The following is a 72,089-nucleotide window of genomic DNA, read 5'->3' as shown; positions in this document are numbered from 1 at the left end:
TTTAAAAACTTGTATAAGGGGAAATATGATATTTTACAAGTTCGGTAGGGATATATGAAATTCTACCTACTGAAAGTCTCTCAAGTTACGATAAAAGAATCTAAAACTAACGACGAATACAACACTAACGGTTTTTAGAGGATTTAGGCTGATTTTCAGTACATTGGAGAATTGTATTTAACAAACCTGTTAATAGGTTCCTAAGGAAATGAAAGCAGGATCAACATAGACAATGTTTCGCTCACTTAAATTAATAGCTCTATGAAGTCCCTTTAGGTAATCATATTTGGGCTGGCCTAAGCAAACCAGCAAATGCAAATACAAAAACAAAGGATTTTAAAATGGCATAATAATATTGTCAAGTCTCTTGGTCTAGTATAACAGCCCTAACGTAAACCGACACCCTTATAATTTTTCCGACACTCTAATATATTTTAAAATGTCCCAATATGACTTATATTACACCCCATATGTAAAAACCGAGCTCGAAATAGATCATAACATATAAAATAAATTAAAAACAATAAATATTAAGCTGAGGCGGGCCGCGTAGACCCACCCCAAGCTTTTACGCGGGCGGTATAAGAGTTAGAACCGGACTCCGTTTGACTTCTTAAGTTCAGGCGGGCCGCGTAAGCCTTAGCTTACATTTACGCGGGCCGCGTAAGATCAAGATAGTGGCGCAGCCCGGTGCGGCCACGTGTCCGACGCGTGGTGACCCTACCTGATGACCCGGATCACCTACGCTTTGACCTAGGGTTGACGCGGGCCGCATAAGCCCCTGCTTACCTTTACGCGGGCCGCGAGAGACACAAAATCAGGCCCTATAAATAGAACGCATCGGCCTTCAGTCTGTTTCGTTAATTTCTTTCAAATCTCTCTCAAAATTCTAAATAGTGGGCTTTATACCCGAGTCTAATAGCCCCCCCCCCCTAAATAGCGAGGTTCTGCTACGATGTAAGTATTATAACCCCTGGAGACGTATTAGATACTCTGCCCGATTGATCTAGGGTTCCGTAACGGCTGTCATGGTCCTACTCGACGTAGTCGTTGGAATGCCGTCTCGGGGAGGGTATTACTAATGTTAAAATGGGTTATTATACGAACACACGTGCATTTGTGTAATTTATAGATTATTCCCCGGAAATCCATACTGAAAACCCTAAAACAACAATGTGAGTTGATCCACTTTTTGTAAATTTTTGTTAATTGTTTTTACAAAACCTTAAATACTTTTCAATGCGAATAACAGTTATTGAGTATTTGTAAGAATACAATTATCGTGGGTATGTTGGGGTTTTGTATACAAAATCTGTTACCACCTGGTCAAGGAGTAACATTTCCACAAGTCAGGTCTGACAGTACCAACGGGTGATAATTGATATAACTTGGAAACAAATGTAATTGTGAGATCGCCCTCAATACTGTACACTGTGAAAATGGTTTACTTAAACTTGATTAAACTGGGATTCACTCACCAGTATTTCCCACTAACAAAATGTTTTTAAAACGCGTTTCAGGTAACAAAATGTGAAAGCCAAATAGGAGCCAGCTGGACAGCACTGAAGGCTTGGAAAAGTGGCAATAAAGTTACCTAAGAATAAAACAGATGTTTTGCTAAATAAAATAGGATTTATTCCTATAAAAGTGTGTATACTGAAAACTTGGTTTTACCCATATGTTTAATATTATAAAATGTGGTGGTTTACTCTGCTACGGTCCTGATGAAAATTTCCGCTGCCAAATTGGATAATAACACGATACCACCAAAACTGGCTCGCGGCCGCCCGTTCCCGGGAAATAGGGATCGGGGGTTGCGACATCTAGTCATATCGAGATGGCCCAAAAACCAAGATGACCTGGGCCGTACTGTATTCATCTATAGAACCATCATAGTGGTAGCTGGTGGTGATAAACGGGCCTCCTACTGTCCATCTGAGTAGGCAGCACTTCTTCATAACTTGCCATACCATAATCCCAACTTTTCTAGATGCCCAGCTATTCCAGCAAGATACTTGAACCGACTAGAAACAGGTGAAAGATTGCAAACAGACTTCGAGGTTGTGAACAGTAAATAACATAGAGTCATCATAATACCAAACCTATCCATCCTTATTCTGTAATAAAACTACCCTATCGGCAACCAAGGAGGCTGATAAATCTTCAACCCTAGCAGCAACATTAAACCAAAAAAATTATATTATGAATCTTTTCCAAACGATTTTAGTTGCATAACCATAAAACTTAGGTAAAATAAAAGCAACCAAACATAAACGAATGAAAGAAAGAAAAAAGAATGAATAAAAGATTGTCCCTTGATTAAGTAAAATCTCGTCAAGCATCCTCCACTTTTCTTGATATAGATCCAACAGTTCTTCATCACCATCAGTTCTTCGTTACCATCAGCAACATATGATACATGCAATGAAAAAGAAATCAAATATTTAAACTCAATAAAATAAGTCACCATGGGTTCGTATTGAAGTCTCCATCATCATATATATACCACTAATTACGTCACCATTTGCACAACTTCAAGACTACTTTTAGTTCTTAGTCAAAACCCTAACGTTTAGATCGAGACATTAAATCATCATTAAATTTTCAATCACATACTATCAAATAACACAACAAAAAAAGTTTAGTGATAGGAATCCATTACTAAACTCAACGAAACAACAAAATTGATGAAAACCTAATAAAATTGAGGGTGAATTAGTTTCGTTTAATCATGAACAACCTGTTAAATTAAATACAAAGATGATGAAGTTGAAAATTGAAAAAAAAAATATCATCAAGCAAAAAAAGAAAAACCAAAATAGTTGCAATCTCGAACACTTGAATAAAGAAACCATATATAATACAAATAGTGAAGTTCCAGTCAAATAAATCGTACCCAACCATAAAAATTCTTCATTACCTGCTAGGGCCGAACTTTGAATGGTTTTTGTCTTTAATATCATGTAACCGTATGTTAGGATCGAACTTTGTATGGCTACAATGGAAACACATAGTACTTTAGGATTTAATACAAAATGAAAGAAGTGAACATTACCTAGTTGCGTTCTTCCCTAACTCTAGATGAATAAAAATTCAAACTTTTTAGCTTTTTTAAAAACCACATGTCAATAAACGTGAGATGAAGCCATTTTGGAATGGGTTCGATCCAAACAAATGAAAGTACCTGACAAATCTTCTTATGAGATGTTTGCGAAGTTTACAATAGACCTTCAAACTGCAACGGATATTCTTATGAGATGTTTGTTCCTAATACTTTGATGTTTGGATTGAAGAGGCTTCAACCAAAAGGAAGATGTATGTGATATCTAGGGTTTAGAAAACCATCCTGCACAGATCATACAAAGAAAAAAACATCAAACTAATATAAATGTAAATAATAAATTGGCATCAAGGATGGATGATTGTGTACCGCGAAACCCTAATCGCACCCTAAATTGATCAATAACCTCAGGTTTTGTACCCATCTCTATACGAAAAAAAAAATACATGGATAAGATTATAGATCGAAAAAACTTACCGGAAGGTTTTCAGTCGTTGCATTGGACCAAAAGGTTCCGAGTGTGTTAGACTGTGAATCCTCACTTTAAGCGCCATTTTGAGATTAAAATACATATCAATTCGATGGTTAAATCCAAATAGCTTGAATGGAACAAAAATGACCTGTTATGGATGATTTTAGGGTTTCTGATTAAGGAAAAGAGAAGAAGACTCAGACAGGTTAGGAAGACGAATGGGGGATTTAGGTATTTAGGTTTATCAGATGGTTTATATACGCGGGTCAACAAACGGGTTTGGAGCAAGACACGCGATATCCATAAAAATAATTTTAACCCGGAATTTTGTGAGGGAAAATGGCATTGAGGAGCTCTATTAACATGCCACATTAGCCCAAATTCTTTCATTTATTATATATAATAGATAATAGATATGTACTCTTTGGACTAATATGATTTCTTTTATGCAAACCAAGTTACATTTATCACATCAATTTTCATACCGAAAATGGACACCGAATTTACAAATATATATACTAATATGCATAATGGGTAAGGTTCATTTGAGAACCACCCTTATTGTGAGAACCGCGAGAACCAATGTAAACACAAAAAAATACCTAAAAAAAAATCCAAAAACCCACAAATTTTTTTTTAAAATATTTTTCTAATAAAAATCACTATATTTTGTTACCAAAAAAAAGTTTTTTTTTTCGAGTAACAGTTATGGATGCACATGTGCATATGTATCATTTATTGGACAAATTCCATAATATATTACCAATAGTAGAAAAATGCACTTTCATTTACACTACCATATGTAATACACTACTTTTTACATTACCAATATTAGAAATGCACATGTGCATCTATATGTATCAACATGAAATAAGGTGTTTTAGTACAAAAAGTTTGTGATTTTAAATGATGAAGTAGGCCCATATACATGTGTTTTGGTTAGTTATATCTAGTGGTTGATGGTTTGATTATATTTGTCATTTTATGATGCAATATGTTGTTTGGATGGTATAAAGGGTGTTGATTTACATATAATTAAGTGAAATATTGGTAATATTATTGTATTATGGGTGGTAAAAAGCAATGGTTATGTATTACAGATGGTAGGAGGTAATGATATTGTATTATGGATGGTATGATAGATGAAAGGGAATGTGTATTCAAAGTGGTGTACTAAAACACGTTATAACATGTTCATATATATAGATGCACATGTGCATTTCTAGTATTGTTAATGTTATAACAAGTTCATACATATAGATGCACATGTGCATTTCTATTATTGTTAATGTAAAAAGTAGTGTATTATGAATGGTAGTGTAAATGAAAGTGCAATTGTCTGATATTTGTAATGAATTACAGAATTTGTCAAAGAAATGATACAAATACACATGTGCATGGATAACTGTTACTCGAAATTTTTTTGTTGAATTTTATTTTTTGAATTTTTTTTCATTATTGACGAAATATAGCGTTTTTCCAAAAAAAATAGTAATTTTTTTTTGTGGTTTTTAGAATTTTTTAGGTATTTTTTGGTTGTGTTCACATTGGTTCTCGCGGTTCTCTTAATAAAGAGAAATTCCTAACGGATATATAAGATTTGTGGATGAAACAATTGTAATTTATTCTCTATTTTAAGACGCATATTATTCATTTTGATGCACAAGATAGAGGTGTTCTAGGCAATAGTTCTTAATTTATTACCACTATTCCTAATTAAGATGCCATTAAATAAACTTTTTCTAATTAATGAATAAATAAATTTGTAAAATTAAATAAAGTGATATCTAAATGTGTTATGTTATTTGCGTCGCAACCCAGCTTTAAACATCCAAATAATAACAAAAGGTAAAACAATATAGTAAATAACTAAATTTTATAAATAATAACCAAATTTTATAATTAGTAATCCAATTTGAACGATTATAAAATGGAATGAAACTTGTGTAGTTTTAAAGGCTTGTCGCTAGTATCAAATTTTCTTTTTTGCCTTTAAAAAAACTAGTATCATTTTTTTTAACTAAATAAACAATCTAGAAAATTACTTTTTGAGTCCCTATATTTTAACGGTTTTAATCACTTAAGTCCAAAATTAAAATGTTTAACGTTCTGAGTCCCTACAACCACTTTTCTTATGCATTTAAGTACAATTTTTAACACTGTTTAATTATTATGTTAGTTTTTAATGAAAAGACTAAAATGCCCATTTCTTTAGAAAATAATAAAAATAAAATCTAAATCTAAATTCTAATAAAAGAATACAAATAACGACATATGTCATTTTCTTTTTCAACTCATCATTTAAATAATGTCATATCGCATTTTCTCTTTCAAATTATTAATGATATTATTAGTAATTTAATATCTAATTCTAATTTATGATTAAAAATATATATAAATTATCCATAATTTTGAAAACCTATAATTTTATTACTTCTTAAAATGGATAAGCATGTAGTTTGATTTTTTTTTTAATTTTTTAACATAAATCAACTATAAATATAATTAAATGATATGTTCCACGGCACGATGCCGATGGTGGCTCCACGACACGGTGCGGTGTTGGTTCCATGGTAAGATGGTGGTACGGCATGATGATGCGACGGTGTTGGGTGGTGCAACAATTCGGTGGTGCGATGGTTGGATGCTACGTTGGGTGACGATTGGGGTGGTGCGATGGTTCCATGCCACGGTGGTGGTTCAATGGTCAGGTGGTGATGCGACAGTACTAAATGATCATAATGTGTATCTATCTTTTATTTGATTAACTTTATTTTCTCTTTTATTAAATAAATTATGTCAACATATTTAATAAAAATAAAAAAATAAATGTCACCTTAGATAGTTTACCTCCCATTCAGGTTAATTATATAGAATTAGCTAATAAAATAAACTTTAATGAGTTAATTAGAACAATTTTTTTATGAGTGACCTAATTGAAACACTCCTAAAATTTGGTTATCATTTTGTGAAATATTCCCGTTAATTTACTTGTAAGCTAATTACTGAAGTGGCTTCAAATTAGCTTTAATACGTCAATTACGTATAATTATTTAAAAAATGGTTTGCGTACATAATTAAAAAGGTTTATTTAAATAATAAGAGAAAAAAGAAAAATAGTGTTTTATATGTTACAAGAGTTAATTTTGTAGTTGGTTCTTGTGGTTTCTCCAAAGTTCAAGGTTGGGTACTAAGTTCTCAGTTAGTTTTTAACGGTCGTTAGCGTTAAAGCTCTAGGATGTTACAAAATCAAAAGTTAAAACCTTATATTGTTACTTTGAACTATTAGTACCTGGCGTTGTTACTTTCCATAAACCACAGGGACTAACAGTGTAATTAAATTATATTTATAAATTATACTTTATGCAATAAAACTTGTACTTTATACTTTTGTGCATTAAAGATTTGTACTATATTTGTAATTGATTAAAATACCCTTAAAGTTAACAGATTTGGTGAATGTAGTTAAAAAATGGACTAAAAGGGTTACAAAAACAGCGTTTAAGGACTCAGGGCTTAAACATTTTGATTTTGGACTCAAATGGTTAAAATCAAAATGCACATATCTTAATCAGGGGTGAAGTATAGTGGGTGCCTAGGGGTGCACCCCCCCCCCCCAAATGTTTTGGTTAGAAGTGTATAAGTTCTGATTTTTCATCCGAAATTTTTAAAATTATATAGGATCGCCCCCGATTATTTTTCCTAAATTGTATATCCTAAACATTTATACACTTTTATATAAATGATGGGTAGTTTGGTTAATATATTTTAATAACCCTAGATTACCCACCACACAATAAACTTAATACCAAATTATTAATTATCAAATATCTTAATTGATGAATTCAAAAATCTTAGAGGTCGTCGGGCTGAGTTGTAATTTTTCGTCCAGATTCCATTTATCTCGTATCATTATATATATATAGGTCTTTTGTTTGTTATGCAATATTTAGCTTTTCTATGTGATAGAATAAGACCTTTGAATAAATGAATTCTTTTAGTTTTATTTGGAACTATTATATTTGACCCGAACCTGAATCGAATAGTCGACCCGACCCGAAACATAACGATAGGAAATTCTTTTTGGGTCCCATCACTTTACACCCCCTCGAAAATTTTGGTCAAGCTCCGCCACTGATTTTAATGCATAAAATATGCTCTAAAATCTTAATGTAACACAGCAATTAGATAGATGCACATATCTTTCATCATCTTTACTCTTCAGTCTTCTTCGTTGACGGTTTTGGTTGAGGCACGTGTTCAACATGCTTCCCTTAAAATAGATTCCGCGCCTCCTCTCAGACGGTTCTGTCTCCCACGGTACAACAACCGAAGCAGTAGTTGTACTGCCGGAGATGGCACTCGTGCCCGAGGTTACACCGGGTAACATGGTGTTCCTAACATAGAAAAATTAAGTTGTGTAAAAACAATTTAGAGAAAGCTCTTCTCTAAATTTCCATGGAATAAAGATGAAGTTGAGAAATAATTTAGAGAATACTCTTCTCTAAATTTCTTTGGAACCGTAGAACTTCTATGTGTGTGTAGGACTTTTTCTCTGTCTTCAAAATGAATTTCCATGTTCATTTTATATCCACACAAAGAAGGCTTAGTCAACCCCATTAAACAAGATAATAAACCTTGTAATAAATATGGTTTAATTTCTCATTAATCTTGTATTAAACAAGATATTTAATATTGTAACAGACAATATTAAAGTTCAATCAAATGGATTAAAATGGTCAACTCGAAACGCTCATTTTCATTCATGACAGAATTAAATGAGTTGAGACCATTCACTCGTGGTTGACCAGTTTTTCCTGGTCGCGCGTGCGCGTAGGCTATACGCGCGCACCACACTAGAATCCTCGCGGACACATAGCCTTGCGCCATGCGGATGCCGCTACGCATACCAGGACGCCACCTGGTCATGCACCATTCACACTCGCGCTCCCTAAGGAGCTCGCGCCGCATCGACATGTGCCATGCCATAGCATTCGCCTACGCCACCCAAAGGTGCGCCATAAGCGGACCCGCCATTATTTGACCACGCGCTCATGGGCAAAAATACAAAGGCGGTGTTCGAAGTTCAAATTGCACCACATTGGGCTTATAGCCCACGTCACGCACGCATGAGTGCAGGTGCGATGCACCCTTTGGGTCCCCACTAGTGTTTGCCTTTAAAGGAGTGCTCCTCCTTATATGCCACTTTAAGTTTTGGCATCCCACCTATGTGGGACAAGTTGACAAAACTAATCCATATTATTCATCTTTGTTTGTTCCAAACATACAACTTCAAGCTTTGATATCTCATTCATCTTAGCTCTATTTGGACATAGTTTGAACACAAACCCATAAATAATTATTTATACAAAACATATATAAATATTATTGATGTCCAAAATATTTAGTGAAAAACTCATTTTCACTAAATTTCCAACAATCCCCCACATGAATGGAGATCGATGAAAACACCCAAAAATTCCCCGATGAAACCTCGACAGTCGAGTACTACAGGATAGGTAGGTTTTGCCTTTGAACCTTCCTTTGTGAAGCATACTTAGTCTACTTGGGTTTTGTAGACGTGATGTCCTTGAACAACCCTCCATTTGTGTAAACGACAATATACATTCACACAATACTTTCCCTAGCCGGGCCATCCCCTCACTATGGTGTCCTATTAAGGTCCTGGTACACTTGCCTGGTTCTGCGAGAGCTCTAGGATTGCGCACCCCACAATGCCATTCGAAGCGACCCTACTTCTCTCTCACATAGGTGATTCCTTTGAATCATTAAAAGCATTATGGCTTTCTATGATTTCACAAATCAATTAGCCATATATTATGCTTAGCCTCACAACAATGTCACTGAATATTATAGGAATGGACTAGGACGTATTTAAACACCCTTTTATAGTTTTAGGGGGATATATGAACATATACACTAGCTTATATATAAACATATATATTAGGTATTCCCCCACAGTGACTACCCTTCGGTTCATGATTAAGTTGGCCTATTGAACCTAGATCTTAGATCTCCAGTCAGCTAGGATTGGTTTCCCTCATGTCCCTTTTCCATGGGCTTTAGTCTCATTCCACAACTTGATCTCTTATCAACCCACTGGTTGTTGGATCCAAAATTATTTGTCGACTTTGCTAAGTCAACAACAATAATTTTCAGTTTAGATCAGTTGTTCTAACGTGTTCTTGACTCACTAGTCACTTTTGCCTTTTAGTCGATTCATAAGACTTATAACTCGTGATCTTAACCTGGATCCAGTTATGTACCTTGTCTTTAGAATGACATGAAACTCAATTCATGGCTAGACACGTTTTCACCATGCCTTTGGTGTGTCATGATTGACATCTTACTGGATTTTGAATCTAACCAATTGGCATTCGAGTCCAATCTTCTCGATTGACTCCATATAACCATTGTGTACTCCACTTGGTCATGCGTTTGCAATATATGCAAGTCACCCCCACATTTAAGTGTAATTGGATATGTAACACCCCGTGTTTCGAAAGTCAAAGTCAAAGTCAAGATTGAAGTCAAAGGGAGAAAAGATCGCTAATTGCAATCTGTCTCTCCTTGCCCAATCCCTGTTTTGACTTCTTTGACTGTATATAGTCTATTTTATGTTTTACGTTAGTTGTATTATGTGGAGTAATCAGTTAAAATCGCATTAATCGAAGTATATTTATCGATACAAATTGCTTTACGACATTGAATAGTAGGAAGTAACAATGCGATAAAGTTAATTAAACGCTAATCGAACTGATCTAATCAACATCGCGCTCGCAAATCGAAATACACATTTTGGTGGTTAATATATGTGTGTGTGTGCCTTATGTGTTACTTGTGCATGTTTATTTATGTTATGTATGGTAATCAATCAAATCGCAATCGAACTCAATCGCAATCGAATCGCAATCGCAAATCGAATATGAAATAAGGATGATTGTAGGTAGATATAGTAGTTGGGATTAAAAGTAATTTGAAAAGAAAACTCTATCACATTCATGCCACTCGCAATCGAAATCGAAATATCAAAAACCGTCGCACCGAACACTCGAATCAAGCAACTGATCGATCCGGCTACCAGCCGATCGAACAGCCAGCCGATCGGACTGGTGTCCGATCGGACAGGCTGTCCGATCATGCTGCCCGACCGATCGACCAGCCTTTACCACTTTTGGCATCCTATAAATACCCCTATCATTATCAACCTTTCTACTTTTGGAAACCTCTGTCCGACTAGCATGCTCAGCTCACCTTTTCTTCGATTTCTCTCAATCTCGGTAAGATTTCGTCCTAAATCTTGTACCTTCTTGATCTACACGCACTCCTACACCTTTCTATCTTTCAAATCTTAACTTTTAACCGTGAAATCATCAAGATTCAAGTGTTCTAGGATGATGTAATCATGGTGTTAGTGTTCTAGGATGATGTAATCATGGTGTTCTTGAAGAACTTCATGTTTTGGCCTCAATCCACCAAGAATAACTTGGATCTAGCCGATTTCAACATAAATAAACAAAGATCTTTTATAGATCTAAATATATACACGGCAAAAAGGATTGAAAGATGGTTTTCCAACTTTCTTTCAACTCTTTTACACTCAACGTCTTCAAAACCGATAGAAATGGAGCTTATGCCGACTTACTAACCATTTCGGTGGTTACGTGACTCAAGATCCGGATTCTATCCATGAGGTTCACCGATTTCAGGTTAAACGTTAAGCACTGTCTCGAACCGTTCACTAACCGGATTTGGGTGATTCCTATCCGATTAGGAGAACCAAGTAAAGACTAGGGTTCTGTGGTTTGACTCGTTGTCAAAATACCTCGATAAAATGAAAAAAATCAGAACAACCAAGTGTTAGATGAACAGGCTGATCAGGTCAGGGTGCTGACCGATCGGACTGCTGTCCGAACGGACAGCCAGCCGATCGGACAGCCAGCCGATCGACTGGCCAGCCGATCGGCTTGCACATGGTCCCACACTTAATCAACTTGTTTGAAGTTGAGTATTGAACGAACGGCTAACCGACCGGACTACCGTCCGACTGGATTACTCTTCGGATCATGAGATACTTGACTTTAAATACTTAATCGATTTCCAACATGTTCAATGCACTAGGAGTGCCACCCGATCGAACTGCTGTCCGATCGAGTGCCTCCTGCTGAGAACTTGTTTATACTAAGGTACCTAACCGATCGGGTTGCCGGCCGATCGAACGACCATCCGACCGACCGACCTGAAAGGCAAGGATACTTCAATGTTTTGAAATACTACAACAAAAACTTCAAAAGTCAAACCATCATACACAAACACATCGTACTCAAAGGAAGAAACAATCCACTCGAACAGCCATCTGATCGGACTCCCGTCCGACCGGACAACTGTCCGAACGGACTGTGAACCGAACGGTCAGCCGTCCGATCGGACTACCGTCCGATCAACCAGCTGTCCAATCCTTCAACACTTGTTTCCGTTTTACGCGTTGCTCATCATTATGCTATCGAACTATTCAGGCTAACCCTACTCTCAAGCGCTCCCTTCAATCCATCAACCGCTGTGAGTATACTCGATCCCTTTTTGCTTTAAGCACTTTTGGGTGTTACATACGTTACTTATACGAAAATTACATTGACACACTACGCAACATTTTAAACGCTAACCGTACCGCATGTTATACGTGACTTAATGAATGCTTGTTTGTTATGTTTACTCATGGAATGCTGTCTACCTGCCTTAACGACGATAGTACTATAGTTTGGACTCAGCACCCACTCATGCGGGGGTTGTTAAGGACAATTACTTGCATGGATTATAGTGGAGATCATGTATTGCAAACTGCCTTGGGCAGTCAACCCGCAGTCATTGGTATCGATAGATCCATGTCGATAATTAACATGCTTCATTTTCCTCTGTGTACGTGTTAATTATGCGTGAACTATTTCGAACTCTATATGCTATTATCAAACTTGTATGCTCACCTTCACACTATGTGTATTGACTTTTATTTTATTGTATGTGACATGCAATTAGGATACTTATCTGCTAGGAAGGCGAGGCTACAATAAGCGTCTAGAGCATAGTTGTATGTAGATTCTGTAGCATGAGTCTCTAGAAGCAGATAAATAATTACTATATTTAAATCTGAGTTGTCGGAACAGAAATATTTGACTAGATTTTGTCTGTAATAATTTGTTTACTGTTTGAGACATGATATGGGACATGTTACTTTAAATTGAATAGTAATGATAATTGTTAATGAAACTTCTGGACAATCTGTTTCGCTCAGTGCCGCGCCCCGATGATTCCGCCATCGGTTGGGGTGTGACAGATTGGTATCAGATCCATAACTATAGGGAATTAGGCAAGACTCAACCTAGTCCGGGTCGATGTCTTAGAAACCTAGTCTATAGGTAGGACCCAATAGACCAACTTGTGCATGTCCATTAGGGACTATGTATGAGCTTATTGCTATTCTTTGCTATTCTCGCCCACGCTACACTATCACTACACTCGAATTTTCAAATAAAAAGACAAGCGATTTAGTCGGGATTAGGTGTGAAAGCCGCAAATTCTCGACTAAGATGCTTGATCGACCTGTATTTTCATATCATCTCTGTCATCTTTACTTGGAACAGATCCTATCAACTTATCAATTTTCTCTTCATTTTATGTTTAAGATGACAGAATCTTGCAATCATTTGTGGAACAGTTTCACCTTTCATACAAGCAAACAAGCCAAGTTCTTTTTCAATAACGAACGCTTGATTAACGGGGAGAATTATACCAAACCAGGAGTGAAATCCATATTTTGATGAATAATCTCCTCTACTTTACCAAAATCATGGGAAAGTTGTCAAGCCAGGGGTGAAACCCTAACCTTGACACCTTGTCTATGGCTTTACCCAAAAAACTCTCACCAAAGTTGTCACGGCCCCCGACCCGGTTTAACCCGTTTCAGGAGCCGCGGGACAGAAATCCCGTGATATTTATTTATCTGATTTTATTTAGCAGCGGAAATTTATTATCGTCAGGATCGTTTTAAAGCAAAAACTTTTCCCGATTATTTTATTTCACAATTCGGGATAAAATCCCGATAATTTACAATAATAAGGTTTTACTGAGAAATCTTTATTTTTACAAAACATATTTCTTTATTTTATAATGAGCCACTACTTTAAGCCTGCACTGCTTCCCAGCACTTTTCCTGAATTACAATAGATCACCTGAAACATGTTTGAAAAAGGTTTTGTCAGCGGGAAATACTGAGTGAATCATTCAGTTTACTAAAATGACACATTTGTTATAATTTACAGTATTAAGAGTTTTTACATATGTTTCAGATATCAACCAACTACCCACAGTATTTGTCACTCGACCGTATCTGTGACTGTGGTCATATCACCATTGGCTGCCCCAATGAATGACGTATATCACTTAATTTTAGGTTCGCCCACCTAATGTGATTAAAACAGTAGTAATGTGCACAATACCCCACATACCGGCTGTAATTTGGTGATTACATAAACTTAATCACTGTAATTTATAATTCTGAAAATAATTTGGAGTATTGTAAAACAGTTGATAAAAAGAGAATGACTCACATTGCAGATTTAGTACGGACAAAATATGGATTAGCCTTGTTAACCTAATTTAGTAATAATGCACACAAAACTGGGTTAGTGATCAATACAGCAGTTACGATAACTCACGAGATCAAATTCTCACAACGAATGACAAAATGCGATACTTAAACATCCATCGATTTAACGACGAACGACAAAGTATCACCCTGATGTGGGTGGCACTTAAACATCCATTGGATATATTGATCAGTCGGAAAATGAATCGTAATAGCGATCGAGTGATTACCCTGTTTTGCGGTAGCAATTCGATACTAAGTGTGTTTTTGAACTGTTTCTGCTTATAACTTGACGTCTACACAGAATTTATGCGTCGTATTAACAACAGAAAGCAAGTGCCAATGTCTGCTATTTATAGTGATTTTTGGACAGGCTTACGGACCGTATGGCTTTTCCCCTTACGGTTCGTAAGGGGTGCAGTCTAATTACATAGACTAGCTGGGAACGGGACTAGCTTGCATGAATCATCTAAAAATCGAAATTCAATCTGTACAACACATTTTTAAGATAATTATCAATAGGGTTTAATCCCCCCTGAGTTTTAGGGGCCCTAATCCTAATTCCGATTGTTCTGGAAATTTTAGGGTTAGTGCAGAATTACTTGGGTGTCTCAATTAGGGTTTTCTTATTGACTAATTATCATCCTAATTATGGATTTTGATGAGAGTTATTACATCCTCCCCACCTTAAGAAAAATCTCGTCCTCGAGATTTATTAAAATAGATGAGGGTATTTCCGCTTCATTTCTGACTCCAGTTCCCAAGTATATTCTGGTCCCCTCTTTGAATTCCATTTGACTTTTACCAGTACTAGTCGCTTGTGTTTGAGAAACCTGACCTTCCGGTCTTCTATTTGTAAAGGTTTTTCTATGAATTTTAGCTTTTCATTTACCTCTACGTCTTGAAGAGGTACTACCAGGGATTCGTCTGATAGACATTTCTTGAGATTGGATACATGAAATACATCATGTATTCCAGCTAGTTCTTCTGGTAGTTGTAAGCGATAAGCTACTGGTCCTATTCGTTGGATTACTGGGAATGGTCCAACATATCTTGGACTCAGTTTTCCTTTCTTACCGAATCGTACTACTCCTTTCCAAGGAGATACTTTCAATAGTACTTTGTCTCCTATCTGGAATTCTAGTGGCTTACGGCGATTGTCTGCATAGCTTTTCTGTCGATCTCTGGCAGTTTTCAACCTTTCCTTAATTTGAGTTATCTTGTCTGTGGTTTCTTGTACGATTTCTGGACCTGATAATTGACTTTCTCCTATTTCTGCCCAACATACGGGAGTTCTGCACTTGCGTCCATACAGTGCTTCGAATGGAGCGGCTTCGATGCTTGAGTGATAACTATTGTTATAGGAGAATTCGATTAATGGTAAATGGTTATCCTAGTTACCACCAAAGTCAATTACACATGCTCGGAGCATGTCTTCTAGAGTTTGGATCGTCCTTTCACTTTGTCCGTCTGTTTGTGGATGATATGCAGTACTTAGATTGAGTCGGGTTCCCATTGCTTCTTGGAAACTTGTCCAGAAACGGGAAGTGAAACGACTATCTCTATCCGATACAATGGAGAGTGGAACTCCATGTAAGGATACTATTTCATCTACATACAACTTAGCTAACCTTTCCATGCTAAAGGTTTCCTTTATTGGTAGAAAATGAGCAGATTTGGTTAATCGGTCCACAATTACCCAAATCGCATCATTACCTTTTCTGGTTTTGGGTAACTTAGTAACAAAGTCCATTGTTATGAGTTCCCATTTCCATACAGGCATTTCTAACTGTTGTAGTAGACCTGAAGGTTTCTGATGTTCGGCTTTAACTTGTGAACAAGTTAGACACTTAGATACGTATTCGACTATATCCTTTTTCATTCCTATCCACCAGAAATTCTTTCTTAAATCTTGGTACATTTTATTGTTTCCTGGATGTACAGTATACCTAGATTTATGAGCTTCGTCTAAAATCTTATTTCTTAATTCTCCTTGTTTAGGTACCCAAATTCTGTTTTTGTGGAATTTCCAAATTCCATCATTTCCTTATTCCAATTCTTTTAGGTAACCTTTCATTCCTTCGGCATCGTCCTTAATTGCCGTTTCCTGAATTTCCTTCAATTGTTCCATTAAATCTACTTGTAGATTTATTCTAAGAGCACGGACTCGCCTTTGCTTTTCATGGTACTTACGACTTAACGCATCTGCGACTACGTTTGCCTTTCCTTCGTGATATTGAATATCACAGTTGTAATCACTCAAGATTTCCATCCATCTCCTTTGCCTCATATTTAACTCTTTTTGCCCAAATATATACCTTAAACTTTTATGATCTGTATAAACAGTAAACTTACTTCCATACAGATAATGTCTCCATATTTTAAGGGCAAAAACTACGGCTCCTAATTCCAAGTCATGAGTCGTATAGTTTTCCTCGTGCTTTTTCAATTGTCTGGATGCATACGCAATTACCTTCTTGCGTTGCATCAATACACATCCAAATCCTAATTTTGAAGCATCACAATATACTTCAAAATCTTCTGTTCCTTCTGGTAAGGCTAAGATTGGTGCATTGGTTAATTTCTGCTTCAAAATTCTAAAGGCTTCTTCCTGTTTAGGTCCCCATTCAAACTTAATGGCTTTACAGGTTAGCTTAGTTAATGGTACGGCTATCTTGGAAAAATCCTTAATAAACCGTCTATAATATCCGGCTAATCCTATAAAACTTCTAATTTCCATTGCAGTTTGCGGAACCTTCCAATTGGTAATTGCTTCTATCTTAGCAGGATCTACATGAATACCTTCATGATTCACCATGTGTCCTAAGAATTGCACTTCTTGTAGCCAAAATTCACACTCTGAGAATTTGGCATACAACTTTTCTTTTCTTAACAAAGTTAAGAGTGCATGCAAGTGCTGACAATGTTCATCATGACTTTTTGAATAAATAAGTATATCGTCTATGAAAACAATTACAAATTTATCCAAATATCGTTTACAGATTCTGTTCATCATGTCCATGAATGCTGCAGGTGCATTAGTTAACCCAAAGGGCATGACTGTAAACTCATAGTGTCCATACCTAGTTCTAAAAGCAGTTTTAGGTATGTCTTCTTCTTGAACCTTTAATTGATGATATCCGGAACGCAAATCTATCTTAGAAAAGTACTTAGCGCCTTGCAATTGATCAAAAAGATCATCAATCCTAGGTAATGGGTATCGATTCTTAATTGTAACTTTATTTAGCTCTCTATAATCGATACACATTCTCATCGATCCATCTTTCTTTTTCACAAACAACACTGGTGCACCCCAAGGGGGTGAACTAGGTTGTATAAATCTTTTGCTTAGTAATTCATCTAATTGCTTCTTTAATTCTAGCATTTCGGTAGGAGCTAATCGATAAGGTGCCTTGGCTATCGGTATAGTTCCTGGAATTAGATGAATCCTAAATTCTACCTCCCTATCTGGTGGTAATCCAGGTAAATCTTCTGGAAATATATCTGGGTATTCTAAGACTACAGGAATTTTCTTAAGTTCCTTACCTTTAGTACTAATGATTACTGAAATCATATATACTATTCCTTGTTTTCGTTCATAATTAGCAACTTTCATTACTGATATGAACTTCAGTGGCTTTCGGGGTTTATCTCCTGTAATCATGATTACTTCTCCAGTAGGTGTTTGAATTTCTATAGAGTTTTTATCACAAATGATTTGAGCATGGTTGGCTATTAACCAATCCATTCCTAACACAACATCAAATTCAGCTAATTTCATAGGTAATAGGTTTGTAGCAAATTTATGACCTGAAAGTTCTATTCCTACTTTTTGCAAAACCTGATTGATTTTTACTGAATTCCCATCTACGGTTTCGACTGTAAAAATCTGCCTAATGGTAGTTAAGGGTAGCTTAAGAGCTTGGCAGAATGAAGTATTTATAAAACTTTGGTTTGCACCAGAGTCAAACAATACTTTTGCATAAACGTTGTGAACTAAAAACGTACCGGCTATCACATCCGGAATGAGCTCTGCTTCTTGAGTGGTTAGCTGGAATGCTCTGGCATTCTTCTTAGTAGCTCCTTCGGTCGCTTTGGGTTTGTTATCTACTGGTTTGGCTAACTTAGGACATTCTGTTTTGAAATGTCCGACTTCTCCACAATTGTAACAAATTATGGATTTCTTTCTGCAGTTTTCTTCACGATGTCCTATCATTTTGCAAAAATTGCAAAGTTTGTTACATTTCCAAAATGTTTCTTTTTGCAAATTTTGCAGAATGGCTGAGTTGAAGATTGCCCTGCTCCTCTTTTCTTGAAATTACTACTATTACCCATCCTAAATCCTTGGGTAGTTTTCTGAGCTAATTCCTTTTTCGTGTCTTCATCTCTTGTGCGTATCAGTTCATCGGTTAGGGTGTTAGCTAATTCTACTGCATCGTCAATAGTGCGAGGTCTCGCAGCCTTAACGATATTTTGAATTTCGCTACTTAATCCCCAAATATAGCGAGAATGAGTACCAGTTCTGGCGAAGCCAGGTTAGGTACCACTCTAGCATATTCGAAGAATGTCGAAGTATAACTACGACAATCCACACTTATCATCCGATGAGTTAGGAACTTATTTGCCATTTGTTCTTTTTCATACTCAGGACAAAATTTTCTTTCTACAAGATTCTTAAATTCCTCCCAAGTCATAGCATAAGCCCTATTCCTTCCTTTAGCTTGTAACACAGTGTTCTACCATTCGAGTGCTCCTTCTTTAAACAGATTTGATGCGTACATGACTTGATCATCTTTGGCACACTTACTTATTGCAATTACTGCTTCGGTTTTCTCTAACCAACGCAGTGATACAGTTACCCCTTCATTGCCTGCAAATTCAGTGGGTTTACAAGCAAGGAATTCCTTGAAAGTGCAACCAGGTGTTGCAGCTTTCTGTTTCTTAGGGAGCGGCGTGTGCTGAGATTCATTATCGTGATTATTGTCCCCATTTATACTATTACTGAAGTTATCTTCAGAAGTACGTTTACCAGGAACGATATGTTGCGGTTCGATTGGACTTTTTACAGCAGCAACGAATGCTGGAATAGCATTGGCTATCCCTTGAGCAACAATATTTTCAATGTCTTGTCTAGTCATATATTGATCCCCTGGATGTTGCTCCGATTGATTAACCTCATTTACCAGTTCATTACCAATATTTGCCATCTGATAATATATATAATTTTATTAGTATCTGATAAATAGCAATTATACACAACAATCACACAATTTATAATACACGTATAGTCAAAACTATCGATTTCTCGATTCCATTTTATATCCGTTATAGTTTGCATCACTACACACAAATATTTTACAAAGTTTTATTCGGAGTTATGTTACAGACTGATTTCACTATTTACTTTTACTATTACACAACTATAGTTTTACCATCCTCCTATTGTCGTCCTAAAAATGAAGTTCCCTTTCATCATACTTCCAGGCAATTTGTCCCCCTATCTCCCTGATTCTATTTCCTGCATCCATCAATTCTTCACCGTAATGGCGAAGTTCAGCCATATTCTCGTTACTCATTGGTGGATTAGGTAGGGGTTCTGGATCGAATTGTGGAAAAAAGGAATAAGGGTCGTTGACAATATTTTGAAATTGCCAATCATTCGTCCACCATTCGTCCATTTCTACAGGTTGGGAGTGAACTATTGGTTCTGGGATTGCTGGTTCAAAATTCATAGGGAGTGCATTTTCAGCAGGATAGGTAAAAACATTTGTATTGACAGGCTGAATAGTTTCACAGTTTGCCAATAGAAAATCTATTTCATCCTGAAAAGTTATTCCCTGGTTTTGGTTTTGATTGGAGCTCTCTCCAATTTCTATCTGTGTTGGTCTAGAACCTTGTCCTACTTCCATTTCTATATCTTTAGAATATTCCTCAAACTGTTTTTCCATTTGCCTAGAATCTTTCTTGACTTCAGTTTCTATCTCTTGCTGTTTGGAAATTTCTTTGATTACAATTCCTTTTCCTTTTCCTAAAGGGTTGTTTATTTTAGGAAGTTTCGGGGTTGGCTTTTTCCTACGGATACGACTACCCCATACATAATTCTTTCTTTTCTTTCGTTTTGGCTTTGTCAAGGATGGAGCCTTGAATTCTACAGGTTGTTCCACATCAGCAAAGTATCCAGTGAAATCTTGGGAAACTTCTACATTCACCGGGTAAAGATCGAGGTTCTGAAAAGCTTCAGATATCTCATTCATGCTGTGTAGCATATATGCAAAATGCACAAAATACTAAGTTAAAACTTTGGAACAAAGTTTAACAAATAAACATCAAAGTTTTATTGCACACTATTTGTACAAAATAACAGGAAAAAAAAACATACTCGAATTTATTTATTTATTTACTGGAAAGTGCTATTACTAGACTTAGGGTTTTTAAAGATTTGCATGTTCTGCTACTGTAGCTAGCATATACAAATTTGCCCATTTCTCATCTAGCTTGTCTTCCCAAGGTGATTTATTAAGTAATTCCTGGGTTTCCTTTTTAATCTTCTTTTCTCGGATTTGCTCTTTACTTTTTTTAATAATCATACTCCTTTTTCTAGGAGAAAGCGGTTTCTCATATTGTGCCTTTCGCACAAATATTCCTTCTTCAGGAATTATAGGGAGTTTTGAAGATGAACTTCCCTCTTCATAGACTGACCTATCTAATTTAAGATAGATATCTTGCAGCTTTTGCTTACCCATACTGTAACTAACAAATAATCAGTTTAATAAAACACATAATCACATAATAGTAATCAGGAAAAAATTAAGTATCTCTAAATACTTAATTAGCTTAACTCAGTGGCTCTGATACCACCTCATTTCTGTCACGGCCCCCGACCCGGTTTAACCCGTTTCAGGAGCCGCGGGACAGAAATCCCATGATATTTATTTATGTGATTTTATTTAGCAGCGGAAATTTATTATCGTCAGGATCGTTTTAAAGCTAAAACTTTTCCCGATTATTTTATTTCACAATTCGGGATAAAATCCCGATAATTTACAATAATAAGGTTTTACTGAGAAATCTTTATTTTTACAAAACATATTTCTTTATTTTATAATGAGCCACTACTTTAAGCCTTCACTGCTTCCCAGCACTTTTCCTGAATTACAATAGATCACCTGAAACATGTTTGAAAAAGGTTTTGTCAGCGGGAAATACTGAGTGAATCATTCAGTTTACTAAAATGACACATTTGTTATAATTTACAGTATTAAGAGTTTTTACATATGTTTCAGATATCAACCAACTACCCACAGTATTTGTCACTCGACCGTATCTGTGACTGTGGTCATATCACCATTGGCTGCCCCAATGAATGACGTATATCACTTAATTTTAGGTTCGCCCACCTAATGTGATTAAAACAGTAGTAATGTGCACAATACCCCACATACCGGCTGTAATTTGGTGATTACATAAACTTAATCACTGTAATTTATAATTCTGAAAATAATTTGGAGTATTGTAAAACAGTTGATAAAAAGAGAATGACTCACATTGCAGATTTAGTACGGACAAAATATGGATTAGCCTTGTTAACCTAATTTAGTAATAATGCACACAAAACTGGGTTAGTGATCAATACAGCAGTTACGATAACTCACGAGATCAAATTCTCACAACGAATGACAAAGTGCGATACTTAAACATCCATCGATTTAACGACGAACGACAAAGTATCACCCTGATGTGGGCGGCACTTAAACATCCATTGGATATATTGATCAGTCGGAAAATGAATCGTAATAGCGATCGAGTGATTACCCTGTTTTGCGGTAGCAATTTGATACTAAGTGTGTTTTTGAACTGTTTCTGGTTATAACTTGACGTCTACACAGAATTTATGCGTCGTATTAACAACAGAAAGCAAGTGCCAATGTCTGCTATTTATAGTGATTTTTGGACAGGCTTACGGACCGTATGGCTTTTCCCCTTACGGTCCGTAAGGGGTGCAGTCTAATTACATAGACTAGCTGGGAACGGGACTAGCTTGCATGAATCATCTAAAAATCGAAATTCAATCTGTACAACACATTTTTAAGATAATTATCAATAGGGTTTAATCCCCCCTGAGTTTTAGGGACCCTGATCCTAATTCCGATTGTTCTGGAAATTTTAGGGTTAGTGCAGAATTACTTGGGTGTCTCAATTAGGGTTTTCTTATTGACTAATTATCATCCTAATTATGGATTTTGATGAGAGTTATTACAAAAGTCTCGACAGACTCCAACGACCTGAACTCACAAAGTGACTAGAGGGATGTGCGCCAGATGCCCAAGAATCGAGACAGAGGCTCTATCCTGAAAGTCAAAATGTGTACGACAAATCCTTGAGAATAGTCGAATCGCTTTGGGTAGTCAATGTCTAATAGCCGCAAACAATCTATCTCTCGATTTTTATGTGTTTCGATTTTGAGCCCACAACTGCTGACTCTGATGGTTCGTCGTTTTTATGTGTTTATACGTGTGCTTACCCACGGTCTTCATGGATCTGATGAATCGCGTGTGTAAACCTTATCTCGACCGTTTCGTCATCGTGTTCATCGACGATGTCTTGATCTATTCTAAGTCAAGAGCCGAACACGAGCAACATCTACGTTTGGTTCTCGAACTACTCCAGGGGAATCAACTCTATGCTAAGTTCTCCAAGTGCGAATTTTGGCTAGGGGAGGTTCAGTTTCTGGGTCACATTGTAAATAGTCAAGGTATTCACGTTGATCCAGCGAAGATAGAAGCAGTTAAGAGCTGGGTTACACCTAAGAACCCGTCCGAAGTCCGTTCTTTTCTCGGACTAGCGGGTTATTATCGCCGATTTATTGAAGGATTCTCCAAGATCGCTGTGCCACTTACCGCTCTTACGCATAAAGACGGGTCTTTTGTTTGGGGAACTGAACAAGAATCCGCCTTCCAAACCCTCAAGCATATGCTCTGCAATGCTCCTGTTCTCACGTTGCCCGACAGAAATGACGGTTTCATTATCTAATGTAATGCTTCCAACCTTGGTCTTGGTTGTGTTTTCATGCAACGGGACAAGGTTATAGCTTACGCGTCTCGTCAACTCAAAATCCACGAGGAGAACTATACAACCCATGATCTTGAGCTAGGTGCTGTTGTCTTTGCATTAAAGATTTGGCGACACTACCTGTACGGTACCAAGTGTACGATCTTCACCGATCATAGGAGCCTACAACATATCTTTGATCAGAAAGAACTTAATATGCGTCAACGCCGATGGGTAGAACTTCTCAACGATTACGACTGTGAGATTCGTTATCACCTAGGCAAAGCAAACGTCGTTCCTGACGCACTCAGCAGACGAAGTTATTTGCTTAGCATACGTAATACCCAAGCCCAATACAATCTCGAAACTCTCATCCGCGAAGCCCAGCATGCCTGTTTTAATGAACGCACCTTGAAGAAAGAACGAATCTATCACGATGGAGCTCAGCTTGTAAGCAAATCGAATGGGATCTTCTATTTTCTGGACCGAATTTGGATCCCTAAGCGGACCAATTTGCGACAGATTCTGATAGACGAAGCCCACAAATCCCGGTATGCTATTCATCCCGGTGCCGACAAAATGTATTAGGACCTTCGCTACAGGTACTGGTGGCCGGGCATGAAGAGGGACATTGCTCTCTACGTTGGGAAGTGCCTGACTTGTGCAAAGGTCAAGGCTGAACATCAAAGACCCTCTGGCTTACTCAAACAACCCCCATTCCCTATGTGGAAATGGGAGAGTATAGCTATGGACTTCATAACCAAACTTCCGCCCACGTCATCAGGTGACGACATCATATGGGTTATTGTTGATCGCTTAACCAAATCAGCCCACTTTCTGCCAATACGAGAAGACTACAAGGTAGAACGATTAGCCCAAATCTACACCGACGAGATCATTTGTAATCATGGGACACCTCGTGACATCATCTCCGACCGTGACGCTCGGTTTACCTCGCGATTGTGGGAAACGTTTCAAGCAGCTCTTGGTACTACGCTTAATCTGAGTACCGCATTCCACCCGCAAACCGACGGTCAGACTGAAAGAATGACCCGTACTCTTGAAGACATGCTTCGTTCGCGTGTCATAGACTTCGGTGGTAATTGGAACAAATACCTCCCGTTAGTCGAATTCTCGTACAACAAGAGTTATCATACCAGCATCCAAATGGCACCATTCGAGGCTTTATATGGAAGAAGGTGTTGATCGCCTATTTTATGGCACGAGATCGGTCACTCCCAATTAACCAGTCCCGAGCTACTACAAGAAATGACTGACAAGATTCTCCAGATATGAGACAACTTGTTGAAAGCTCGAAGTCGACAGAAAAGTTACGCCGATAGACGACGCAAGCCCCTTGAATTTGACGTTGGCGACTATATACTCCTAAAGGTATCACCTTGGAAGGGTGTGGTCAGATTCGGCAAGAGAGGGAAACTAACGCCTCGATATGTTGGACCTTTTAAGATTCTGGAAAGGAACGGAAAAGTCGCCTACTGACTCGAACTACTGGAGGAACTTAGTAACGTCCACCCGATTTTCCACGTGTCAAACCTCTGAAAGTGCCTGGCTGAGCATGATTTAATTGTACCTCTCGACGACCTTCAAATAAACGAAACGCTACACTTCGTGGAGAAGCCTGTCGAAATCATGGATCGCCAAACCAAGCAACTCAGGCGCTCACGCATTCCTATTGTGAAAATCCGATGGGAAGGCAAACGAGGCGCGGAGTTCACTTGGGAACTCGAAAGCGATATGAAGGCGAAGTACCCGCAGTTGTTTAAATGAAAGTCTAGGGAGAGAAAGTTCACAAACGTGATTCACGGTGTTGTACATCCTTCGACCTAATTTCGGGTCGAAATTCCCTAAACAAGGGGAGGCTGTAACACCCCGTGTTTTGAAAGTCAAAGTCAAAGTCAAGATTGAAGTCAAAGGGAGAAAAGATCGCTAATTGCAATCTGTCTCTCCTTGCCCAATCCCTATTTTGACTTCTTTGACTGTATATAGTCTATTTTATGTTTTACGTTAGTTGTATTATGTGGAGTAATCAGTTAAAAGCGCAGTAATCAAAGTATATTTATCGATACAAATTGCTTTACGAATTTGAATAGTAGGAAGTAACAATGCGATAAAGTTAATTAAACGCTAATCAATCTAGTCTGATCAACATCGCGCCCGCAACTCGAAATACGCATTTTGTTGGTTAATATACGTGTGTGTGTGCCTTATGTGTTACTTGTGCATGTTTATTTATGTTATGTGTGGTAATCAATCAAATCGCAATCGAACTCAATCGCAATCGAATCGCAATCGCAAATCGAATATGAAATAAGGATGATTGTATGTAGATATAGTAGTTGGGATTAAAAGTAATTTGAAAAGAAAACTCTATCGCATTTGCACCACTCGCAATAGAAATCGAAATATCAAAAATCGTCGCACCGAACACTAGAATCAGGCAACTGATCGATCAGGCTACCAGCCGATCGAACAGCCAGCCGATCGGACTGCTGTCCGATCAGACAGGCTGTCCGATCATGCTGCCCGACCGATCGGCCAAACTTTACCACTTTTGGCATCCTATAAATACCCCTGTCATTATCAACCTTTCTACTTTTGGAAACCTCTGTCCGACCAGCACGCTCAGCTCACCTTTTCTTCGATTTCTCTCAATCCCGGTAAGATTTCGTCCTAAATCTTGTACTTTCTTGATCTACACGCACTCCTACACCTTTCTATCTTTCAAATCTTAACTTTTAACCATGAAATCATCAAGATTCAAGTGTTCTAGGATGATGTTATCATGGTGTTCTTGAAGAACTTCATGTTTTGGCCTCAATCCACCAAGAATAACTTGGATCTAGCCGATTTCCGCATAAATAAACAAAGATCTTTTATAGATCTAAACATATACACAGTAAAAAGGATTGAAAGATGGTTTTCCAACTTTCTTTCAACTCTTTTACACTCAACGCCTTCAAAACCAATAGAAATGGAGCTTGTGCCGACTTACTAACCATTTCGGTGGTTGCGTGACTCAAGATCCGGATTCTATCCATGAGGTTCACCGATTTCGAGTTAAACGTTAAACACTGTCTCGAACCGTTTACTAACCAGATTTGGGTGATTCCTATCCGATTAGGAGAACCAAGTAAAGACTAGGGTTCTGTGGTTTGACTCGTTATCAAAACACCTCGATAAAACAACAACAATCAGAACAACCAAGTGTTAGACGAACAGGCTGATCAGGTCAGGGTGCTGACCGATCGGACTGCTATCCGAACGGACAGCCGGCCGATCGGACAGTCAACCGATCGACTGGCCAACCGATCGGCTAGCACATGGTCTCACACTTAGGCAACTTGTTTGAAGTTGGGTATTGAACGAACGGCTAACCGACCGGACTACCGTCCGATTGGATTACTCTTCGGATCATGAGACACTTGACTTTAAATACTTAATCGATTTTCAACATGATTCAATGCACTAGGAGTGTCACCCGATCGAACTGCTGTCCGATCGAGTGCCTTCTGCTGAGAACTTGTTTATACTAAGGTACCTAATCGATCAGGTTGCCTGCAGATGGAACGACCGTCCTACCGACCGACCTGAAAGGCAAGGATACTTCAATGTTTTGAAATACTACAACAAAAACTTCAAAAAGTCAAACCATCATACACAAACATATCCTACTCAAAGGAAGAAACAATCTACTCGAACAGCCATCCGATCAGACTCCCGTCGGACTGGACAACTGTCCGAACGGACTGTCAACCGAACGGTCAGCCGTCCGATCGGACTGCCGTCCGATTGACCAGCTGTCCGATCCTTCAACACTTGTTTCCGTTTTACGCGTTGCTTATCGTTATGCTATTGAACTATTCAGGCTAACCCTACTCTCAAGCGCTCCCTTCAATCCATCAACCGCTGTGAGTATACTCGATCCCTTTTTGCTTTAAGCACTTTTGGGTGTTACATACGTTACTTATACGAAAATCACATCGAACACACTACGTAACATTTTAAACGCTAACCGTTATTGCATGTTATACGTGACTTAATGAATGCTTGTTTGTTATGTTTACACATGGAATGTTGTCTACCTGCCTTAACGACGATAGTACTATAGTTTGGACTCAGCACCCGCTCATGCGGGGGTTGTTAAGGACAATTACTTGCATGGATTACAGTGGTGATCATGTATTGCGAACTGCCTTGGGCAGTCAACCCGCAGTCATTGGTATCGATAGATCCGTATCAATAATTAACATGCTTCGTTTTCCTCTGTGTACGTGCTGGTTATGCGTAAACTATTTCGAACTCTATATGCTATTATCAAACTTGTATGCTCACCTTTACACTATGTGTATTGACTTTTATTTTAACGTATGTGACAGGCAATTAGGATGCTTATCTGCTAGGAAGGCGAGGCTAGAATAAGCGTCTAGAGCATAGTTGTCTGTAGATCTTGCAGCAAGAGTCTCTAGAAGCAGATAAATAATTGCTATAATTAAATCTGAGTTATCGAAACAGAAATATCTGACTAGATTTTGTCTGTAATAATTTGTTTACTGTTTGAGGCATGGTATGAGACATGTTACTTTAAATTGAATAGTAATGATAATTGTTATGGAAACTTCTGGACAATCTGTTTCGCTCAGTGTCGCGCCCCGATGATTCCGCCATCGGTTGGGGTGTGACACACTTAGTTTGGAAATAGCAGGTATGCTCCCTATGGTTTGTCATTTTGTTACTCGGATAGTCCCCTGAGTATGTGGTTTCGCTTTTTTTCACATTTAGTCCCCACCTTTTGAAAATAGCAGGTATGCTCCCTATGGTTTGTTATTTTGTTACTCGGATAGTCCCCTGGGTAGATGTCAGGGGACTATCCGAGTAACAAAATGTCAGTTAGTTTGGAAATAGCAGGTATGCTCCCTATGGTTTGTCATTTTGTTACTCGGATAGTCCCCTGACATCTACTCAGGGGACTATCCGAGTAACAAAATAACAAACCATATGGAGCATACCTGCTATTTTCAAAAGGTGGGGACTAAACGTGAAAAAAAGCAAAACCACATACTCAGGGGACTATCCGAGTAACAAAATAACAAACCACATGGAGCATACCTGATATTTTCAAAAGGTGGGGACTAAACGTGAAAAAAACGTGAAACCACAGGGACCATCCAGGTGTTAACTGTATATTATATTATATTATATTATATTATATTATATTATATTATATTATATTATATTATATTATATTATATTATATTATATTATATTATATTATATTATATTATATTATATTATATTATATTATATTATATTATATTATATTATATTATATTATATTATATTATATTATATTATATTATATTATACAACAACAACAACCATACCCAGTAAATCCCACAAATAGCAACGCTACTTATAGGGTCTGGGGAGGGTGGGATGTAGACAGACCTTGCCTCTATCCCTAGGGATAGAGAGACTGCTTCCAGAGAGACCCTCGGCTCGAAAACGAACAACATACTAATATTATATTATATTATATTATATTATATTATATTATACTATACTATACTATACTATACTATACTATACTATACTATACTATACTATACTATACTATACTATACTATACTATACTATACTATACTATACTATACTATACTATACTATACTATACTATACTATACTATACTATACTATACTATACTATACTATACTATACTATACTATACTATACTATACTATACTATACTATACTATACTATACTATACTATACTATACTATACTATACTATACTATACTATACTATAATAATATACATTTTTAATACCTTTATTATTGTAACTAGAATCTTCTGAAACATCAAAAGCCCAATAGACAACACTATCTTCAATCTTGCAACCCAAATACACCAACAACTCATCACTCAATTTTACCTCCAAAAGATCCTTAAAATCAGCAAAAGTCAACCACCCCAGATGCCATTTGTTGACCAAATCACCAGTTGACCCTGCTAAAGGTCTGCCCTTTTTGAAAGGAAGCACCTTGAAGTTAGGGGAAGATGGTTCTTGGATATGGGGTTGACCCGAGAGAAGAATCTTTAGGGTTTGTAAGGCTGAAGTGGGTGAACATGGGTCTGTTGATTTGGGGGTTTTGGATCTTATTGGATTACCAGTATAAACTAAACTGGAGATTTCAGGTTTATGGACATGCCGGAGAAGTAGGATTTTTTTCAAATTTCGGATTAGTCCAAGCGTTATGTGATGTGTTAATCATGTACTAATGTGCGTTTCGAAGTATCCTACTGAACTCAATGTAACCTATAGATGTGTTGTAATTGGATTAAAATGTAAAGGAAATCGAGTTTATAGTGTACAATCATAACGTATTATATGCGACTCGACTAACTCCAATTTATACCATCAAGTCAAAACGTATTATATGTGACCCGATTCATATGTAGGAAACATACAAAATAAAGGCCGAAAGCGTATACCAAATTTACGTCAAAATGTAAAAAGAAAAGTTTAAAAGTTAAGGGGCCGGTATAAAGCATATGTGAAATAAACGTAAATTACCAAAGTATAGGTAAAAAATGCAAGTTACAAAAGTAGAGAGTAAATAAAAGGAAAATTCTATATGCAAAAAATATGAATTACAAAACTATAAGCTAAAAGTGGAAATTTTGGAAGTTAAAGAGGGGTGGTTTCACCGACTTTGTACTTTAAGTAATATAGAAATTAGTCAAAAGCTAAGGGCTAAAAATGCCAATTGTTAAAGTAGAAGAATAGTAAAGTTAGATAAGTGACTAAAATTGATTACTCTAACAGTGGAGGGGTCGTAGCAAAACTGAGGGGCTTGAAATGAAATATTGAAAAAGTTTAGGGGAGTAGCAAAGCTGAGGGGCTTAAACGCAAAATGGAAAAAGTTTGGGGGAGTATAAGGGAATGTCGGTGGGTCACCCCACCGACATAGCCTTTTAAGTTATAGTAGAATATAATAATAATAATAATAATAATAATAATAATAATAATAATAATAATAATAATAATAATAATAATAATAATAATAATAATAATAATAATAATAATAATAATAATTATTTCTTCACTTATTAAGTTGGATAGGTTTTGTGTCAACCGATACTGGTATCGAAAATACATGCAAGACTTGGTTCGTTATCGGCATATGAAGGTAAAAACCGGCACCAGCCTGGTACAGTTATCGGTACATGAAGGTAAAAACCGGCACCAGCCTGGTACAGAAAACGCCAAAAGTCAGTACCGAAATGATTTTGATAATCTTTTAGTTCGGGAAATTCGATACTGCTACCCGGTACCATTTGCTCATCTCTGATCACGGGTACCGTACGAACAACAACGGTGTCGTGCAACTTTTTTTGTTGATTTTCTTTAACTTTTAATGATTATTTTTAGTTTCAGGGTTAGGGATGAGGTTGGTGCCAACCGATATCGATACCGAAAATACCGGTTACGGTACCGGTATATGAAGGTAAAAACCGGTAGGCTCCAAAAGTCGGTACCGAATTTGTACTTAAGATCTTTCGGTTCAGGAAATTCGGTACCGGTACCCATGTACCATTTGCTTCTCTCTGACCACGGGTTTCATACGAACAACATCATTACCATACAAGTTTTTTGGTTGATTTTCTTTCGGTTATCTTTTAGTGTTTTTTTTATATTTTCTTTTTATTCTTGTCAGCGGTTCCGTGCGCAACACTCTCATAGTGATTTCAAAACACATGTAAACACAAACTCCAAACCAATGGGATGCTGGACGAGGGTTTGATTCGTATAATGGGGTATTAAGTGGATTTAATAGGTGCACATTGTTAGAGTTGATGCCTATTCGGCAATGAAAGTAAATAATAGGGCGTTTGACCCCCGAATTTTTCGTTCGGTAGTGTTGTATATGTAGTTTTCATATAAAATTTTTTGGTATAACGTTTTCGACCCCCGGTTCAATAGAAATTTTTGGGTGTATACGTTTTCGACCCTCTGTCGAAAACGTCAAGCTTCGCCACTGACATGGTGATAAGTTACGAATCAACCATAAGTTGATTTTTTTAATGATTTAAATTACATCTAACCTGTCTTCAGAGGAGCTCAAACCCTAAATCTCAAGGAAACAGCTTTGCTAATTCTAAACCACCAACCCCCACCCCTCCTCTCTACATACAATTCAAATCATGTGGTCAATAGTCTACAACTTTTGCCTGACTTTTAATTTATTGGTGATGTTGGAATTTTTTCATAGGGGTAAAATCTTTTGGAGATCGGTCATCTATATATATGTATTCAATTTTTTTTCCGGATCAAGTCGGGTCACATGAATAGAAATGCATAAAATAAGTAAAAAAGAAGTCAATAGAAATGCATAAAATAAATGAAAAATAAGTTTATTAGAAAGGCTATTCGGGATTTTAGATGAAGGATAAAGAGAATACCCTCGTTTTCTTTTTTGTCAAAATTTTATAGGGGTCTTACTCATAGGGATGATGTCAAATTTTCATTGAGTGGATCTGGATTTTATCATACATACACAAGGAAAAATTTCATGGGGGTGGCCGCCCCCATACCCAAAACATAGGTCCACCATTACCTTCTAGTCAATATACAAACAATCGTTGCGTGGAAGTATGATGGATCCTTGGGCCATGGCTGCCAAGAGTCGATGATCCTACCATGTTCACAATCACCTATAACATTTTTTTTTCTTCAAACAATATTTGACAAATACATAGATATTAATTACATGGTTCCCACATAACCATTCTAGGGTTGTTTCAATATGCAATAATGTGTGTCATACTAATAAGTTATTTTTAGGTTTTATACCTAGCTACTTGGTTTTATCATTATTTTAAACTAGTATTAAGCACCCTCGCGTTGTGGCGAAGCGAACACCAATATCACACTACTGTCAACGACCACCAACACTGAAGTTGCGGCGTGTTAATGCGAAGAAATTAAACCGAAACGTAAAATATAGAATAGAATAACTAAGTCGATCTATGACCCGCGCGTTACGATGAACTCGCGTCTATTTTTTCCCGTTTGAAAGGTTCGTCATAACGCGCGAGTCCTAGATCGACTTAGTCATTCTTTTCTATGTTTTACGTTTCGGTTTAATTTCTTCGCATTAACACGCCACAACTTCAGTGTAGTGTTGGTGATCGTTGGCAGTAGTGTGATATTGATGTTCGCCCCTGCCGCAACGCGGGAGTGCTTAGTGCTAGTTATATTTATATATCATCACCACCATGTAAACCATAATGCATAGATTACAACCATTATTATATCTATATATAATATATATCATTACAACTATACAAACCATAATGCATGCATTACAACAACCATTGCATGGTCTATATATAATATATAATTAACTAACTAGTTTATTTAATATTAATTGAAAGTGTACTCCTTTTCATTACAAAAACACAAGTTTCTTAACCAAAAAGAGTGTATCAAGTCTAGCCCATAACGGATGATTCAATCAAGTTGTTTGTTAAATAACATATATAGAATGTGTAACCACAAATGCAATTCTTCTAATTTCAACAGATATGTTGCCTTAATCTTGTGCGGGTTTGCTACATGAAGCTACACATCAAAAACGCTTAGTGAAAAAAAAAAATTAAAATAATAATTTTAAACCCCCCCCCCCCCCCCCAATCCGTATATGTAATCCACCCCTGCTAATGATGATGTATATATCAACATACACAAACAATGAATGCATAAGTGTAACACACATATGTAGTCATTGAGGTATTTCATAGAGCAATTGATGTTCATCAAACATATCATCGACATCAAGTAATCATCAAGGGTCAGTGTTCATCTGAAATTAACAAGGAAACCTAGCTCCGACCAATCAGAAATTAGCATCTGAAATAAGCTGCAATCAAAGAGCCCTTAGGTATTTTCCAAGAGTTGAAACTCCTCCATCAGATATAGAATAATGAAAAGTGACATATTGACTTTTTAAAAAGGTGTTTAGCTGACTTTTCAAATAGCATATCATGATATCAACATGTCATCATGTTTGAAGACTTTGATATAAAAAATCAGGAAAGGGTGTGTTTGAGAAGCATTTTTCAAAGATAATTATATCTTGATGTAGAAATATGTTATTAATAAAATATGGAAGAATTGGAGACCTGTCAACAGCAAGTAGATTACAGAAAAATCTGCTTCCACTGATGCATGTGATTTGAAATAAGAAGTTATTAAGGAGCTAGCTTGCAGTTGATTTTGTGAGATGGAAGGTGGCTGCAGAATCAAGTTAAGGATTTTTAAGGTGGCTTCATGCTTATGGCTGTGGTTTATTATAATCACAGCCACCCCAGCGCAAACTCAAAACACCACCGATCCAGCTGAAGGTCTCTCTCTCTCTCTGAGTTCTCTCTACATTTATTTATAGTCTTTATTTACTATATATTTCTCTGTGCAATTATAATCAATGATCTCCGACTCTCAATGGCTGCTACTCATTTCCTCCGATCCTTCCCTCTCTTTGTAAACTGAATTCTAAAGCTCGTGAATCTAGTTTGCTTAATCTAGCTAGATCATGAATCACTTTTGTTCAAGCAAGCTCATGAGTCGAGTTTGCTTAATTGTGTTATTTGATCTTCGGATAAAGACACGCAGCCAGCGTACAAATGTGTCTAGTCGTCTAACAAATTAGAAACACGTGTAGACAACCCAAAGAGCTTTTACCAAGCAATGATATGATTTATACATTTATTTTTTATAACATGTTTATTTATTATAAAAAATGTTTAGTTTTTAATTGTATAAATAGATATAATAGATTACGTTTAAATATTACATAGTTAAAATAAAGAGTTAAATGCCATTTTAGTTCATGTGGTTTGGGTTATTTTGCCAGTTTAGTCCAAAGGTTTCATTTTTAACCTGTGGGTCCAAAAAGGTTTTACAGTTGCCATTTTAGTCCACTTGGTTAACTTTATCCATTTTTTCTATTAACGAGAATGCCAATTCGGTCATTTTGTATGTAATTCTGTTAACTAAAAGGGCAATTTAGCCATATCAAAAGACCGAATTGGCCTTCTTGCTAACAGAAAAAATGGATGAAGTTAACCTAGTGGATTAAAATGGCAACTGTGAAACCTTTTTGAACCCACATGTTAAAAATGAAACCTTTGGACTAAACTGCCAAAATGACCCAAACCACAGAGACTAAAATGACATTTAACTCTAAAATAAACATAACTTAATTTATATAACTTCATAGGTTTCAATATATAGAAAGTAATTAACAAGCCCAAAACATTATTCAATGTACTAAACTTAATAGATAATAATACTAAGGTCCAATACATGTGGATGGATAAGAAACCAGGCTAATTTATGTTTAATTAGTGTCAAATCTTGTCATTTTACACGCCAACAAAGTAATTAACACTTTAAAATTAAATTTTTGAATTGAAAATTATTAAGTTATTGTGGATTGTATCTATACAATTCAAAACAGTTCCTAAACAGTTGTAACTCAATTATTTTTTAAAAGGGAAATAAATTAAAAAAACAAAGACGTATATGTAAAAAAGGTTCCAAGTGTAAACTGCTATAAAAGAAAATGATTATTAAATAATGTAAAATGAAATGAAGTTTTAACTTGTACCTTAATCTCAACACACTTTTGCAATACTATTCTCTTTAGTTTTCTTTTGCATATAGGTCCTGTGTATTACACGGGTTGAGTAAATAAATTTATATACTAAATAATAAAATATTATATATTTAAAAATTTCCTTTATTGCATGGGTTGAATAAATACAATTTTATATATTAAATAATAAAAAGTTATATATATATATATATATATATATATATATATATATATATATACAAGAACCATATTGTATGTGTTAAATTAATGTAATTTTGTATACGAAATAAAAAAATTATATCTTTAAAACCACATGTATTACAATGGTTGAATAAATATAATATTGTTTACCAAATAATAAAGTAATACATCTTTAAAATACCTCATTTATTACAAGAGTTAAATAAATGTAATTTTATATACCAAATAATAGAAAAGTTAGTAAATGTAATTTTGTATAGTGACAATAAAAATATTTAATATATTAATACATAGTTTGGTTTTCGTGATAAATAATTTGTTTTATTTAAAATGTTTTAAATTAACAATTTACAATTTCGGATAATATTTTATTAGAAAAATAGAAGAATGGTATTCGAAATTTAAAGTAGGATAAAATTTAATATTAGCTCATTATTCATTTATTTATTTAATTAATATAAGATAAGTTTGGAAGTGAGGCGAAAAAATCTTAAAATAAATACTTACAATGAATGACATGTGTCACACATTAATGTTGTATTATATAGTATAGTATAGATAAAAATTTAAATTGATATATAGATTATTTTGTTGTAGCAAAATTTGTTAACCAAATCTCAATAAATTTAACCCATTATTTAAAATTTGGTAAATGTATAAATGATAAATAATATTAGTTAGAGTAAATTACAATTTTGACCCTTGTGGTTATATCACTTTTACCCTTTTAGCCCAAAAAAGAATCTTTTTAACATCTAAGCCCCCAACGTCTTTTTTTCTAACTCTTTTGGCCCATAACACTAACCCCATCCATTGAATGTTAGTGGCCAAAAGGGTTAAAAAAAGACGTTAGGGGCCAAAAATATTAGAAAAAAAGACGTTGGGGGCTCAGATGTAAAAAATTCTTTTTGGGCTAAAAGAGTAAGAGTGATATAACCACAGGGACCAAAATCGTAATTTACTCTATTAGTTAAATAAATAATATTATAAATGAGAAGAGGATTAAACTAAATAATAATTATCTATAAGAAATTAAACTAAATAATATTTAGTTAGAGGATTATCTATAATTAATTAGAAAAGATTAAACTAAAATAATACTTATCTATAAAACATGGCCTAATATGATGATAAGTGTTCCTAAAATGGTTTCTTATATAGTATAGATATAGATATATTCAAGTGTTTGCAAGTGAAAATAAAAATAAATTTGATGATGGAAAAAGTGGTGGTGAACTTAATGTGTATCATATCATATAAGTGTATAATATTTGTTGTTTCTGCTACGTGTGGACTTTTGGCCTACCCAAATCATTGTGTAAATTTGTTCTTTCTCAAAAAAAAAAAAAAAAAAAAACTGTATAGAATATTTATTTCTCGTTTAAGTTGTCTAACAGTGACGCATATAGGAAGTTTTGTTAGGTTAAAATAGATCAGGTCAAAGAATTTGTTGAATTCAAGTTTATAGGTTCATTGACAAACATTCCATTAAAATTTAATTATTTATCAATTTACATATATTTTTTTTCACACGGTTTAATGGTATTTTAACTTTAAAAAAATATTTCAATTAAATATGAGTTGGTCGGCTAACCAGAATTGAATTATGACAGAATTCTTATTAAATTTGATTAAATATTATTGATAATAAAAATTTGTATTAGATTAGATTTTAGATTTGATTAAGTATTATTAATAATAAAAAATTGTATTAATTTAGATTAAATATTATTATTATTAGTATTATTAATTATTTTAATCAATTAAATGAGGGAATGACAAGTGTCCCAAAACAGGTTTCTTTTATTATATAGTATAGATTGTGAATGAAGTTTGAAGAAAACAAACTATAGTACGTAAAAAAAAAAAATAAAGGAAAATAAACTATTCCTTATCATGTTTTGTTTTGATATATACAAATAATCTTATCTTATCTTACTATATAATAAAAGAAACCACTTTAGGGACACTTGTCACCATATTAGGCCATCTCTTATAGATAATTATAATTTTAGTTTAATCTCTTCTAATTAATTATAGATAATACTCCTACTAAATATTATTTAGTTTAATATCTTATATTATAGATAATCCTCCTACTAAATATTATTAGTTTAATATCTTATGGATAATTATTATTTAGTTTAATCTCATTCTCATTTATAACATTATTTACTTGAATTAATTATATTTGAACGTTATATTTGAACGTTTTGTTTAGTTTGGTATTAAATAGATTTTACGAAACTTAAAATAAAATTAATTAATATTATTTATCATTTATACATTTACGGAGTTTTAAATAAAGGGTTAAATTTATTGAGACTTCGTTAAAAATTTTTGCAACAACAGAATAATCTATTTTTATCACGAAAACCAAACACGGGGTTTTTTAAGGATATATATGTTTTATTATTTAGTACAGAAAATTACATTTATTCAAACCATGTAATGCACATATTTTTAAAGATGTATTTTTTTATTATTTGGTATATAAAATTACATTTATTAAACCCGTGTTATAAATGAGGTTTTTTAAAGATGTATTCTTTTATTATTTGGTAAACAATATTACATTTATTCAACCCGTGTAATATACGTGGTTTTAGAGATATAACTTTTTTTTATTTCGTATATAAAATTACATTTATTCAATCCGTACAATATAGTTCTTATAGATATAACTTTTTATTATTTAATATATAAAATTATATTTATTCAACCCGTACAATAAATGAGGTTTTTAAAATATATTATTTTATTATTTAGTATATAAAATTTATTTATTCAACCCGTACAATAAATGTGTTTTTAAAAATATATTATTTTACTATTTAGTATATAAAATTTATTTATTCAACCCCGTGTAATACACGGGGTTATAACCTAATTATTTTTAAAAAGAAAATAAATAAAAACAAAGAAATATATAATATACGGTTCTAAGTGTAAACAGCTACAAAGAAAATGATTATTAAATAGTATAAAACGAAATGAAGTTTTGACTTGTACCTTATGCTCAACACATCTTTTACAATACTATTCTCTTTGGTTTCCTTTTGCATATACACTAGCATCGAAACGTAGACCATCTCGAATTTATACATACATGTATGCAAAAAATTAGTTTTTAAAAAGGAAAGAACAAAAGGAATAAACTCAAAACTTTAGAAACTTGAGAGGATTAAAATGGTATTTTATAAAGTTTTTAAACACAACGACAAATTAGGTTTCTAAAACGGAAATTAGCAAACGAATGCTATTGAAAAAAATTAGTTAAAAATTTAATAGGTTAAAAATTGGAGGGGTAAATATATTAATAGAAGATGGTAAAGGGTTAGGATGGCTATATGCAAAAGTTGAGAGGGGGTTTAGTGGAAACCCCACCGACATTTTCCCTTAATATTAGTAACTTTTTGTAGAATAGTAATTAAGTTTTAAAATTGTTCTAATTAAGTTACTCAAGTTTCAAAAGTGTTCCAATCAGGTCATTCAACATGCATTTATCATTAAAATTAAAGGTTTTTCATCCATTTCATAGATAACCATGGTAATGTGGATTTTGTTTCTTTTTTCCCTTTTATTTGATGCTAACGTCGAGTGATGACGTGGATTGTAGCTTTTTTTTTATTTTTAATATAATTAAAGTGTTCTTATTTTTAATAAATATAATTTCATATATTAAAATAATCCGACCCCAACATCTTATGCTCCATTTTTTTTCTTGACACATGGAAAAAAGGACATGGTTTGGTTTGAATGCTAAATTATCTAATTCGGACATGGTTTGTACATGTGTGATTATGTTCATGCGTGATTATGGGTTTCAACATGCGTGATTATGGTTTTCAACATGCGTGATTAGGGTTGTTGAGTTTTATAACGTGCGTAATTTCATCTCGTACACATCATACGTTAAGGAATATTGTACGATAACCAATCCCTATATATATATATATATATATATATATAGTGGAGGGTTCAAATGAGAAGATTTTTTTTGTAAGAAGAAAAAAGAAGAAGTTTCAACCAATAAGAATGCTCTATTTTACTTCATTTAATATTTGCATTTAATTTTAATATAAGGGTGTATTGGTAAACTTATATAAATCATTAATTTGTATTCTTCCCATTTTAATAACTAACTAAATTAAATTTGTAACTCCTTTTCAAAATATATATTTTTTCCAAATTAAAAAAACAACTTTATTTAAAGTGTAGAATAAATTACTAGTTGTGAAGGATAAATTACGAGTTGTGTAGGATATATTTCGAGGTGTGCAGGATAAATTTCGACTATGTAGGATAAAATTCCATAATGTGTATGGTATATGTAGGAATATTTTAATATGTGTAGGTTCTAGATTATATGTAGGATAATTAAAGATTAGTTGACTAATTAATTAAAGAGTAAAAAATTAATGATATGAGTTACAAATGAAATAGTATTTTACTAATATGCCCTTTCTTCTTTTTCTTCTCACATTAAATTTCTTCTCAAATGAACATTTCCCTATATATATATTTCCTATATATATATATATATTTCCTATATATATATATATATATATATAGGAAGAGGTTCCTGTAAAAAAAAGTTTTTTTGTGAGAAAGATAAGAAAGAATCTACACCATTAGATCAAAGATCTAATGGTTGAGATCATAATGGCAAAATTGTAAATAATGTTTACTATTAAACATATTAATTTTCTAGATTAAGGGCATATAGGTAAATTTAACATTTTTAAATTAAGAAACTAACATTAATGCACATGTAACTTCCCTCCGTCTTTTTTAAACGTCAATAACTTTTTATACGTAACTTTTTTTTTAAAAAAAATTACACCATAATAACGAGCGTTCTTTTTCTTTAATATGAGTACCATATTGCTATACTTATATAGAGAAAAAAATATATTTCGATCAGATGTTTAATCCATGAATGGTGTTATATACTTGCTGAATGGTGTTATATACTTGTTGAATAGTGTTATATACTTACTGAATGGTGTTATATACTTGCTGAATGGTGTTTATAGAGATCTTTTTAAAAAAATCCAGTTCCTATAATTAAGGTGGCGGTTATAGAAAGTTTTTAATTAATTGAATTAATGATAAAATTACTTGTTTATCCTTTTGAATTAATTTTGATTTAGGACACATGTCATCTCCACAATATTTCTCACATTTCTCACACTTTTAACCTTTTTTACAATAACCTTACGATATATATATATATATATATATATATATATATATATATATGTATATATATAATTGGACAACCATTATGAATAGTATTTTTGTTTGTTTCTTTTTTTTTCTTTTTCTTTTTTTTTCTTTTAGGGTTTAAACTTTTAATGATGTTTTTTTCATTCGTATTATCGGAACCTATATTGATATTCGCTTTGGATCAGTAGAGCCAATAACGACCAAAGTCACACCACGTAGTACGAGATAAAACGATCAAACTCTCGCCACGTAACGCGGTGGGAAAAACCTATTTTTTATTTTTTCAAACTGGTACGAAAATGATATCGGTATTTGCTTTTATCGATCTTCGCTTTTTGGTTTTCCGATGAGTCGAGCTGATAACGACCAAAATCACGCCGCGTAACACAAGGGAAACCGATCATAGTGCCGCCATATCGATATTGCTTTCTATATATTTATGTGTCAGTGTAAATTCAAGTTGGTTTACGTTTCCACATAAATTTTGTTAGGTCAAATACAATACGTTTTCACGCATATTTTTATGTACGTTTTTAGTTTGTCTACGTTTTGACGTAAATGCTCTTTGAAAACGAGCTGGGTCAAATATAATACGTTTTTATTGGACGGTATAAATTCGAGTTACCTTACGTTTCGACACCGCTGCAACACGCGAGAGAAAAGTACCATTTACTATTTACTAGTTATCTATATATTAAAAAGCAAATGCATTGAACAGTATTTTTAACATATTATAGTATAATGAAATATTATATACAGTTTTTTTTATTGTTTTAATATTATAATAATTGTTGTTTTCTTTACTTTTTAAGTTGGATAAGTTTGGTTTCAACCGGTACTTGTATCAAAAATACAGGTTCGTTATCGGTACATGAAGGTAAAAACAAGCACCAGCCTGGTACATCAAATATATATAAATAGAAAGTGACTATAAATAGTAATTTGATTATATATATATATATATATATATATATATATTCATATCTTTTATCATTTCAATATTATATATATTTTATTTTATGTATATTTTGTTTTGTAATATAATTTAAAACTCATCATTAATAGTAATTTTAATTCTAAAATAGTTTATAGTTTCTTTTTATCATTTCAATATTCAATAAATTATTATTATATTTACTTTTAACTTTAACTTTATATTTATTTTTTTCTTAATTTTAACTTTTAATAATATTTTTGTTAATAATATCGATAATGTCTGAACAATATCGGTATCGGTACCGTATAACATCAATTTACTTTTTTTTAAATGACGTTGATTACACTTTTCGTTTTTATTAATACAATATAACGTTTTATAAAATTTCGAATGTACCGCCATCACGTGCTTCTTATTATGTACGATTCAATCAAAGTTCTATTTGAACGAGTCATACATAGTTGATTTTTTTTGTCATCATAAACCGAACATATACCGACCAGACAAAATCGACACCGATACTATATTCGTTTTTATAGTTTCCTGGACATGGCGGTATAAAATTTGTTGAACACATGATTTTATTCGCAGTAAAGTATTTTTTGGTATCATAATCCATATACAATGTATGTAGACGATACCGGTACCGTAACGAATTAAACTGGTACCAACCAAACAACACCATTACTTGTTCGGGAATTCAATTTTTATGGTTTTCAATGGACCGAACCGCAACAATGCGCACGGAAATCCAACTATATATATATATATATATATATATATAAGCCAATAAATAGTGTTTTTAATATTACAATAACATATACGGTTTTTTAATACTTTTCTTATTTTAATATTATAATAATAATTATTTTCTTTTCTTTTTAAGTTGGATAAGCTTGGTGTTAACCGGTACTGGTATCGAAAATACCAGTACGATCCGGTTCGTTATCGGTACATGAAGGTAAAAACCGGCACTAGTCTGGTACAGAAAACACCAAAAGTCGATGTGGAAATGATTTTGAAAATCTTTTAGTTCGGGAAATTTGGTACTGCTACCCGGTACCATTTGCTTATCCCTGATCACGGGTACCGTACGAACAACAACGGTATCGTGCAATTTTTTTTGTTGATTTTCTTCAACTTTTAATGATTTCTTTTTTTTAGTTTCAGGGGTAGGGATGAGCTCGGTGCCAACCGATACCGAATCGGTATCAGTACCGAAAATATATGTTACGGTACCAGAATATGAAGGTAAAAACTAGTAGGCGCCAAAAGTCAGTACCAAATTGGTACTTAAGATCTTTCGGTTTGGGAAATTCGGAATTACATGGGTAACTGGTGTGGCGTTCCCCCTATTTTCGCCTTCTCGGTTCGGGATTTACTCTCTTTGCACCATAACTCGAGACTTGGGCGGAGGAAGAAGAAAGCATTCCAAAATATTATCATGACGACGTGTTTGTGCATTTGGAAGGCTAGAAACGATAAGCTCTTCTCGAACATACCTACCGGCGACGAGTACTAAAGGGGTGGAAGACACTAAATCTCACAGCTTTCTTTGGATGAGGAATAGATCACCTTTTAAATTTTTGTCATGGAACAGTTAGGGTAACTTTGATTTTAAGGTTTCGCTTGTTGTCTGTTTTTTACTAGCGTCTTGCTAGTTCTTAATAAAAGTAGCCGTTACCCCAAAAAAAAAAGAGGTTTTAAAAAATTGTATTTTCAGTTTTTTTTAAAGAGGGTAGAGGCAGGGTCAGGTTTGACAATTCCTGAAACAAATATCTACCGACTTTTAATATTTTCCCGCGTGAATGAGCAAATGGCGGTGGTAGCACGATGGTTTACGGTGGTTTTGTGTCCACCGATTTTGATTCGCGGTACAATGAGTGAGATGGTATGTACGCATATTTTGAGTTGCGAGGTAAATACTCGGGGAATTTTGAGATCCTGGCAGTTAGGTTAGGGTAATGTTAGGTTTGGAAATGAAATTCTAGGTCAATATCTCGTTCTCGATCTTATTCGTGTATTGATTTTTCCATTTTGTCATTTTGATGTTTTGAATTAGGGTTTAACATATGGTGAAATAAAAAGAACCGATAAATACTTGATAAACCTTTGACCACTAAACTAGTTGATTACATATGCTTAATCTATTTACTTGAGTGGGAGTCTTGTATGATAAGGGAGTGCTAAGAAGCAGCCTTTGGTTTGAATCTGACTATCGAGATGGCCAAAACTGCTACAGAAATTATTCAGATTACTCACTTACCTTGGGAGCTTCATGCTTTGCCTCCAAGCCGGCCAACACTACTCTGTGACAACTGGCCAGGATGCACTCTTTTTGAGCCAGAACCCCATTTCACATAAACGATAAAAACATATTGACATAGATTATCATTTGTTTGTGAACTTGTCTCCTCCGGTCGCCTCTATACCAAGTTTGTTCCAACCAAGCTTCAAGTGGCGGACATTTTCACCAAGAGCTTGCCTAAACCACTTTTTGAACACGTTCTGGACAAGCTTCGTGTTGGTCCCCCGCCCACTTTCTTGAAGGGGGTATTAACCCATGACAATCAATTTACAGCTCGTGTCAATTATACTATTTTGTTGTATTGAGATTATGCACTTTGCCTTTTTTTTTTTCTCTCCATCTTGGTACGTAGGAGAATGATAGTATTTTATCGTTGTATTCTATGTTTATTGTAAATTAATTTAATGAATATACCAAACTTACACAAGTAACATGAATATGATATTGATTTGAATGAAACTGGTTTTGCAGCTCGAGTTATAAATGAAATGTTCAGCCAATGGGGGATAGCAGAAAGTTCAGTAGCAAATATGAGATGGAACCTAAGTGGAGAGCCATGCAGCGGCACTGCCTTGGACTCTTCCACCTTTGATAACGTCTCTTACAATCCTGGCATCAAATGTGATTGCAGTTTCCCCAATTCTATTTGTCGCATCATGCAATTGTAAGTGGTGGATTTTTTCCCCTTTAATTAGGGCTCTATGTGAACTTTGGAAATGGTATTTTTCCCCTTCAAGTGTTATTTATATGTATTCTGTATATTTTGACAATCATTGCTTTACCAGAAGAGTTTATGCAATGGATGCAGTGGGCACAATCCCAGAAGGACTCTGGACTCTGGTTTACCTTACTAATCTGTATGTATGCAGCTATTATTCACTATTGTATTATGCTATGAATTTCTATATTTGGATTTCTTTTGTATCTTTCGACTACTATTATTTTCATACATTTTGGGATACATCTCTTAGAAAGATGTCTAGGTAGATAAACAAGTGATTTTCTTTGATTGAGGCAAAAGTTATTTACCAAATTAATTTCTAATATTGATATACTAGTGGTGTTATGGATAAAATTTAGTTCATTTAGAAAGTAAAACTAAGATTGAGTTGGTTGTTTTACCATCAGAATTGCAGTTTTGTTGCAAACCAACCATTGTAGTATTGTACTTTAGTAGATGCTTTTCTATGTTATACTTTTTGAAAGTTAGTGAATACCATGGTTAGTTCTAAAGTATACACATAACATGATTGTGAAAACCATGTGATACGAACTAATGGTCAACAGAGGTTAGAACGGATTAGTCAACAGAGGTTAAAAAGGGGTTTGTCAACAGAGGTTAAAAGCGTTGTCAACAGAGGTTAAAAGGGGGTTAGTCGACAGAGGTTGAAAGGGTTAGTCGGTTAAAAGAGATCAGGCAACAGAGGTTAAAAGAGTCAGTAGTTAACAGAGGTTAGCAGGTTGTTGAGTTAGTTGAACAATTGACTGGATGTTAGTTGTTAGTTGAGAGGTAGTTAGCGGGAATGTTAGTTGTTAGTTGGAATGTGAGGGCATAAAAGGAAAGATTGTAATAGTGTAGGGTATGTTTTGAAATAATAACAAATTCTCCCTCTCAATCTTTGTATAACCTCCATTAACGTACTTTCGAAGCTTATTCCATTGTTGAGCTTCCTGAGCGTTAATTGAGCTCGACCATTGTGTATTCAATCTCGAACTCGTTAAAATTCAATTCTTATCACCATGCCTTAAAAAAATTACTGAAAGTTAAAATCTACAACTATCTACATGTGTGTGTGTTTGTGTACACACATGTATATGTTAGTTCATATGAATATCTATTCTTGTAGTATGCTAAATAATCAAGTTTTTTTTTTTTGCTACAGAGATTTGCGCCAGAACTATTTGACAGGTTCCTTGTCACCTTCAATTGGCAATTTAACTCGGATGCAGTGGCTGTAAGCCTTTCTATTTTATACTTTTAATACAATGATTATTTCTATCTTCAACATCCTTAAGAATAAAGCTGAGATTTATGACAATGATTTTGAATATATCTTTAGGACTATGGGCATCAATGCTTTATCTGGGGAACTTCCACCAGAGCTAGGACAACTTTATGACCTTAGATCGCTGTATACTTTCTCTGCTTTTTATTTACATTTCATCAAGCAACATTTTTATTGTTTGAATCTTTGTTGAATGAAGCATTAATTTTTATGTTGTAGATTGTAGATTGTTACGTCAGGCTCATTAGCTAAATTCTTAGATATTTTTCTATATATATGTGTATCTTTGTTTTATAGAAATCAATCTCAATGAAACATCTCTTTTATTCCTTCACATGGTATCATAGCTTTAGAAGTTTTGTCTCTGTCGTGTCAACTCTAGTGGTCTACCTTCCTACGTCGCATATCTCTCTTTGGCCACCATCTATTTTACCTGATCAGATATGTTTTTCCGAACTACTTAACATCGTCCCACACCAAGCATCACCCCCATGTATACACTTGATATTCAAAGATTAATGGTACCATGCACCGTTTTCCCATCTCCTTTTTAGGCCATTTTACCGCGAGTGTGTTTGCCGTTAATTTTCGTTCTCATTCATTTGTTTCCGAATATGCTCACCGTTGTTTGCGCCGCCACTGTCGGAATTTTGAAGGTTATTATCATATATGTTTTTTTTTATAATTATTATTCATGGCGAGTCATGCGTTCAATCCCTCTCAGATTCCTAGAGCTCCTTTGGGTAATAAGAGAGGCAGATGACAATATTGTCAGGAGTGTCCAATATGTGGTCATAGAGAATACAATACAGGTGTTGGAAGAAACATGGTCGACCTGGAATACCTCCTCCAAGGTGTACTACCTGATCTACCCATGCTTTCGAAACATGTGGGAGTTTCATCGAGTCTGCACCCTGCACCGCTATTTCATGTGGTGCACATGACAAGATTAGAATATGACAATTATTTGGAGTATCAGTATGGTAAACATACTATTTTGATTGCAACAAGTTACATGTAATCCTTCTACATATGTTAGCCAGTCTAAGGGATGTTGGGTTTGAAGTCCTTTGCTTACAGGGCTTGGTGAACCTAAGGCAGTTGAGTATTTTTATACATCTTTTATTAGACTACATGGCAACCTAAGGCATTTTACACCAATCTTCGTGCCATAGAACTCCACAACAGAGCGGTTGTTTCTGAAAGGAAAAGCCCGCACCTGGTTGAAACCGCTCGCACCTTACTCTTAGGTAGCGTTCGTTTCATGGAATGGAATGGGATGGAATTGGGAAGCTTTTCTTTGTAAAATTGATCTTGGTTTGGGGAGGGAGGAATTTGAAATCCAATGAATTTGTTTAATCAATGAAATTTGTGACTATTTCAACATTCCATTCCATTCCTTCATTAGAGTGAAGGATTTCTAAGGAATGTTGAAATAGTCACATATTTCATTAGAGTGAAGGATTTCAAATTCCTCCCCCCCCCCAACCAAGATCAATTTTACAAAGAAAAACTTCCTAATTCCATTCCATTCCATTCCATTCCATTCCATGAAACGAACGCTACCTTATAGCCAATCTTCCCATTCATTTTTGGGATGTATTATTCTCATTGCAGCTTATCTTATTGATCACATGCAATCCCTAGTCAAACCATAGAATGATTTTATTATTGACTACGGAATCTTAAAATTGGGGATTTTGGTAAGGTACGACTTGCAAATGATGAAGTCTTAGATGTCACAGGCATGGGTGATATTGACTTAGGTACTTCAGTCAGATCTAATTGGACTTTGAGAGACGTGAGAGTCATTCCAGGCTTGAAGAAAATGCTTATTTCAGTCGGGCAGCTGATGATCAGGGTCACGAGGTTAAGTTCGGTAGTGGAAGGTAATTGAGGGAAATTTAGTAGTTGCACGTGGCAAGAAGAGGGGCTCATTGTACATGGTCAGTGTACCGCCTGAGGGAGAGGTTATCCCAGTTCAGAATAAGACCAAGATCCGGTTCATAGAATCTCGGGGGCAGAAGAAGGTTTGTTTTGTAGGAGATAAACCCAGAGTCACAGGTCAGATTCAGGTTGAACGTGCTAGGAAAGGTTCAGAGAAACCAATCAAGGGTTTTCGTGGCAATGGGAGCACAGGTAGTGCTTCAGTCAGAGCTCCCAGACAACAGTGGGTTAAGAGAACTCGTATTCCAGCGGTGAAAGTCTCTCCAGTGAACTACCTGCTTTTGATGGAGAGTGTTAGTTCTCAGGTTTTCTGAGAGTCCGACAGCTTGTTTAAGTGGGAGCCAAAAGGGACAGAGAACAAGTCACGGACTCACGGGTAGTGACTGATGAGTTGAAGCTCAGTGGGAGCTTCAACGAGCCTTCAGGTTAATTAATTGATGAGAAGGTCGCCCACAACTAGTGAAGATGAAGTGTTTACAGAGGTACTTATGAATATGAAGTTTTAAGGAGAGCAGTTTGAAGTCGTCAAAGCCTCCAAGTGGGAGATTGTTGGGTTATGGAGGATTTGACCCAGGAAGAGGAATTAGTCCTCCTCTAGACTAATACCCGGGATATTACTACTCCTGAAGTATATCTCATTATTTTATTTAGTAACCTAATTGTAACCCCTATAAATACTTCTCATTGATGTACTGTAACACTTTGAGCACCTAATACAGAAGGAAGAACTAGTTGTGGAGTGGATGTAGGTTAGATTAGACCAAACCACTATAAATCTTGCCTTCTTGTTCTTGAGATTAGAGTGTGTGAGTGTGTGAGCTTGCTGCATATTGTTCTAGTGTTTGTGTGAATCGCATTCTGACCCTAACAGTTCATATGTGACAATTAAGTTGCCTTACATATTGTCTACACCCAATATTCAATGATAGGACAACAAAATTTAAATTGATTGTCACTACATCAGAGACAATCTTACTGATGGGATCATGGTGACCAAGTCTGTAAAGTCTAAAGATCAACTAGCAAACGTGTTTACAAAATCACTTGAGGGGGAGTTTTAGAATATATGTTACAACTAGCTAAGGCGGTTCTTAGATATTTGTTTGTACATACGCGTTTTATAGAAATCCATCTCATTAAAACATCTCTTTTACCCTCACACAGGTCAATTGCCACAAACAATTTCAATGGTTCCCTGCCATCTCAACTTGGAAATTTGTGAAGATTACAACAGCTGTAAGAACATTCATGATTATTATTTCTAAATTTTTCTCTAAATAAATTGCTTAGTTCTTCAATAAATTAGGATGAAAGAACCTTTGGATTTCTTTTTTTGGATTTACCTTTCAGCTGTGCATATCTATGTCAATGCCACTGAACAAATATTTATATCATCTTTACATATGTTCTTTGTTTAGTTACATTGGTAGTTCTGGAGTTGGTGGGGAAATACCTTCTACATTTGCTAGTTTACAGAACCTGGTTACAGTGTAAGAGCATTTATTTTTTATGATGTTTCAAAGTAGTACTTCATTTATCCCATAAAACTGCAACTTTCATTTTTTTGAAAAATGTATTTTGAGGAAGTTCATGTCCCAAGTTCCTAATTTGTATTGTCATCATTACAAGTTATGTATAAAAATCCATTTCTTTTGGCTTGCATTGAAGTGCATTTTAGATATTTGACAAAATATAATAATTTACACTAGACACCAAGTCAAAAGTTGCAATTTTTATTAAAGGGAAGGAGCACTGTATGCTGTTCTAGTTAGTTATCATTATTCGCATATTTTTTTTTATGGATATGAATTCTTGTGTTGTCAGATGGGCTTCGGATAATGAATTCACTGGGAGAATACCTGACTTTATAGGGAATTGGACACAGTTAGAGTCATTGTAAGTTAACTTCTATGTCATATTCAAGGTCAATACACATGAAATGAAACTTTATAATTACTTACATGCTTTATGTTTATATAGGAGGTTTGAGGGCAACTCTTTTGAAGGTTCAATACCTCCTTCATTCTCTAAACTCACCTCTTTGCAGGACTTGTAAGTCTTTTTTTCTCTTTTAAGAGTTTAATATTGTACTTTGCAAGTTGTTTGAATTTGATATTATCATTGAACCCTCAAAAATTTAGTTTCTCTGGTTCTATGAATGGTGCAGAAGGATAAGTGGTTTATCAAATGGAACTATGGATTTTATTAGGGATTTGAAGTCTCTTGGTGTTCTGTGAGCATATATTTTATTCATTCTCAATTCTACCCTTGTTATCCTGAAAATCAAATATAACAAGATGCATTTCTTACAGAGTTTTGAGGAATAACAGAATTTCTGGACCTATACCAACTGACATTGGAGATTTTCAAAATTTGACACGACTGTGAGTAATCTACATTGATATTGAAGTTATAAATATATAAACTGTTCAAGGAAAGTTCTCAGATGTCACTGTTTGGTTTCATTGCATCATTTAACTTTGGGTGTGCACTTCTCAGGGATTTGAGTTTCAACAATTTGAATGGAAAAATTCCCAGAGAATTGTTCAACTTGAGTCGACTCTCTTTCTTGTAATACACATTCTCTTTCTATGATAATTGGATGAATGTTGACACTTGACATTTATATAACATCAAAAATCTAACTTGGATGTCATCATTCTCAGAATTCTTGGAAACAATAGCTTAAATGGTACCCTTCCCGATGTAAAGAGCGCAAGTCTTCGCAATGTGTAAGTGTCATGCATGGCTAAGTTTGGGGTTTCCATATTTGTAAGATTCATGATAAGCAGGGGCGGATCGTCGGGTTCCTAGGAACCCATTCGGTTTGTGTAGTTTTTAGTGAAAAACTATATAGAAAATTTGGTAGGAACCCATAAATAAATTGTAGGTGAACCCAAAACAAAAAACTGATTGGTGTTCCATTGGAAAAGTGCGCTTTTTATTAACTATACATCAGGAGTTCGATTCCCGCATTAGTTGTTTTCCCTCATTTTAATATTTTCCCTTTTTGTTTGTTTTTAAACTAAAAAACAAAAGCTGACCACGCCTCTCCTGCCATCCACCTATTGATAAGCTAGTTAATCAAGTGCAAATTATAAATATATTTTTCTGTGAGTTATTTACATTTTTCTTCATGCAGTGATGTGTCATACAATGAACTATCCGGAACACTTCCTTCTTGGGTCAATGAGGCAAACTTACAACTGTAAGTGCATGATGTTGAGTATTAAATCATTATTTCTGAATTCTGAATCTGTGCCTTTTATTTAAGAAGTGGTTATTGGTGACCGATTTCGAAACTGGTTTTTGGCGTAGGTCATGGAAATAATGTCTTATTTCTAACGTGTGCAATTTGCAGTAACTTAGTTGTCAACAACTTCACTTTAGGAGATCCGGTAAACAGTGGCTTGCCTTCAGGTTTAGAGTGTCTCCAAAGGAATTTTCCTTGCGCTCGTGGGTCCCCAAGATGTAAACAAAAACATAGAGTTTCTAATTCCTTTTATTAACGCCAACTCGCACACACCCTTAACTCTTGGTTTTTACAGATAGTGACTTTGGAATTAATTGTGGTGGTCCTCCAATTACATCATCTAACCAGTTACTTCATGAGGAAGAAAATGAAACACTTGGAGCCGCAACATATTATGTGAGTTCTGAAAGAAGGTGGGGTGTCAGCAATGTTGGTCAAAGTGACAACCCAAGATATACGGTTTCCTCTTCAAGCCAATTCACTAACACTTTAGATTCAGAACTTTTCCAGACAGCACGACTCTCTGCTGGATCATTAAGATATTATGGTTTAGGGTTGGAAAATGGTAACTACACAGTGACCCTCCAATTTGCAGAACTAGAGATAGAAGATGGGCGCACTTGGAGAAGTCATGGAAGGCGTGTCTTTGACATTTATTTGCAGGTTTGTGTAAAATAAATGTTAATGAAGCTTAATGCATTTTTTCTTCATCATCATCAACTTCTTTTTCTTCCTAAACTAGTGGTTGGTCAAATATATATCCAAAATATAGAATTTCTAACAAGTATGAAGTTGAAATTTACACTTTGGCCCATTGACCTCTGGTTAAAAAGTCAAAACAGTCCCCGAACACGTGGAATTTGCTCCTTTTGAAAATCATATATGATCTTCCCCTGAAGTAAATATGGCATTTTGACCCATTTACTGTTGAAAGGGTCCATTGGGATTGTTATTAATCTCAAACGAGTCAAATAGATCAGATCGAAAAATTAGCAAAAAGGGAAACGGATAAAACAGGTAGAAAGTCATCCAAAGTCTATTCTTCGTTCATACAACCTTCTAAACTTTTAAAACATTAATTCTTATAAAAGAAAAAGGTATGGGGGTCTATCTGGCCGACCCTGTCCATTTTGACCCAATACCATGAGTGGCCTGTTTCAACTTGTTACTTAGGTGGTGTTTGTTTTTTTTAAAACATCTACGCAGGCTCTTCTGTCTGCGCCGTGCGGACCACGCACAGACATTTCCATCTGTAGACTGTTTGTTTTTTCGAAGACGTCTCATTAAAAAAACGTCTGCGTGAGCTCTTTTTGGTGCAGACTAGGCCTAACCACTTTTAAGACCTTCTAAGGTCTGCAGAGGGTTAAACACCACCACCACCATTGTTGTTGGTGCACTTGTGTCTGTACTTTGTCTGTATTCGGTCTGATATAAACGATGTCCTGATTTGTGTTGTAAGTTGACCAAGTCAACCATCCTCCGGTTTGACTTGGACAACAGTTGAAAGATGTTCTGATCGAAGGATAGCCTCGAAGGATACACCTGATCCTTCGAGGTGATCGAAAGATATGGTTCGACCATGGTTCGACCATTAGACCTCGAAGGATGATCCTTCGAGGTCCACGCTGATCTTTCGTGTAACATGTGGTCGACAGATGATCCTTCGGACCATCTGTCGAATCCTTCGAGCAGACCTGCTGAGCTGGGTATATATACCCATGCATGTGTTGAGAGTTCTAGAGTTCTGCCATTTTACACACCCGAGAGATAGAAGCTTAGAGAGCATTCTGCCCAGAACTCACACACACACTTAGAGAGTTTATAGAACACTTCTGTAAACATTGAGCTTGTAACCGAAACCTTCATTTGCATTAATACGACTAGTGTTAATCGGTGAATCTTTGTGTGTTTGTTTCTCTACTTGCTACTAACTCGGTTTGCTTGCTAGCTTGGATTCCGCACTCGCTAGTAGGTTTGTATAACAAGGTTTAGGTTCGTAATCCTCCGCGAAAAGGGACCTACAAGTGGTATCAGAGCTAAGGCTCTTAACCTTGTTTAAAACCGGGTTTTTACAAGTTTTGGTGTGTTGAAACACTTGGTTTTGCACCTGTTTTTACTAAGTTTCTTGCATTTTCTTTGAGTAAAAACGTGTCTAAACTAACCGGGAGTGGTCAGGTTGGGTTGGGTAACATAAAAATTGGTTTTTAGAAAACCTTGTGTTTTCCGGTGGTATTCCGGTGTGTTTCCGGTGACTGAACTTGAGGATAAGGTTTTGCCTTTTTGGGTATAATTTTTGAAAGTCAAAAAGTTTGGTGGAAAGTTGTGCAGAAACATCCTTTCTGCCGAAAGCAACTTCACCAACCCCTGTCACCTTTTCACCAACCTTTCACATCAGATCAGATTGTGTCAGAGCTCTCGAAAGATATCTTTCGACATCGAAAGATCATCCTTCGATATCTTTCGATCAAGGAGGGCTCGAAAGATTTATATCCTTCGACCCATCCTTCGAAGTCTGAAACATATCCTTCGACAGAGGAATCTTTTCGAAAGACTAGTGTCCGAAAGATTAGGATCCTTCGTATTGGTGAATCTTTCGAGATCTGTTGTTCGAAAGATAAGGATTTGGCTCGAAAGATAAGGATCTTTCAAAAGGGAATCCTTCGAGCTCTTGAATCTTTCGAAATCATTGTTCGAGAGTCAACAGTAATCTTTCGAATACTGTTGATCCTTCGAACAATAAATCGATCTTTCGACTGTGGTCAGTTTACTGCTAACAAGTTTCGGTGATTTCAGATCTTTCGACCAGGATCTTTCGGTTGTGTTATCTTTCGGATCATTCTTACTTAGCATTTATTTTGCTCATTTATCATGAATCCGAGTTGGTGGGGAAGTCCGGCTCCAGACAGTGGAAAATACATGAATACCAGTCAATCTCCATCATGGGCCGAATCTCCGGTATCTACATCCTCACAAACAAATGCCACTCCAGCTGGTCAATGGGCGTTTGTTTCAAATCAAACTCCGAGTATTCAAAGTCTTCTACTAAGCGAAAGTGAAACCGGAAGTTTGAACAGGCCTCCAAAGTTGATGCATCTTCATGAATATCCAGGATGGGTTGATCGTTTCCATACATACATTCTTGGTCAAAATACAGAATTGTGGTTACGGTTCATTACGGAATTCGATCAAACTATCGAGGTCGCTGCTTCTTCGACAGCTACATTTGCCGATCTTCCTGATGAACAAAAGAAGACGTATGACTTAGAAAAGAAAGCATACGCTATCCTCACTCAAGCACTGAGCAAGGATATTTATCATCAGTTCGTCAGTTTCAAGACTACGAAGAAGTTGTGGGATGCATTGAAGACAAGAGGAGTAGGTAATGAAGCCACACGTCAACTACGACGAGATCTACTGAAGAAAGAATTTGATGGCTTCACATGTATGGATAAGGAGTCCTTGGGAGATATGACAAGCCGTTTCTATCACCTGCTTACTGAGCTGACCAACTTTGAAGTCACAACGACTCCAACAGAGGTGGTAAAGAAATTTGCTGATGCATTGCCTCCTCAATGGAATAACTTCCTGGAAATCTTGAAGTATAACGGAACGTTGAGAACTACAAATATCAACGATTTCGTGCAGCTTCTGGAGAACAAGGATCAGGAAGAAACGTTGAAGGCAAAGAGAGTTGCAGTGCCACAGAATCCAGAGATGTATTATGGCACCTCCACTACTTCATCTGCAAAAGCTGGATCACATGCTCCACTTCAAACGGCGTTTGTCACAAGCACGGATATGTATGGCAATCCAGTGCAAGTTCCTGTAAAGCCGCCTCCAACCACAGATCTGTATGGAAATCCAATACAACCACCTCATCCTCCTCCTGCTCAACAACCTCAATATGCATGTTATGGAGGAACATCATCTGCTGCAGGTCAACAATCAAAGTCAAGTACAGTACAGCTCGACACGTCAAGCTTCTCTAAAATCAGTGTAGAAGTAGCTAAGGAACACATGGAGCTGCTTAACACTGTAGTGAGCGCGTACTGTGGGTTGATAGAAGGTCAGATTGGAAACATTAATCTGACACAAGAAGATTACAGGCAGATTGATAAGGAGGAGATGGACTTGATGGACATCAAGTGGGCCTTTGCGAGTGCTGTGAGAAGAGCAAAGGATTGGATGGAAAGTACTGGAAGAACCAGCTTGGAAAGTAAGCGAGACACCAAGTATGGGTTCGATAAGCAAGCTGTTAAGTGCTTCAACTGTGGTGAACGGGGCCACTTTAAACGGGAATGTACAAAGCCAGCCCAGCACGGGAATCAAAACCCCTTCAGGAACCAAGGCAACCAGCAGAACAGAAACAATGATCGTACATTGGTGCCTGTCAACAACCAAACCAACCGAGCACTTGCAGTTCAGGTGGATGAAGGTTGTGACTGGTCAATCCAGTTGGGTGGTGATGCTCCTGATGGAACAGCATGTTTTGCTCAGATTGTGAAGGAGCTGGTTCACACCAATGGTGGAGAATCTTCTGCCAGTGGTGATGAATCGTCTGAAGATGAAGACTCCTCTGGATACAGCAGGAGTGTTGATGAAGAATCATCCAACTCTGGTGATGATCATGTGGGTGAGACATCTAATGTTTCGGATGATATTGACATTGATGAACTCTTGGGGGAAGCTGTAGCAGAAACTCAAAGAAGATCTATTCTGGTGGATCAAGCTGCTTACTCTTCGTCTTCTCTCCATTCAGCCTTTATGGCTAATGTCGACGGTTCATCAAGTCAGGTATGTGTCGATGAACCCACTGCTGTTAATTGTGATGAATGTGCTAGGTTGCATGCTAGATGTGCTGATCTTGAGAAAAGTATGTCTGAGTTGCAAGGCAAACATGATGCTTTACAAGCTAGTTTGTTTGACTTGCAAGACAAACATACTACTGTGAATGAGAATTTGAGTGACTTGCAAAGTAAGCATGACGCTTTGCAAGAAAAATATGATGTGACCTTTCTCCACAATCAGAAGTTGACTGTGGATCTCTCTAAATGCACAGAAGCCAACATGTTTTATGAAAACCATGAAAAAGAATTTAAGTCAGTAATTGAAACATTAAAGAAGGATAAAACTGAACTGACTAAAATGGTTTCAAGAAAACAAACTGATATTAATTTGTATATATCTCGCCTTGAGAGTATGCAAAAAGAGATGGCTTGTGTGAAAACCGAAAGTGATGCGATCCAACTCAAGCTAGACAGTTATTTGAGTTCTAGCTATGTGTTAGATCACATCATTGACGTTCAGAAGGAAAAGAGAGATGTCACATGCATTGGCTACAAGAAGTGTCCACCACCAGTGAGACATAATTATGACGCCATGCCTGATGAAGAGGACAGGGTTTTCTTTGAACCTTCTGTGCCTCTAGATGTTAAGGAGTTTGCTGCAGGACTCGGATACCAAAAGGAAGTATCCTCAGATTCAGATGTGTCAGCAGATACATTTGTGAGTGCTGAACAGAATCAAGATCCTCCAGTTGTGATTGAGGATGCTGATTCGTCTGATGATGAATCTGACGATACTGTCCCAGCAAAGTCTGATGCGGTAGTCAAAAATGAGGACATACCTCTTGAGAATCACATTCTATGTGATCCCCCTGTTCAACCCGCTAAGACTGTTGCAACTGAGTCCTCATCTGCAGGAGAGCCGGAGAGTGTGAATTTGCTGTACACTCTAGTTGGTGATGATAAAATTTACTCGGACAAAGATTTTCCCATTAAGAATGTTAATCAATCCTTAATCTGCAAAGTCTTTGAGAATTTGACGAGTAAGTTCTTGGGAAAGGCAGGACCTAAAGTTACAGTCACACAGTGTCCTCCAATCCCAAAGGCTGAAGTTCGAAAGCAATTTGGCAACAAGAAATTGCCAACAGTGCCAACACAGCAAAATCACACCAAACCCAAAGGTAAAGCACCGGCTCCAGTGCAAAAGAAGCCGAATCAAAAGAAAAAGAAGAATGTTAACTTTGTGAAATCGACGGGAACAGACAAAATTGAGAAGTTTGAAAATCAATCTAACTTAGATTTTGTCAAGAAAGCTATTGTCGAGAAAAGAAATGAACCAAGTAGTTCAAAACCTAGTACCTCGGGCTCACAAAGTTCAACATCATCGGCTAGACGATCACATGATTCTTCGGGGTTTGTAGAACGAAGATCATGTTTTGAGTGTGGAACCATTGGGCACATTATTAGAAACTGCCCATATCTTCATAAGCAGAAAGGAAAGGTTGATGATCCCCGTGGTAAGACTGACCGTAAGCCATCTGTTTCCACAAAACAAGATCCCCGACTTGTAAAAGAAAGGGAAAAGAAACAGAAACGGCAACAGGTCAAGAAAATTGAAAAAGCGATTAAAACCGATGTGGTTCATAAACAATCTGTTGTTGTAAAACCAGAAAATTCTAAAACTTCAAATCATCAAGAAGTTAAAATTTTAAAGAAAAACACTGGTGAAACCAAACAGACTTGGAAACCAAAAACGGTTGTTGAATCAGGGGGACCATCACAATTCACCAACCATCAAAGACAAGAAGTTATTGTCATTGATGAAAATGGAAGACCCAAGACCACAATGGCTTGGGTCCCCATCTCCAACTAATTCATTTGAGTTCATGTGCAGGGTGCTTCAGGAGGAACTATCAGTAGTCATTGGATTGTTGATAGTGGGGCATCCAGGCACATGACAGGCGACATGAAGCTTCTCTACGACGTTAAATCTATTAGAGGAGGTTATGTTGCTTTTGCTGGAGATAAAGGTGGATACATAACGGGTGAAGGAATGATATCTAACGGGATTGTCAGCTTTGACAAGATCAATTTTGTGCAACAACTTGATCACAATCTTCTTAGTGTTTCTCAAATTTGTGACAAGAAATTTTCAGTCCACTTTGATGCTAATGGATGTTATGTGCTGAAACCCGGCTTCAAAATTCCAAAAGAATGGATTCTCTTGTCGGCTCCAAGGATAAATGATTTGTACGTCCTTGACATGAGCCAGGCTATTACTACGTCTGCACAAGCAACTTGTTTCGTTTCCAAAGCCACAGAAAAAGACACTATCTCTTGGCACAGACGAATGGGTCACATTCACTTACGCAAAATGAATCATTTGGTTTCAAATGAATTGGTGAATGGTGTTCCCCTCAAAAATTTCCATCTTCAAGACATCTGTGTTTCGTGCCAGAAAGGAAAGCAAACAAAGAAGAAGCACCCTACAAAGAAGATCAACACAGTGGCAGTTCCTCTTGAACGTTTGCACATGGATTTGTTCGGTCCTGTCAAGGACAAGAGTATTCGGGGTGATCAATACTGCCTCGTGGTTACTGATGATTATTCAAGATTTTCTTGGGTTGCGTTCATGGCACACAAGAGTGAAACCTTTGGCATTATCAAAAACTTGATCATTCAGATTGAGAATTTGTATAAGTTGAAGGTTAGGCGGATACGTAGTGACAATGGTACTGAATTTAAGAATCATTCCATGACGGAGTTCTGCACTTCAAAGGGTATTCTTCATGAGTTTAGTGCAGCTTATACTCCTCAACAGAATGGTGTCGCTGAACGTAAGAACCGCACATTGATCGAGACTGCTAGGACAATGTTGGTAGAGTCACAGTTACCCATTCCATTCTGGACTGAAGCTGTGGCCTCTGCATGTTACACATTGAACAGAGTCCTTACAGTAAAAAGACACAACAAGACCTGCTTTGAGCTTCTTCAAAAACGGAAACCAGATTTGTCTTATCTAGAACCGTTTGGAGCTCCATGCACAATCATCGATCCTAATGGAAAGTTTGGGGCAAGAGCAATTGATGGATACTTTCTTGGGTATGCCACCCCTAACTTACGAGTCTGGAATCTAGAGACTAAAAGGGTCGAGGAATGGTCTGAGGTCAGAGTACAAAGGCACACTTTGCCAGTCAAAAATCCGGGTCAACCTTGGATGTTTGAGTATGATGACTTCTTCAATTCGATCAATGTTGAAGCCGCTGAAGAAAATGCTGCGGCTAGGATGTTTTTCGAGAGTGACAATGCAACAGTTTCACCGGTGGTTCGTCCGATTCTTGTGAATCAAGAACCATCTTCTTCGGTGAACAACAATACTCTCAACAATGAGGATTTTCATGATGCTAACGAATTGAACGAATCTTCAGAGGATGATGAATTTCTAGATGCAGATCAAGAAGCTCCTACAACAGCAGTTCATGGTACTTCAGAGGGTACTCCTCCAGTGGAAACACATAGAACAGCTGAGACTACTGCATCATCCTCTTCGTCAATTCCGGGTCTTGAATTGGTTGTTGATCTTAATCTTAACAACCTGGGTATAAATGTTCCAGTTCCAGACAATCCAGAAACAAGGATTCATAATACCCATCCTCAACAAAACATCATTGGAAATGTGCAAAGTGGCGTACAAACAAGAAACATGTTGCGAAACAACAACAATGCAGGCTTGTATGCAGCTATTCGAGAATCCGGGCAACAAAACGACTGGTCCTTCGCGTGTTATGTCTCACAAGAAGAACCAAGAACGTGGAAAGAAGCCTTGAAAGATAATGCTTGGGTTGAAGCAATGCAGGAAGAACTGCAACAATTCCAGAAGCTGGGTGTCTGGAAACTTGTAGAGAAACCTGCTGGATACAAGAAGATTGGTACCCGTTGGGTTTTCAAATGCAAAAAGGATGACCGCGGAGTTGTTATCCGAAACAAAGCTCGTTTAGTCGTTCAGGGTTTTCGTCAGATTGAAGGGATCGACTACAACGAAGTCTATGCACCAGTGGCACGTCTCGAAGCAATTCGAATCTTTCTAGCCTATGCGTCCTTCAAAGGATTCAAGGTTTATCAGATGGACGTGAAAAGTGCATTTTTACATGGTGTGGTTGAAGAAGAGGTGTACGTCGAACAGCCTCCAGGTTTTGAAGATCCTATCCATCCCGATCGGGTTTGGTTGCTCAACAAAGCTCTCTATGGTCTTCATCAAGCACCACGAGCTTGGTATGCAACCTTATCTCACTATCTGCTGGAGAACGGTTTTCGTAGAGGTCTTATCGACTGTACTCTTTTCATCAAAGAACAAGATGGAGATCTTCTTCTGGTACAGGTATACGTTGATGACATTATTTTTGGTTCTACTAATGATGTCTTGTGTAGGGAATTCGAGCGCATTATGCAGGATAAATTCGAGATGAGTGCTATGGGGGAAATGACCTTCTTCTTGGGCCTACAAGTACAACAAACGGAGTCTGGGATATTCATCCATCAGACTAAATATGTTGGTGACATCTTGAGCCGGTTCCAGATGTCTGATGCAACGCCCATTGGTACCCCATTGCCAACTAATCACGGAATTACTCCAGACTTGAAGGGAGAAGCTGTTAGCCCTTCTATCTATCGCGCCATGATCGGATCTCTCATGTACCTCACAGCATCAAGGCCAGACATCATGTACCCAACGTGCCTGCTTGCCAGATATCAAGTCAACCCGAAGGCCTCACATCTTGCTGCTGTTAAAAGGATTTTTCGTTATTTGAAGGCATACCCTGACACCGGTCTGTGGTACCCTAGGGATAATAACTTTGAATTGGTAGCTTTCAGTGATTCTGATTTTGGCGGATGCAAAATCGACGGTAAATCCACAACGGCTGGATGTCAGTTCTTAGGAAATCGCCTAGTTACATGGCAGTGCAAGAAGCAGACGTGTGTAGCTACATCAACATGCGAAGCTGAATACATTGCTGCCTCAAGTTGTTGCTCCCAAGTTCTTTGGATCCAACAACAAATGCGGGACTACGGTTTTGAATTCCTAACTACTCCTATTTACGTTGATAATTCTGCTGCTTTAGATATCACTAGAAATCCTGTGCAGCATTCAAAGACCAAACACATCGAAATCAAATATCACTTCATACGTGATTGCTTTGAGAAAAGGCTAATCGATGTTGTTAAGGTCCACACCGATGACCAACGTGCCGACTTATTTACCAAAGCTTTTGACAAATCTAGATTTGACTTCTTATTATTGGTAAATGGCATTAAGGTCAAGCAAGAGTAAACCGACATCGGAAAATCATTTTTGTAAATACCTTTGTGTTTTAAATTTGTCTTAGTTTATTGATTTTAGGGGGAGTAAATCCAAAAATCTGAAAATCCAAAAACATCGAAAAATTTCAAAAACACAAAAACAATAGAAAAACAAAAATGAGTTTCCTGGCGAGCAAAAGAGAAAATGATAGTACATCAGTGGTCTATCCATACCTCTTTAAACATTAAATGAAAAACGATAAGCAGCTCTATATAAGATGTATCGGTAGGCTCACAATCATTTTAAAGTGTGCAGGGTGATATAAATCTTAAACCGACTGAAGACCAGGTGGGAACCATTCATTGGCATATGGTCTTAGTACCGAAATTTCGTTTGATAGATTGCCGAGGTTCTGAGATATTCGGTCTTTATGCTGCTTATCATCTGGGTATCATGGTTGTATCTTTTACCGAAAAATAACGGGGACGCAAGTCTAGATCTTCCATGATACTATACATACGTGTACATATTGCATACTGCATTCGACCTCAATAAGTGATAAACAATCACATGTCCAAACCAAATAAGTGATAATATATCACATTTTTCCGGGTGTCAAGTTCGTCTCTCTGCTGTACGGAAGTACTGACCTGTTCACGGACTTGCACCTGTGCCCTCATGCATATGAAAATCAAGTTCCTCATCAATAAGTGATTATATCACATAGGGCTTGTTTTCAAATCAAAATAAGTGAGTATCTCACAATTTATACGGTCAAACAGATGATAATCGGTATACTCACCGGTAAGATGAACTCTCGTGCATACCTTGATACGGGAATGTGTCGTGATGTGGATGAACACCGGTCGGTAAGTATAAATCATACCTTAACGTATCCTCTAAACATGATTACATCTGATAAGTTGAGCTTAAGTGGACAACAATACCGATAATTGTTATAGGATGCTTATCTTAATGTTAACTAACTGAACAACAAGAGTGTTTTGGCATGACCGTACACTGATATGATTCTCTTACCCTCGAAACTCGCAAAAAGAATGTTTGTATATATTTATTTATTTACTGTTTAACTTTTATTATTTCTTTTAAACAGTTTCGTCGTTTGGTGCATATCAGCACGACATTAGCGGTGATGTCGTTTGATAACACTCAAAGGATTTTAAATTGTTGTCTTTTAATTTCAAAAATACCAAAAAGATTTTAGGCGTGTTTTAATATAAACTTTATAAAAGCCAAAAAGATTTTATTTCTGCTTTATTTTCGATCGTACGATGTTGGAGCTCAAGTCTTCGTTACCTGAAACCTGACTGAAAACCGAACTGACTAAATCTTCATAAACGGTCAAAATTTGCAGATTTTGAAAGTTAGAATTTAAAATTGATAAATTTATTAAACTTTCAAACTGTCGGACGGTGTTTGATTTTGACATGGTCACTCGTGTGTCATTTGTTTATACTATTCCAAGCAGTTGTTCTCATTACGCGTTTAGATTTCTTGCATGTGCAGATTCTAAAGGCTAGGAGAACATGGTCGATGACAAGCCTTGGAATGAAGACACGACGAGAAGGCGCTCAAAAGATGAAGATGATCGAGTTGCCGCTGGCCATCATCAACACCACAAGGATCTCACTTCATAAAGATAAAGTCTTTTCACGAGCATAACTCAAGGGGGAGCTTATGTTAAGGGGGAGTTTGTCAACACACTTCCTACATGATACGGGTAGTTTGTTGATACACTCTCTACTTTCAAGACGTGAAGACTTTGAAGATCCTCCGGCATTGAAGACATGATAGGACATCAGAGTCTTGAAGACCTGAAGACCAAAGACTGTCGAAGTTCCAGACAAGTCTACACTTTTAGAAGAACAAGACAAAGCTTAGAGATCAAAGACAAAGCTACAGCCAAGGGGGAGTTTGTTGGTGCACTTGTGTCTGTACTTTGTCTGTATTCGGTCTGATATAAACGATGTCCTGATTTGTGTTGTAAGTTGACCAAGTCAACCATCCTCCGGTTTGACTTGGACAACAGTTGAAAGATGTTCTGATCGAAGGATAGCCTCGAAGGATACACCTGATCCTTCGAGGTGATCGAAAGATATGGTTCGACCATGGTTCGACCATTAGACCTCGAAGGATGATCCTTCGAGGTCCACGCTGATCTTTCGTGTAACATGTGGTCGACAGATGATCCTTCGGACCATCTGTCGAATCCTTCGAGCAGACCTGCTGAGCTGGGTATATATACCCATGCATGTGTTGAGAGTTCTAGAGTTCTGCCATTTTACACACCCGAGAGATAGAAGCTTAGAGAGCATTCTGCCCAGAACTCACACACACACTTAGAGAGTTTATAGAACACTTCTGTAAACATTGAGCTTGTAACCGAAACCTTCATTTGCATTAATACGACTAGTGTTAATCGGTGAATCTTTGTGTGTTTGTTTCTCTACTTGCTACTAACTCGGTTTGCTTGCTAGCTTGGATTCCGCACTCGCTAGTAGGTTTGTATAACAAGGTTTAGGTTCGTAATCCTCCGCGAAAAGGGACCTACAATTGTCCACTACCCACCACCTTCCATCACCACCATCCATCACAACTACCACCACCGTCCACCACTGTCCACCACTGTCCATCACCACCACCACCACCATCGTCTACCACCACCCACCACCATCGTCTACCACCACCCACCATCCACGCCCACCACCGTCCGTACACCACCACCACCAGTTTATTTTAGAAGTCTACATATGTTAAAAAACAAACAGTTTTCTTCTTGCAGATTAGAGGTTTGGTCCATCCTTTCTTCTACAGATGTCTGCAGACGTGGTCCGCAGACTGCAGGCATTTTACCTCTTCAAAAACAAACAACACCTTAACCTGTCCGACTCACTCCTCTTGTTGGTGATTTTAGTGCCACCAAGCGTTTTTAGTTAATTGGGATATACGTAAGACCAAAAGGAAATAAGAATAAACATTGATACGAGTTAGAGGTGTAGAGTACACACTCGCTCAAGACTATTCTAGGCACTAACAAACCCATGGGTTCAAACTTCAAGTGGGCGCGCCCAGCGAGTGGCACCCACGGTGAAATAATTTTGTTATTACCATGTTGACAAGTCTTTTCAAGTTGCTTCAAATTTGCATGGTTGATGGAAAGTTGCATGGGTATTGCTCGTCAGTAGAAATTGATTAAAGGTAGTAACTGACTCATATGATTAGCTGCAACTTGGTCTATAAGTGGCAACTATGATCACCAACGAATATGATGTCAGCAGACAACAGTAACTATAATCAGCACTTGTGTGTATCAGCAACAACTTTGGCAATCAGTCGTAGCGGGGTTAGTGTTGACAGGCCAATCATCAGCAGTAACTTACAATAGTAACTTAAATTATTGCTGAGGGATTTTAACCGCCAACCGAATCCCAACAAAACGTTGAGATAGCTCCCTACCTATGTAAGGAAGCTCTTTGGCTTGTTGTACATGTTTTTAACACGTTTTTTCGTATAGGAAAACATACATGTTCTTATTTTCTCTTTGAATTATCCTGATTAAAGATTTTGAGAGTACTAAGTGAACATACACCTCTAGTATGATTATGGTTTTGCCTAATGTCTATCATTAGTTTCCCAAATTATGTTTCTTTCAGGGAAGCCGGGTGTTTCGTGATTTTGATATAAAAAGGGCAGCAGGAGGGGCCTCTTTTAGTCCTATTCAAAGGCAAGAAACAGTTCAGGTTACAAATAACTACCTTGAGATTCATTTATTCTGGTCTGGAAAAGGGACTTGTTGTGTACCTAGGCAAGGGACTTTTGGACCTCTTATCTCAGCAATCAGTGCCACCCCAAGTACTAAAATTTTATCTCGAGTTCTCGATACTTGACAACTACTACCCTTTACTTTACTTTTCTTTTTGTACAGATTTCCGCCCTAGTGTCAGCAACACTCCACCCTCCACAAAGAAGAATAAGACTGGTTTAATTGTTGGGATTTTGGTTCCTATTGCAGTTGTTAGCTTTCTGTCATTATTAGCCCTATATATTTTTCGTCAGCGGAAGAAAAAGCAGGACTCATTTGACAATTATGAAGGTAACTTTTTTTCTGGATATATATATATTTTTTTTTATAATATAGATGAAGAATGTTCTCCAATTGCATATCTGTACCCAAGCATATTTATTCTTTGTTTCTACATAATCTGTATTGCATGTATATTATGTTGATAACAATCTAAAGACATACTCAAATAACTCCATAGAACTGTGGAAGTTATTAGGAATAAATGCAATTTCAACCCTGTTACTTTAAAATGGTTAACACAGTTTATGTTTGACATTTAATGGGTCAGATGGGTAAAGTAATAAAAGATAGCTAAAAAGGAAACATGCCGATGGATAGAGTCACCCAAGGCGTATTATAATGTATAAAACCTAACACGAACAATTTATTTTGAAAGTTTGATTATTGTTAAATTAAAATAATGACTGTAATCATATTTGCCACATTAATTGCTTGCAAAAAATATTTTTTTTGGATGAAAGTGCTACACACGTTATCCAACCCACTTGTTTTGCTACTTCTGCTTACATGCTTTTGCTTATTTACAGAATTTTTGGGAATTGACACCAGACCATATACCTTTAGTTATGGAGACCTGAGAGATGCAACAGATGATTTTAGTTCTGCAAATAAGCTTGGCGAGGGAGGTTTTGGACCTGTTTACCAGGTACTTTATACTTTTCATCACCAATAAAGTTTTGGATCTTAAAGTCAAGCTAAAACATGATTGATTCTTAATATCCTTTTGATGGTAAACAGGGAACACTTGATGATGGGAGAGTAATAGCTGTTAAAAAACTCTCTGTAGCTTCCCACCATGGCAAGGCTCAGTTTATTGCTGAAATTGCAACTATATCCGCCGTCCAACACCGCAACCTTGTTAAACTATATGGATGTTGCATTGAAGGAGACAATCGACTTCTTGTTTACGAGTATCTGGAGAACAAGAGTCTTGATCAAGCCTTATTCGGTAAGAGATATCACATTGCCTTCATCATAAGTACAGTTTTTAGACTTTAATCGTAGAGTATAAAACTATATTGTTACTTTTGGGGGTCTATGATGCAGGAGAGAACAGGTTATCTCTTAACTGGGCCACACGGTTTGAAATATGCCTCGGGATAGCACGCGGTCTTGCATATCTGCATGAGGAATCTCGAATACGGGTTGTACACCGAGATGTTAAAGCTAGCAATGTTTTGCTTGATTCTGAACTCAACCCCAAGATCTCAGATTTTGGTCTAGCCAAACTTTATGATGACAAGAAAACACACATGAGTACTCGTGTTGCAGGCACAATGTAAGATTTAATATCATGTGCCTGTTTTGTGTGTGTATATCAGTTGGGTAACTTGAAAGTTGTGATGATTTTATATGTATTTTGTAGAGGGTATTTGGCACCAGAGTATGCAATGCGTGGACACCTTACAGAAAAAGCTGATGTGTTTGGGTTTGGAGTTTTAGCTCTAGAGATTATTTGTGGGAGGCCTAATTCTGATTCCACTTTAGAAGATGAGAAAATATATCTTCTTGAGTGGGTGGGTATCTTTCATTTTCTTATTTAATTATTCCTCATACATTGTTTAATTTAAAAATATTGATATTAATATTATATTAACAATATATAGTTTTTTGTTTCTTATAATTAATATTACCTTTTTAATTCTATATGGTTCCCTTGGTATGATATTAGGCATGGAACCTACACGAAGCTAATAGTGAAGTTGAGTTGGTGGATGAGGAATTGTCTGAATTCGATGAGGATGAACTGAAACGAGTGACGCGAATCGCCCTTCTGTGCACCCAAACTTCACCATTGCAAAGACCACCAATGTCACGAGTGGTGGCAATGCTTTCAGGAGATATAGAAGCAAGCAGTGTTATTACTCGTCCCTCGTATTTGAGTGATTTTAATTTTAAAGATGCTACCACCTTCAAAAGTGCTGCTCCAGCTTTTGGTGCAAATTCTATGGCAAGTACAAGTCACTCCACTGTTTCACCAAGCACACCTGATAATGCTTCCAGACCAATGCTTCATAATATCATTGGAGAAGGACGGTGAGACTACATTGTTTGTTTGTTAATAATCTGTCTTGTGTATTGAGGATGGCTGAATGAAGATGTCATTGGTAGCTATATATAAAACTCTTTATATGTGATATGTTTTTTGTGATAATATTTTGTTTTGCCGATTGAACTGTAGTATGAAATCCCATTTCTATTAATAAAGAAGGTGCAATGGAGTTGTATCCTTAAGTTAATAGGTTTTACTTACTATTTTATTAGTTTTATGACACTGACTTTTAGTTATCATTTATAAAAATACACTGACTTTTAGGCATAGATTATATGCCAAATACAAGTCACTCCACTGTTTCACCAACCATACCTGATAATGATTCCCGACCAATGATTCATATCATTGAAGAAGGTAGGTGACCGTGACGCAGGGCCGGACCTACCTATAATTGTGGGTGGGCGGCCGTACCCTTAAAAAAAAAAATAAGTGTATATTTTAGGCAAAAACCCGACCGCACCCTTTGAAAATATGGTTGAACACCTCATCCGTACCCTCAACAAATAATTCCTGGGTTTGCCACTGTCGTGACGTAGACGACATGGTTTGTTTTGGATAATGACGACATAGACGACATGGTTTGTTTTGGATAATGTTTTGTGTTTTGAGGATGAGTGAAGAGATGTGATTTATAACTATAGATAAAGCTCTTTATTTGTGATATGTTTAGGGACAAGTTTTGGTTTGCCAATAGTAAATTTCACGGACCATCCAACATGGATTGTCGACATTGGCGTAGCTTAGTGGGGGCAGGAGGGGGCGCCCGACCCCTGATCTTTTCGCTCAATAGTGAAGAGTATGTAATTTTTTATAGAAATTTTTTGGTATATACGTTTTTTTACCCCTGGTTTTATAGAAATTTTTTGGTATATACGTTTTCGCCCCCGGTCAGAAATCTGAAGCTTCGCCACTTATTCTCGAAATTTCACATTTCCTCACTTATCGTTTTTACTTTTATGGAGTCATCACGCATTTCGTCCCTGGGATGGATCTTTGTCCACTTTGGAGATGACCATTTTACCGTTAAACAAAAAAAAAGAATAATTAATTATCCCAACTAGTCAACCCTCTCCCATCAACTTCTTCCGACGACTTTATTCTGCTAAACTATGAAGAATTTTGGTTGCGAGCTCATATTTACTCATCAAACCAACTTGCTAAGTCTATAGCAATCAAAGAAGTTTTGCAGAACAAACTCACCTTTGTTTTAAGAAAACCACCCAACCACACCCTGTGAATTCTTGATCAAGCGTCATCAACCCCCTCTGTGGATAAGTTTCAAGTGAAGATTTGAAGTCCAACAAATTCTGCCTATCCTACTAAACCCCAAAACTAGGGTGCGACGAAACGTTAGATTTACACAAAACATACTTTAAAGAACTCAAATTATGAAGAATACCAACCAAAATTTAGATGAGGCCAAAGTAATCTAAATACCCTTTTGATAAAAAAAATAAAAACAAAAGAAATTATTTGATTGATTCTTAGGGTTTTCAAATTTTAATTTATTAAAAAGGAGAGTTTTTGTGGGATACACCATATATATGAACACAAATTTGTTGGGTTTCTATTAATTTGTAATCAGTGGCGAAGCTTGAGAATTTTCATCGGGGGGTCGGAAGTCACCGGACTAAATTTTTTTTTTCTATCGCTTTGTTTCGAGGGGACATGTTCGGCTTGGATGTCGGTGATTCGAGTCGGGTCGGGTCAAATATTAATATCAAATAAAAAACGTTCTCAAATATTAAAAAGTAATTACAAAAATATTAATATCAAATAAAAAACGTTTTCAAGCTCTAATTTCTATCTAAATCACATTAAGATTAAACAAATAAAAATAGACATAATTACGAAAAGATTCAACAAGTTTATGGCAAAAATTCGGCCGCAATTTCACCCCTAATTTTAAAGCTAAACTTAATATAATGATAAACAAATAACTAAAAAATAAATAAAATAGACAAGTAGTATACAATAAATTAAACAAAATAAATTGGTTAAGCATTAAGAAAATTACCTTTCAAAAAAAACAAAAAGAAGTAATAAGAAAGTTTGACTGAAAATATGTGCATTATGACCTGAGAGAAAGTTGTCTTTTTAGTTCATTATTCCCAATGCCCATATTTAATATAATATAACATCTTCTTCTCCAAACTCTATTAAGGTGCCGCTGCAAGTTTTTTTACCGGGAATTTTTGTTTCCTTCTATCAGAAAAATTCGTTTTATCTTATCATCACCTTCACCTACATTCAGGGGTATCCTAAATCGGGGGGTCGAAAACGTATATATCTAAAAAATTCTATAAGAAACGTACGTACATAACACTACTGAGCGAAAAGTTCGGGGGGTCGGGCGCCCCCCCCGGACACCTTCAAAGCTGCGCCCCTGTTTGTAATAGATGGTGAGAATCAAATAGGAAGTTAATTTTGGTTAGGAAGGATAGAAAGGAATAGAATTATGATATGTGACAAAATTTAAAATAAAGAGAAAGGGTATTTTAGAATATCGTACCCAATCTTCTTGCGTCTTCTCCCCCAGTAACTTCAAAACCCACCATCTTCAACATTTTCTTCACTTTCTATCTCAATAATCACTACATTATAGTGCAATTTTCGTTACCAATCAATGATTCAAACACCCGATCAACGTGTTCTTCAACTTTTTTGAAGAAACCCAGTTTAATTTCATATAATATCTCATTTTTTCCCGTGATTTTAAAGATAATCACTTGATCCGTTCAATTCGATCGTTGATAAGTGTTTCTATCATTCAAAAAAAATTGTGTGTTTTTTTAGATTTTTTAGGTATTTTTGGTTGTGTCCGTATTGATTCTCGTGGTTCCCACAATAAAGGGTGGTTCCTAACGGATCCTTATCATATATATATATATATAGGACAAAGATCCGTTAGGAACCACCTTTTATTGCGAGAACCGCGAGAACCAATGTGAACACAACCCAAAATGCCTAAAAATAGTTAAAAAACACACAAATTTTTTTTTAATATTTTTTATAAGAAAATCGCTACTTTTAGTAGCCAAAAAAATTTTTTTTAAAAAATAAATTTAAAAAAAAATTTTTTTTTGGCTACTAAAAGTAGCGATTTTAACATAAAAAATATTAAAAAAAAATTTTAGATTTTTTTTTATTTTTTTAGATTTTTTAGGGGTTTAGTTTTTAGCATTTTAGCTTGGGGGGGGGGGGTTAGGTTTTTTTAGATTTTTTGGGAGTTTTAAGTTTTAGCATTTAGCTTGGGGGGTGGGGGTTAGGTTTTTTTAGGGTTTTTTTAGGTATTTTTAGCTATTTTAGGTTGTGTTCACATTGGTTTTCGCGGTTCTCGCAATAAAGGTGGTTCTCGCATGAACCTTACCCTATATATATATATATATATATATATATATATATATATATATAGGATAATGCTAGATAAAAACCCTAAAATTCTTAGAAAACTCTGGAAACCCAAATGGGAAGCCATTTTTACCCAACCTCCCGACATTTTTTTTTTTTGAAAAAAATTACACATGTAATATACATGTTTTAGAGTGTTTTGGGCCAAAAAAAACAAAAAAGCGCCGAAGGGATTTTTTTAAAAAAAATAAACAAATTTCAGCTCCTAACACGTGTTAAGCAAAAAATCCATAATTTCGCTGAAAATTGCTGAAACTTGTTTTTTTTTTTTTTAAATATCCCTTCGGCGCTTTTTTGATTTTTTTGGCCCAAAAGTCTTAAAAACATGTATATTACATGTGTTATTTTTTTCAAAAAAAAAAATGTCGGGAGCTTGGGTTTTCTCGGGTTTTTTATATATATAGGGTTTTCTATGTAGCCCTACCCTATATATATATATATATATATATATATATATATATATATATATAGGAGAGGGTTATCTTGAGAACACCAAATTTTGTGAGAACCATGAGAACAAATCTCATTCATAGATCATCCTAAATTAATGGCTAAGATTAGTTGGGTTTAAATGAAAAGGAAAAAAGCTGAAGTAAAATAGAAAAGGGTATTATTGTCCAAACACACAAAATCCATCTTCTCGAATCATTCACCAAATGCAGCAACGGATTCTCCTTCCCCATTTCGCGCTCCACCGAAACCCTCAACCGTTGATATCTGCACCAGAGACACCGACGAACACTCGATTTGAAGCTCAAAAATCTGCGGATTCATCCACTCGGTACGCCTCTCATCTTCCCCCTTCTATCTGTTATGTAATCGCACCACTCGAAACCTACTTATAGAGTCCGGTTTTGTGCTTTTTCGTCAATATTTATGTGTTGTTACATATTGTAGTTTGAAAGTAGTTGGTCAATATTTATGTGTTGTTATATTCGTACTTGATTATCGTTTTTGGTTTGTAATTTCTGATGAATTCATGCATTCCAGCTGTTGTGTTTGCCTTGAGGACTTCAGTATATTAGCTTCTCGTGATTATAAGAGTGCATTTAGCTACTAATTAGTGGTGAATTCGGATTTGCATATGTATTTGTTAAAATATGTTAACAAAATTGTTCATAATTCAACTGATCAGGACTGTAGTAGATATGTAATGTGTGTATATAGGTTTGAATAGATAGCTGAATTAATTGGAATGTAGATAAATTCACATTGATGAGTGTGTAACTATTTGAGTGGGGATTCAATATTGTATTGACTGAATGGTAGAGGAGAATGAAATCAGAAATATATGCAGCATGTTTATGGGCCTAAACTAGGGAAAATAGAGATGTCCGGTCTGGTAGGATTTAAGACGTTTGCAGAGTGGGGGGTAAGCCTAATGTGAGCAAATAATAATGACTTTGAAATAGTATGAGAAATGAACTACAATGGCTGGCTGTGGTCTTGGTATGAAGTATGTTGTATGTTTGTTGATTGGTTAGGGTTTTGAAGTATGTTTTGTTAGTGATTTAGTGCAGTTTGTAATGCTGCTGTATGCTTTGATTGTTGTATGTTTGTGTTCGTTGGGGTATTATATGGATGATGGAGTGATGCGGCTTAGATGCTGGATTGTAGTTTTGAAAG

General features: G+C 36.1%; 1 protein-coding gene across 1 annotated transcript; it reads left to right on the top strand.

Annotated features, from left to right (window-relative positions):
• The first annotated feature begins 33,513 nt into the window (after positions 1-33,513).
• On the top strand, positions 33,514-67,251 carry LOC110888202 (probable LRR receptor-like serine/threonine-protein kinase At1g56140). The gene is given in 23 exon segments (XM_022135741.2): positions 33,514-33,671; positions 44,074-44,266; positions 44,388-44,459; positions 45,486-45,557; positions 45,663-45,734; positions 48,720-48,791; positions 48,974-49,045; positions 49,380-49,451; positions 49,536-49,607; positions 49,723-49,788; positions 49,868-49,939; positions 50,055-50,126; positions 50,222-50,287; positions 50,698-50,763; positions 50,917-51,026; positions 51,104-51,471; positions 64,566-64,764; positions 64,838-65,005; positions 65,524-65,642; positions 65,735-65,945; positions 66,044-66,275; positions 66,363-66,513; positions 66,669-67,251. Coding segments are annotated over 23 exon segments (3,087 nt in total). The 5' UTR covers positions 33,514-33,550; the 3' UTR covers positions 67,038-67,251.
• The last annotated feature ends 4,838 nt before the right edge of the window (positions 67,252-72,089 follow it).

This window comes from Helianthus annuus, chromosome 11 (assembly GCF_002127325.2).
Source record: "Helianthus annuus cultivar XRQ/B chromosome 11, HanXRQr2.0-SUNRISE, whole genome shotgun sequence".
Taxonomy (NCBI): Eukaryota; Viridiplantae; Streptophyta; class Magnoliopsida; order Asterales; family Asteraceae; genus Helianthus; species Helianthus annuus.
The sequence above is the reverse complement of the archived record's forward strand: the minus strand, read 5'-3'. Positions and strand labels throughout refer to the sequence as shown.